The sequence below is a fragment of the Aquarana catesbeiana genome, linkage group LG04 (assembly GCF_042186555.1).
Source record: "Aquarana catesbeiana isolate 2022-GZ linkage group LG04, ASM4218655v1, whole genome shotgun sequence".
NCBI classification, from domain to species: domain Eukaryota; kingdom Metazoa; phylum Chordata; class Amphibia; order Anura; family Ranidae; genus Aquarana; species Aquarana catesbeiana.
The window spans coordinates 592,304,000-592,376,088 of NC_133327.1; the positions used below are offsets into that span (position 1 = coordinate 592,304,000).

Consider the following 72,089-nt stretch of genomic DNA (forward strand, 5'->3'; position numbering starts at 1 on the left):
AATGATCCTTGTTCTGCCTCTCCAATCTAAGCTTTGAAAGTGTGATCTCCGTAACTTGGTTAGCTGTGTTGAGATGTCGATAGCCCCAATCTTGTTTGGATAAACAGACAGCGACTCAATCCAGATAACACCTTGTTGATCTTGTGAAGTTTAATCCATAAACTGTGAGGATCTTACAACAATGAACGTCGGATAGATCAAAAGATTGTAATATGATCAAGTCCAAACTTGCTGAGATGTATTACTGGGAAATGAACAAAGGGTGGAGCTAACTATACAGGATAAGCCGAGATACAGGAAGGGGAGGAACCAGGGACAGAATAATACATATAACATTTAAAGGCATATCACAAAGCATGTGAAACATGACACTCCCTGTAGAAATGTCTATGATTTCTATTATTAAACTTTAGTCCAAGTCCAAATATAAGTAATGAAAATTCTTTCCAAGAACACCTGCAAAACAAGAGGGAAGGGAAGAACAAGTGAAACCATGCAAACATTAACATATACTTGCAGATGTTGGTCTCTAAGGTCCAGGTTGTGACAAGGAAATATCCTTCTTCAGAGGGGAAGGCAGCAACATGCATCAATCTTTCGTACCTCCCTTTGAATCAAGTTTATGACTTGTGAGACTTGTCTTCTTCTTTAGGCAAAAGAAGTACTAGTTCCTTTATAGGTCTGAATTAAAAGTGTGCAGAACCTTCTTTCATTACTTTAACTTCTACTTTCTACCATTACTTGGCATAGTCTTTGTAATAAGACCCATAGGCCAATAGTTGCGATGAGAATCTGTCTCTTTCAAGAGAACTATGTCTCCCACTTGTAGGTTGGGTTTGCTAGTTTTCCATTTCCATTTACTGTGACTTTGAAGGTTAGAAAGGTACTCCATCTTCCACCGGTTCCAAAACACATTATCAAGACGTTGAACCTGTTTCCATTGATGCTTGTGAACATTAGGATAATGAAGTTCCTCTTTAGGAATAGTGGCTATCCCAATTTTTTGGGTAAGAAAAGTGGCTGGAGTGAGCAATACTGAAGACTCTGAATCTGAGGACACAGGGACCATAAGCCTTGCATTGATTATAGCAGACACCTCTGCAAGAAGAGTGACTAAAATACAAATCTTCTGAAGGCATTAATAAAACAGGAAGAGTCCATTGATTCTATCACTTCGATGTGCACTGCACGAATGCTCAAACAAATGAACAGTGGAGCCCATGGCTCATTGTTAGCAACTCTGCCACAAGTTCTGCGTGTAACAGTCCAGGGGCCAACTATGTCCATGCCAACAATAGTAAATGGAGGTTCAGTGCTTAATCGGTCAGTCGGCAGCTCTGCCATCTGTTGTAGGTGTTTTCCTCTTAGTTTTTGGCACTTGACACATTTGTGGAGTATGGACGATATACACCTTTTCATCCCGACGATCCAGAAACCTGCAGACCTTACTGCTTCTTCTGTGAAGTGACGTCCTTGGTGCTGAACTTGCTCATGGAAATGCCTAACTAACAGAGCAGTAATGTGATGACGTCCTGGAATAATGAGGGGATTTTTCTCTTCACTGAATTCGACCTTCCAATACGACCATCAACTCGAAGTAACTTGTTGTGATCAATTATTGGATTTAATTTGTACAGAGGACTATCCTTAGGTTGAGTCCCTTTTTATACATTAGCAATCTCTTGTAAGTATTCTTCATGTTGGACACATTGGATAACCCTTTCTGCTTGAGAGACTTCCTCAATTTGGGGGGGGGCATTTACAGATGTGCCACTTGTGACACTCTTTTTCAATGCAAGAGCTGTTTGCAAATTGATGAGCAACGTGAATAAGACCTGCAATGCCTCGTACAACAGAGGACCACTTAGAAAAGCATTCAAAGCGGTGAGGACTCAGTCTTACCCTTGAATTCACAGAGCTGTTGAGTGTGATGGAAACTGCTCTGATTTCCTTCTCAGATTCCAGATGAACCATTTCAAAGTTGGAATCTGTAGAACTTGAGATGAGTTTATCATTCAAGAGTAATGGTGGCGATAGCCATGATGTGTCCAGAAATGCAGTAGTAGGTATTGCACGACGATCAGCATGGTTGAAGTTAGTGGGAACATGGTGCCATTGTTCAGGCGTAGAGAACTTTCTAATGCCTTCCACCATGTTAATTGGTAGTCTCTTTCTTGTGGTACGAAATGGTAGAGGTACTACACAACTGTTGGAATCATCTTGACAGAACTCTTTACTCATGGTTTTCAAGAATCCTTTGTCATCCATGGTACCTGCCAACTCATTGTCTTTAGTGGTTACCTCAAACACTGTGTTGCCGATGTTGTCATCCCAGAAATTAAGGGCTTTCTTATCGTCTTGTATGATGTACTGTTTTGCACCTTTTTTGAAACGTCTATCTTTCACATTATATTGATGTGGTTGTTGTGCAGAACATGTAGTCCGTCCATTTGTGAGAACGTGTGTTTTAAAGGAAGAGACTGAGTAAGACCTTCTGCCTTTGTCTTGACAGACATTGCCTATGATGACCCGGCCTAGATCCAGACACTGAGCATATGGCGCATCATGTGGACCATTGATTTGCTGACGAAATTTTCCCCCCTAAGATGTCTCAGCCGAGTAACAGCAGGATATCAGCACTTTCGTTGAGGGCTGGTATTTGGTCGGCTATGGCCTTCAATTGAGAATTCTGTCAGGAGTAGGGATCTACTCTTTGTTGCTTGCAATCTGGTTGCACTCAGTGATGGTGGGCAAGAATATTTCCACATTGTCATTCAGAGGAGCAACTACAAGACCGTTGGCTCTCCTACCTAAGACTTCTGTAGTGCAGGCACAAGCGCTTAGGATATAAGGTAGAGCATCTCCTGTTATATTCAACAGTTCAAAAAACTGTGTTCTTGCAAGAGATCTTTTGATCTGATCATCCAGAATAGTATACAGTCTTATGGCTTTTTCAGGTTGACCTTTGGGGTATACAGGAACCAAGCATATCTTTGCACAGGATTTGTCAGAGTCCTTCTCCATAGACTTCTGTACATGTAGAGAACACTAAGGTGGAAGGTGCTGTTTTGATCTGTGTGCTCCCCGCCTTGTTTTGCCTCAGGAAGATTGATTGTAAACGTAGTAGAGATGTGCAGATATTGATGAAGAGCTTGCACATGGTCATCACTGTCACACTCTAAACATTTGATAGCTTTACAGTCCTTTGCAAAGTGCTCTGTGGAGGCACAGCATTTGTAGCAAACTTCAAATTTCTTTAAGTTACTTACGTTCTTGCAAGGTTTTCTTTCGGAAGCCGATACATTTCTTAAGTGGATGTGGTTTGTTATGTATCGGACATTGGCAATTTGGGTTCTCAATTTTCTTGTTTTCTTTTTGAAAACTGTAGCAGGTGCAGGTAGAACATCAGTCCTTTTCACTAACACTGGACCTCTATGGTCTGTGTTTCATATGTGCGTTCATAGGTCTTGGAGAGGGTGAACTGAGAGGGTTACAGTCACCATAGGAGAAACTTGGGTCATTCTTAGTGTCTGCAATTCTTTTGATGAACTCGCAGAAGTAGGAAAAAAGAGGAAAGGCAACTTGATGATTTTCCTTATAATTTGATCCAAGCGCTGTCCATTTTTCTTGAATGCTATATGGTAACTTGAGAATAATAGGGTTGATGCCACGAGTGGTGTTGAGGTAACAGAGACCAGGTAAGTTGATGTCCGCCTTAGCAAGTTGAAGCTCTAATAGAACATCACTGAGTTCTTGAAACATTAGATTGTCTCTAGAAGAAATATTTGGGAAGCTTTGCATCCTTTTGAATAAGGCATCTTCAATGGCCTTTGGACTGCCAAAGGTACGTTCAAGTCTGTCCCAAGCAGGGTTGTCGATATGAACTGCTTTGAGCCTCTTAATGTGTTCAGGTGACTGGGGACCTAGCCATCTGATGAGCAGATCTAATTCCTCTGTGGCATTAATGTCTACGTCACTCATTGTGGCCTTAAAGGTGGATTTCCAGCCTCTGTAATTTTTTAGGCTTGTCATCAAACTTGGTGAGGCCTGTCTTAGTGAGCTCTCTGCGGAGCATGTATTTAGCAAACTGTTCTCAGACTTTAGATGCATGACTGCAGGTGGAACAGAGTTAGTTGTGATGGCTGGTGCATTGACGTTAAGTGATTTGGGAACATATGTTGGTGTGAAGGCATTCAATGCTGGAATTGGCTTAAAGTTCATTGGCATGTTGGTTTGTAGCTGTGGATTAGTGTACTTGCTAGGAGGTACTTGGTTAGTGCCAAAGAAGATGGACAGTCTGTTATATGCATAACAGTGTCTGCTGCTTGCTGAGATGCTGCAGTCTGTACTGGAAGCTATAATGGCAAATTGTCTTGAGGTACTGTAGGTGCAGAGAAGAGACTTTGAGTGCTTTTGGCTGCTGTTACAGGGAGTTGATGTTCTGAAGAGGTATGTGAAGAATCTGAGGCATAAGATACAACGGAGTGTCTGCAACTGTTGTCTCTTTTGCTTTCACTGGCAGCTTGTTCTAAGACCCTTAATCTTGTCATGGCTGTGGCATGCTCACGTTGTTTTTCCAAAACATCCATTTCTGCTTTCTGGCGTGCAGCTTCAGTGTCCATTTCTGCTCTTTGGGCTGCAGCTTAGGCTTCCATTTCTGCTTTCTTTTGGGCTAAAGCTGCCTGAACTTTAGAAGCTTCAGCATCTGCACAGGCCTTTATGAGTTGTTGACTGAGTGTAGAAGACCTTGATTGTAGGGATTTGGAAGATCTTGTGGAGCGTCTGGTAGATGCAGAGCGATAAGCTCTGGATTCATGAAGCTGTGTTGTTCTCACTTCTGCCTTTGTCTTTGTTTGCACCACTAAATTGTCTCTTTCAAGATTGAGCTCCTCAAATCCCTTTTAATTCTTCCAATGATCATTGAGTATTGTACTTTTGATAACTCATAAGCAACATTCAATTGGTTGATAACGTCCTCTAGTTGTAATGACTCATGAGATTGTTGGGAGAGAGCAGACATGCATTTAACAGTATTAGACCATAAGTCATTGATATTAAACAGCAGTTCTTTGTCAGCTTGAAGATTCTGTTGCACTTTCCAAGTTGGTTTTGTTGAGCGTTTTTTCCTTTTTGGTTTGATTCAGGAACTAATTCCTCATATGGAAGGAGTAGTAAACCTGGCTGTGTATCCTCCAGATGGCATATTGTCTTGCTGAAACATATTGTTAACAAGGAGAGGGTTTATAGCAAAGTTGTTTTTTTCCAGCAGCAGAGAAAAGTATCGATTTGATGTGTCTGAGCTCAGGTTTCATAGGCTGCAGTTGGAGAAAGGTTTGCTCTGACTTTCTTATAAGATTACACAGACAAAAAAAACATGTGCTGATGCATACAAAGGCAGTGTATAAGTTGTTTGTATGAACATCCACAGCAATAATATTGTCCTGTGGCTGATCAGTGCTATGCTGAGACTTGCTTGCAGAGACACACAGGCTTGTGTAGTAATGACTGCACTGTATGATATCTATTTACAGTGTCAATTAGGGATGAGCCGAACACCCCCCTGTTCGGTTCGCACCAGAACATGCGAACAGGAAAAAAGTTCGTTCGAACACGCGAACACCGTTAAAGTCTATGGGACAGGAACATGAATAATCAAAAGTGCTAATTTTAAAGGCTAATATGCAAGTTATTGTCATAAAAAGTGTTTGGGGACCTGGGTCCTGCCCCAGGGGACATGGATCAATGCAAAAAAAAGTTTTAAAAACGGCCGTTTTTTCAGGAGCAGTGATTTTAATAATGCTTAAAGTCAAACAATAAAAGTGTAATATCCCTTTAAATTTCGTACCTGGGGGGTGTCTATAGTATGCCTGTAAAGGGGCGCATGTTTTCTGTGTTTAGAACAGTCTGACAGCAAAATGACATTTTGAAGGAAAAAACTAATTTAAAACTACCCGCGGCTATTGCATTGCCGACAATACACATAGAAGTTCATTGATAAAAACGGCATGGGAATTCCCCAAAGGGGAACCCCGAACCAAAATTTAAAAAAAAAATGACGTGGGAGTCCCCCTAAATTCCATACCAGGCCCTTCAGGTCTGGTATGGATATTAAGGGGAACCCCGGCCAAAATTTAAAAAAAATGACGTGGGGTTCCCCCTAAATTCCATACCAGACCCTTCAGGTCTGGTATGGATTTTAAGGGGAACCCCGCGCCCCAAAAAAAAAAAAACGGCGTGGGGTCCCCCCAAAAATCCATACCAGACCCTTATCCGAGCACGCAACCTGACCCCCAGATCCCGCCCCCCCTGTGTGAAATGGTAAGGGGGTACAAAAGTACCCCTACCATTTCACTAAAAAACTGTCAAAAATGTTTAAAATGACAAGAGACAGTTTTTGACAATTCCTTTATTTAAATACTTCTTCTTTCTTCTATCTTCCTTCATCTTCTGGTTCTTCTGGTTCTTCTGGCTCTTCTGGTTCTTCCTCCGGCGTTCTCGTCCAGCATCTCCTCCGCGGCGTCTTCTATCTTCTTCTCCTCAGGCCACACCGCACCCATGGCATGGGGGGGAGGCTCCCGCTCTTCTCTTCATCTTCTTCTCTTCTAAGGAAGATAGAAGAAGTATTTAAATAAAGGAATTGTCAAAAACTGTCTCTTGTCATTTTTAACATTTTTGACAGTTTTTTAGTGAAATGGTAGGGGTACCCCCCTTACCATTTCACACAGGGGGGGGGCCGGGATCTGGGGGTCCCTTTGTTAAAGGGGGCTTCCAGATTCCGATAAGCCCCCCGCCCACAGACCCCCACAACCACCAGCCAGGGTTGTGGGGATGAGGCCCTTGTCCTCATCAACATGGGGACAAGGTGTTTTGGGGGGCTACCCCAAAGCACCCTCCCAATGTTGAGGGCATGTGGCCTGGTACGGTTCAGGAGGGGGGGGCCGCACTCTCGTCCCCCCCTCTTTTCCTGCGGCCTGCCAGGTTGCGTGCTCGGATAAGGGTCTGGTATGGATTTTTGGGGGGACCCCACGCCTTTTTTTTTTTTTTGGCGCGGGGTTCCCCTTAAAATCCATACCAGACCTGAGGGGTCTGGTATGGAATTTAGGGGGAACCCCACGTCATTTTTTTTTTTTTTCTAATTTTGGCCGGGGTTCCCCTTAATATCCATATCAGACTTGAAGGGCCTGGTATGGAATTTAGGGGGACTCCCACGTCTTTTTTTTTTTTTTTTTATTTTGGTTCGGGGTTCCCCTTTGGGGAATTCCCATGCCGTTTTTATCAATGAACTTCTATGTGTATTGTCGGCAATGCAATAGCCGCGGGTAGTTTTAAATTAGTTTTTTCCTTCAAAATGTCATTTTGCTGTCAGACTGTTCTAAACACAGGAAACATGCGCCCCTTTACAGGCATACTATAGACACCCCCCAGGTACGAAATTTAAAGGGATATTACAGTTTTATTGTTTGACTTTAAGCATTATTAAAATCACTGCTCCTGAAAAAACGGTCGTTTTTAAAACTTTTTTTGCATTGATCCATGTCCCCTGGGGCAGGACCTGGGTCCCCAAACACTTTTTATGACAATAACTTGCATATTAGCCTTTAAAATTAGCACTTTTGATTTCTCCCATAGACTTTTAAAGGGTGTTCCGCGGCATTCGAATTTGCCGCGAACACCCCAAATTGTTCGCCGTTCGGCGAACTTGCGAACAGCCAATGTTCGAGTCGAACATGAGTTCGACTCGAACTCGAAGCTCATCCCTAGTGTCAATATAACATCTCGCAGTCTATCCAGAGCTAGCAAGGATCAGATATTTTGATCTTGTTTGATGTATTGACTGATCTTTCTAACAATCTTTTGACTGTTCTGCCTCTCCAATCTAAGCATTGAAAGTGTGATCTCCTTAACTTAGTTAGCTGTGTTGAGATGTCGATAACCCCAATCTTTTTTGGATAAACAGTGACTCGATCCAGACGACACCTTGTTGATCTTGTGAAGTTTAATCCATAAACTGTGAGGATCTTACAACAATGAACATCGGATAGGTAACAAGATCATAATGTTATCCAGTCCAGACATGTGCTAAGCTGCATTACTGGGAAATGGACAAAGGGTGGAGCTAACTATACAGGATAAGCTGAGATACAGGAAGGGGAGGAACCAGGGACAGAATAATACATTTAAAGGCATATCACAAAGCATGTGAAACATGACAATCCTATAGTGCTACCATGGTGAGCTCCAAAGTTTATGGCTGATGTAGAGAAAAAACTTTTTTTTATAAATTTTTTTATTATAGTCTTGTTTCTGGTACCCATAGACTTTATAGAGCTTTGGGTGGGAATAAGTCTCCATTTCTAGGTCCACAACCTGTCCGTTAGCCAGACCTCAATATTAGTGTCGGCTGTCCATAGGTCTTTATATAACACCAAACTATTTAACATACATCGTAGATTTAATTTTAATTTCTCCTCTGCTCTCCTCCTGTAACAATGAATGTAATAAATACATTTTGAAAATCAAATAAATAAAATGTAAAATAAAAATAGAAAATACAATTATAAAAAAAATGTAAAAAAATTGAAAATTCAAGAAAAAAAATAACAAAAAAAAGGACTCATTCAAATGTGGATCCCTTTTCAGAGAGCATTTGACAGGTGGTGAGAAGGCATATTGCCTCCTCACCACCTGCTTTAACCCCGCACTAGTGCACTGCAACCACATACTTTGCTTTGGTTGAGGGGCACGTGCAGAGCAGTGCTATTTACTTAAATGAGTCTTGTTCGATGGGGGTAGAATTTCTTGCATGGATGCGGAGCATAGCGCTGTGGTATTTTAGTGAAAAATATAATTTTGATATTTTCAGGGGGGGGTGGGCTGTACGGGGCCACGTGATTTCTAACCGCAGCCCTGAATGTTGTGGTCAAAATGGTCAAACAGAGGGCACAACTAGTGACTGGTATTGCGGATTTCCCTTTTGCTGATCTTTTAAAAAGGGGAAAGCATGGGTGAGAGAGCAAGAGGGAGTGAAAGAATAAATGTTTTGCATGTGTTTTTTTGGGGTTTTTTTGTCCACCTTTTTAAAAAAAAAAACCCATGATTTGGTATATGCACCAATGTACTGTATGTAAATGGTCTGTTTTAAAAGGAACTTCACCCCTCGTATTTCTTTTTTCCCCTCTTACCTCATTTGTTGGTGTTACACACAATTCACAAAACTCACTGCCCAGTTAATCCAGCATTGCCCTGCCATGATCCGCTGAGCTGCTGCCACTCCCAGGCTCTTCGCCAACATCTTTGTTTCGGAGGTCATCAGGGGTCAGCTGTCTTTTCCTAGTTCAGGCAGCCCAACCCTCTGATGAAGTGCCGCACTCCTTTGGCCGCTGTATGGAACCTGAAACATCCTAGGGGGATGTCTACATTTCCCAAGAGGCTTCAGATTGGCAGCTGCAGGGTGGACTGGACTAAAAATCAGGCAAAAAAGGTTTGCTATTTTTGATTGTGAAGGATGGGGGAAGTGCGATCATGCCTAGTGCATCTAGTGAGGGAATGGCCACTTAAATACAGTATGCATTATTTTTTTTTAGATGTATATTATAATTTTTTACTTTTTTTTTGTTAGTAACTTACCTCCTATATTTTACAGTTTGGTCTCATTTATCTTCTATCAATACTTTTTTGTCTTTTTATTTTTGTCAGGGTTTGAGCCAACTTCAGTGCATACGTTTATGGCAGAAAAGAGCTGTCTTGTCCAGTTAAGTAAAGATTTTGGCACGTTTTCCCCTCCTGTGGTTTCTGGGAAAACAAATGTAAATTTGTGGTGTAACTGGACTATTTTAGCTGCACCAGGAAAGCACATTGTAATCTACATAGATGGATTTCAAACGAACACAAACTGCGATGACAACCGTGCCCAAATAATTTTTGAAAGGATTTCATCATCTGTTGAAACCACCATCGTGTCTGCTTGTTGGAATAAGCCTACACATGTTTTTGCTGCTCAGGCCCTTGCAGTCAATGTTGTACTACTATGGCAGACATTTTCACCTACTGATTCACTCAAATATTTTGAAGGACGATACTATATCTTTGATGATCCTGCTGCTGGTCTAAATGCTCATTTATGTAACTGTTCATTAAAACCATATAAGTCTGTGACTGTACCAGTTGCAACAACAGTACTTGGAATCCCACCAACAAATGTACGTCCAGTATATTCTTCTCTACCTTCAACATTGTCTATTAGCAAGTTGCCTTATGTTAGCACTAAGGTTTCTGAAGCTTACCATGATGGAGACCATGAAGTTGCAATTGCTACTCCCCAGCCACCTCTACATGTTGCTCACTATTTAACTGCAGGCACTTTTGCTATTAACCTGTCAAAGGATGTTCCAAGCACAGTAGTACAGGTTCCTTCCCCACCATCTAAGGTTGTCCAGCCACAATCCTCACATTCTTCTGTCATGGATGAAGACAAACCTATTGATATAGAGACCACAGAAGACCTACAGCCAAGTTATGTGGGGCAGTGGGAAACTACATCTCAACCAAACTGGATATTGGGAAAAATCCTTTCTATGTCAGAAGCGCCAGTGCTGAGTACAGCACATATTGAGATTCCTGTGGCACCCCATTTTAGTGGAGCTCATGATTCAACGCTGCATGTTACTCCCCATTTCAGCACAACCTATCTTACTGATCTTCCAATGACTGTGCATTACGGTACTGCACATGATGTTGGGCTACATAAGGCTACTCCTATAAGTATACCCTATACTGCAAAGCTTCCAAAAACTCCACATTTTGGACTATCTCATACTGAGCCTGATGGGACAGAGCAATTCAGCGAAACCAATAATATTCAGGTTTCCACACCTTTTACTGCTGCTCTTTTAGCTGAGCTCACTAAAATCCATAATTTCAGTGAAGGACAGTTTATGATGACACCACCAGTTAGTGCAGCCCACCAGACTGAGTTCCCTCGGGATTATGTTACAAGTATTGTCAAAAGACCTAAAATACCTAAGACCTCACATGTCAATACAGACCAAATTATTGACGCTCCTAAAACCGTATTGGACTTGTTATATATAGAATCGCATCTAGAAAAACCTACCTCCGTCCCACCACTGAGTTGGAAAAAACCTTCTCTACCTGCTGTTACTGCGACTGCTGAAACTATGAAACCTGTATTTACAGCTGACGGGCACACAATAGAAACCTCAACAGCAGCTCCTCTTATTTCACCAGCACAGTTTACGTCCTTACCTGTTGGGAAATTTCCAACAAGTCAAGGGGGTATTTCTCACCCAACGCCTCAGGCCTTGTTACCAACAACCAAGTCATTGAGTAAGGACCTTGGTAGCCAGACTGTCACTGAACCTGAAAAAACTCAGGTGTTTCAGCCTGTGTCATTTAGTACTGTACATCCTGAAAATAATTTGCAAAAGGCTAAGACTGTGAGTGCTGTGCTGGGATTTCATATAAATGTTCTTGGCAGCAGCTACTCAACAAGTCTACCAGCAGCTAAACCTATAGTTAGTGGCTCACCTCCACAGAGCAAAGTGCCGGTGTCGGGTCAAGAGGGAGTCCCTCTTGACCTGAGTCAAGGGGGTATTTCTCACCCAAAGCCTCAGGCCTTGTTACCAACAACCAAGTCATTGAGTAAGGACCTTGGTAGCCAGACTGTCACTGAACCTGAAAAAACTCAGGTGTTTCAGCCTGTGTCATTTAGTACTGTACATCCTGAAAATAATTTGCAAAAGGCTAAGACTGTGAGTGCTGTGCTGGGATTTCATATAAATGTTCTTGGCAGCAGCTACTCAACAAGTCTACCAGCAGCTAAACCTATAGTTAGTGGCTCACCTCCACAGAGCAAAGTGCTGGTCTCAGGTCAAGAGGGAGTGCCTAAAGACATGTCTACTTCCTCTCAACCAAGATTTGACGTTCAGCCCAAACTTTTTGGGAGCTCACGCCAAGTTACAGAAACAGAAAAGGAAGGCGCTGTTAAAAGGAAAAACGTTTCAACAGTCACAGAAGTTAAAACTTTACTAACTGAGGAATACAAGTCTACAGAAATATTTACAAAGGTCATTGGATGGATTGGTCATTGGTTGTCAAATCATAGCAGACATGATCCAGGTCATGAAAATAAAACGGCCACACAACCTGTAACAAGCACAGCCATGCCATATAAATCTTCCTCTGCTCAGTTATTGATAAGCTTTCCCTTACCTCTACCACATTCACCATCTGACAAGTCGCACTCATCTCTAGATGTAGATGTTTTTAAAAAGATCAAAATGACCACTGCTGGCCATAGTAAAAGTACAGTACAAAGTAATGCAAGTCATGCCAATTTTAATCTTGATCTGAACCAAGAAAGTGAAGAGCCAAGGAGTCATGTCTTTGGTAAGTAGTCCATAATTTTTGGTGTTTCATTGCAACAATATACGTTTTGACCTAGAGTTGGATGTGAATGTTTTCTTCCAGATTTGGTTGAGAAAAAAAATGCTTTCAGTGCTATTTAAATACATTTCAGTGTTTTTTTTTTTTTTGTTTTTTTTTTTCATATCTCATTTCCTTTGCTTCTCCTCCCTCCTTTTTTCTCCCCCCGTCATACATACATTATTTGACACCAGGAGTCTGAAGGCAATCTGACCGAGAATATTAAAGCTTATTGAGAGCCCCTACCCCCTGTTGAAAAACCAACTACTCCAGTTTAAGATTTCCTACCCTCTGTTAAAAAAAAATAAAAAAATAAAAAATAAATAAAAATGATCCAGTGCTGTCCTAAACTTCTGTGGCCCAGCACAGACTGTCTTCTTCAGAATGGAACAACACTGTCATTGTGCCTATTTTCTGTAAACTAGGCTTTTCATTTATACATCCTCATCGAGGCTGGGCTCACAATACTGCCATGGTGAGCGGCACTCGCATGCCATTATGTGAGTGGCGTGCTATTCAGTCCTGGCAGAATTGCTGACTTCTGCTGTGACCAGAAGATGAACAAGGAGTCCTGGCGATGTAATACCTGGTATGAAGGAATAAATTGTAGGTATATGGATTTAAAAAAATACAAGGAGAGCATAGGGGGTGTCGGCTAACTAGATTGGCTTTCCTTTTTAACTGTCGATATCCACTTTCCTGTTGTCGGCGGATGTGGCAAGGTCCACTTTTGGATAATTCATTTCTGCAAAACCCCAATGTCAGGATAACTTGACTTTCTGCAACATCTAGATCCCAAAATGCAAAAATATGAACTGCATACAGTATGTTTTCAAAATAACTTTTACACTTTAATAAGTCAATTTAGGATATCCTCAAAAAAGATGATCTCATGGAGCCTGACAACAGTGGGCACATCCAGTTTCTTCCCAGATACCTGCTCTGTGAAGTTAATTAAGGAGTTTGTCTTATTGTCAATAAATATTCTCAGTCAATCTCTGAGAGGCTGATATCAAGACAGAGGGAACCCCAGCTTTATCTCCAACCACTTATTCTTTTGTATATCTCAAGACCATTGCTCTCTACCTTTTTGAAAGAAATTTAATCAGATTTTCATGGATTAGACTAGTCATTCTCAACCAGGGTTTATCAGAATTCTAAGACTCCTTGAACTATAGTTGATTGACCTCCTATGTCAGGGATCCTCAAACTACAGCCCAACTACACATCCCATGAGGCATTGTAAAACTCTGACATTCACAGACATGACTAGGCATGATGGGAATTGTAGTTCCTGAACACCTGGAGGGCCACAGTTTGAAGACCCCTGTCCTATGTGATGGTGCTTATTTAGTTTCCAGTCCACTTGGCAGAGCCAACAGCATGACACCGATGATCTTTCCAGGGGCATAACTAGAAACTTCAGGGCCCCGGTGCAAGAAACCATAAAGGGCTCCCCTGGCGAACCCCCCCACTGTGGCAGAATGCCAGGGCCCAGTCGCAAGTGTAACCTTTGTGACCCTGGTAATTCCGCCACTGGTGTCAGTTTTTATTTTTTCTTTCTTATGTTTTTACCATTTTATTTTATGTGTTTTTATTTATTTTACAAATTTATTTTTTACATTTTTATTTTGGAGCCCCATTGGGGGCTTTGGTGAAATATTAGGGGTCTAAATAGACCTCTGGTGTTTCACCTTTGAGACAGAGAAAGTAAATTAAGGACACAGCCCTTAAATGTTTTTAATTTCTATCAATCCAAAGGGTTTCATCAGCTAGTTTATCTGTCATGCCAGATAAAACCTATCATGTGGCCATTTCTGAAACTTGGCCCATTTCCTTTGGATCTCTGATGAAAGTCTTGGCTCTAGCCCTCTTCCTTTCTGCAAGATCTTATCTCTGGCCTGGTGATTCAATAACCAAGTTAAGATCAGACTTTGCATTCTTCCAGGCAGTGGTGTCACTAGGGTAGGCATCACCTGGTACGGCAAAACATGGTGTCAACCCCATCTCCCCCCCCCCCCCCCCCCCCAAAAAAAAAAAAAAATTTTCCTGTTTTCTGAAAGTGCACCAAAGATGCAGCATGTGAGACTCTTGGTGTGCTTGCAGAAAAAAATGCGCAGCCCAACAGAAATTTATTGGACTGCAGCTATAACTGCAGGTAAAACATAGGAAAACTTTACATTACATGGCCCCTGTAACTCTGGCCCCTTTTACATTACATAACTCTGCACCTCTGGCATCCCTTTACATTACATGGCCCCCTGCACCTCTGGCATCCCTTTACATTACATGGCCCCCTGCACCTCTGGCCCCCTTTAAATTACATAGCCCCTGCACCTCTGGACCCCTTTTACATTACACAGCCCCTGTACCTTTGGTTCCCTTTACATTACACAGTCCTCTGCACATTACACAGCCTCTATACCTCTGGACCCCTTTACATTACACAGCCCCCTGCACATTACACAGTGCCCCGCACCTCTGGACCCCTATACATTACACAGCCCCACACCTCTGGACCCCTTTACATTACACATCCCCCTACACCTCTGGACCCCTTTACATTACACAGCCCCCACACCTCTGGACCCCTTTACATTACACATCCCCCTACACCTCTGGACCCCTTTACATTACACAGCCCCCACGCCTCTGGACCCCTTTACATTACAGAGCCCCCTGCACCTCTGGACCCCTTTACGTTACACAGTACCCCTTTACATGACACAGCCCCCCTGCACATTACACAGCCCTGCACCTCTGGACCCCTTTGCATTAAACAGCCCCCTTCACCTCTGGACCCCTTTACATTACACAGTCCCCCACCCCCTCCCCACAGCTCTGCCCCTTCCTACCTTACTCGGGCATGCAGAGAGACAGCAGGGCTGAATAGAGGGCAGGAGCTGCTGGAGTTATTTTTTTTTAATTAACAAACTGGTGTTTGGTTGCTAGGACCACCTAGCAACCAATCATCTGCTGTTTAACTTGAAAAGTTAACTCTGGCAGCTCCCGCCCTCTATTCATTGCTGCTATGTCTCATTCTTCCCCTGTACAGAAGAATTCTCTTTCTGCCTCCTGCTCCACTCTGCCGTGTTAGTAAACGGTGGAGGCAACTCGGTGGTCGGCTCTGGGTGTCACCCCTCTGGTGGCAGGGCCGCCATCAGGGGGGTACAGCCATACACCTGTAAGGGGCCCCGGCATCCCTAGGGGCCCAAGCGGGGGCCGCTTCTTTGGCCACTTTCATATTCTCTGAGGACTGGTAATGCAATGAAGCACTCTGACAGGTGTCAGCTGCTTATCATAACAGCACACCTAGGTCTAGGCTCTTCCATTCTGACCAGGGGTGGACTGGGGACCCAGGGTAAGTGTGTGGGGGGGATACTTGCTACTGTGGGGACAGCAGCAGTGTCATTGCTTCTAAATACATACACTGCATTGGTGTGTATGTATTTTGAATCTCCACAGCTCCTTTCTGCCCCCCCCTGCACTATGCGATCTGACACAACCCCCCTCCCTCCGATCACCAGTGCTGTGCGCTGAGAGGGGGCGGAGCTCACTGTAGCTGTGCTGGCTGATGTCTTGCCGAGAAAGTTCCCCCGGCTGATAAGGACCCCCCTGTACTGCGCTTGCACAGTACGAACGACTACGGAGCCGCCGAAAGTCACCAAAGTTGAACAGCTGATCGTCAGGTCTACACAGCGCCTGCGCAGTATATTCTGCCCTGAGTCCAGGTTCAAGCCCCACCATCCAAGTGGACATAGAGTTAGAATAAAAATATGCAGAGCGAAGCGAGGCCGTGCCCAAAGTGTGGCGAGCGTCGCGAGCTCGCGAGGAGCCCTGTTACAGGCGTTGTGTACAGCTGACTCACAGGTGTTCAGCTTTGGCTTTTTTCGGCGGCTCGTACTGTGCAAGCGCTGCACCTGCGCAGTACAGGGGAGTCCTTATCCGCCGGGGGGAACTTTCTCGGCAGAACACAGGGACAGCTGCTCACACTAGGAGGAGGTGAGATTCGTTTTTTCTTTAGCAAAGTCTCCTTGGAAGAAAAGCTGCAAAAAGTTTCTGTAGGTCTTGTATGTATTGCAGTGATAAGGAGAAACTGAGATTGTAGAGACAGCGTGTGTCACAGATATCTCCCAAGCTAGCACAGAAACATCCTCCCACCACTCTGTCCAGATAATGTGAATGTAAGTTATAATTATAACCATTAATGCAACCCTGTGTTTGTTGTGAGTTTACACTTCTGATGTTGCAAACTCAGAGCTTGGATAACATAGGGCTAAATGAATTGTCATAAATTAGTTTCACATAATCTGGACATACACAGAGTGCTAGAGGTTGGATTATTTAAATATACATTTACATCTTATAACAGGAAGATGTTTTCTTTGAGTACCAATTTTGTATCATGTAACATTTATATATTAGTAGATAGATGAGCACAATAGTTTTTTATTATAAACATGACTATCTGACCACATCTCAGCCCCCTACTCCCCCCAGCTTGCATCACCCTCCAGACCACTTAATACATCCAGCTGATGAACATCACTCAGACACTTATCTACCCAACATCACTCCCTGGTCACCCCAGAGACTGCCATTAAAATAAATCCTTCCCCGTTCTGCCACTGTCATACCCTTCACACTCATCTCCTTCTACATACTGGAGGTATTACACCGACTGGATCTGGGCTGTACTGATGGCACAGAAGGGATAGAAGGACTACAGTGGGAAGACACTGCGAGAGAGGACCGACATGGGGGGGGGGGGATGAGACTGGAGAAAGATGACATGGGATGGGGTAGGAGGACCTAGAATGAAGGAAGAGGAGGACATGGGATGGCGAAGATGGGACTGCAAAAGGAGGATGATGTGGGATGGAGGAGATGGAACTGGAGGAGGAAGAGGACATGGGATGGGGGACAAGGGACTGGAAGAGGAGAACATGAGATGGAAAAGGAGGACATGGGATGGAAGATTTGGGAGTGGAGGAGGAAGAGGACATGGGATGGAGGAGATGGTAGTGGAAAAGGAAAAGGACAAGGGATGGAGGAGGAGGACATGGGATGGGGGAGAAGGGACTGAAAGAGGAAGAGGAGCACATGGGATGAAGGATATGGGATGGAGGATATATAAGGTTGTAAGAGTATTAAAATAAAAGTGGGTGCACTGGTGGATTTGGTGGGACAGATAGCGGGCGGGCCTTGAGGAATGTTTGTGGTTAGGCCGGGGGGGGGGGGGGGCAGCAGACCTAAAGCTGTGTAAGGAGCCCCACAATTTCTGATGGCTGCCCTGCTAGGAGCTATAAGGGATTAGTGGTCTTTAAGGGGCAGACAGAGCTCAATACAGTGCTGATTCCCAAAGCCACCACAAATGTGTCATCAAACTTAATCCAGCACTCCAACCCAGAGAGAGCCACTTATAGTGAAAATAGAAATAGCAGAAGGGAGCAAGAGGAAGGAAGGTCAAGTCACAATGTGAAGCTACAGGTCCCTGAGCCACCATCAGACAGTTTTGGCTGTGCTGTCAGACCTGGCATTGAGTAACGAGACAGGATGAACATCAGAGTTCTGGACACTACACATTCACACATATCGTCACGTCAGGATGCAACAGCTTTTTACTAAAAATGTATTGTATGAAACTGATATTCCCTTAAAAAGCAACCCTGTCTCTAGATTATTAAACTTAAAAAGTCCTCCCTGCAGAGCTAAACTTCTTGAAGAATCTTCTGCACCTGACACTTTGAGGAGTTTTGCATGCCTGATCCCCCTCTGGTTATTTCCATCATTTCCATGTAGGACCAGCAAAGGAAACCACAGAGTGCAGAGTGGTATCAGGCACCCAACACTCCCATAAGTGTTGGATGCTGAATTTTTTTTCAGCAGGTTTAGCAGCAGCTTTAAATGCCATAAACTATAATTTTGTCCAACGTTGCTGTCATGTCAAACATATACAAAGATAAATATGTTTTTACTGCTCATTGTACCTTTTTATTCTGTTCTACCCTGCTAGATATATCTGGAAATGAAACAGATCTTGGATTTCCTCATCACCCTGGAGGTAAGGCATTACGATATAAACAAAGTATCAGTTATGATGCAAGATCATGCAGTTGGGTTGGATTTGTTCGCTGATGCAATTAATTGTACTTTCCAATGATCGGATCTTTTTCGCTTATTCCTACTACTCCCATGCTGACAAGTAGGGATGGGCTGAACGACCCCCTGTTCGGTTCGCACCAGGACTTTCGAACTTCAGAAAGTTCAGAACCGAATAACGAACCTCATTGATGTCTATGGGACCCGAATGTGAAAAATCAAAAGTGCCCATTTTGAAGGCTTATATGCAAGCAATTGGACATACAATGGTTATGGGGGTCCGGGTACTGTCCTGAGAGACATGTATCAATAAAAAAAATGTTTGTAAAAAAACGTCAGTGAGTTATTGATGCTTAACGTTAATTTATAAAAATGAAAAATTCCTTTCAATATAGTGCCGAGGGGGGGGGGGGGGGGTGCCCTTAGTCCACCTGTAAAGTGTCACATCTGTACTGTGTATAGAAGTTACTGCAGCAATAATTGCATTTATAAAGCCCAAAAAATGAAATTTTCCCTGCAAGCTTTCTTTATTTTGTAAGCAACAGCTTGGGTAGCCAGTCTGTATGATAAGGCCACAATGTAGTGCACAGGGAACAAGATTAGAGTAGACATGTGCATTCGTTTTTGCCCGAATGCATTTTCGTCTGAATTTCAGGCATTTTCGTTATCGTTTAACAAACGATAACGAAAGTGCAGAATCCAAAAAACGAAAGATCCGACATAAACAAATGCTTTATTTTCGTTTTTGTTGCTACAACAGTTCGATATAGATAGGAGATTCGACATAATGATGACAATAACAATCTGTGTCCATCAAACCTGTGGTCGAATGTGCCTAACCTTAACTCCATTAGTCCAAGATTATTCTACATAGAGAGAAAAGATTCGACGTAGGGGAGAAAAGATAAATAAAAATAATGATGATGATGAATGTTATTGGCCGATTGTAACCAAAGAGGAGGAGCAGTAAAATAGCTAGAACTAAGTACACACGTAGTTTGGCTTATGGTGTCTGTTGAAAGTTCTAAGAAGATTCGACGGAGCAGGTAAACTATACGGCGTCGTACAGTTTAGCTGCTCCGTCGAATCTTCTTTGAACATTCGACAGACACCATAAGCCTTCAATGACAGATTCGACCTTAATTTGGATTTTCGGACGAATGCAATTTTTAACGAAAGACGAAATAAATAAAAACGAATTTCGGGAGTAACTAAATAAATTTATTTTTCGGATGAAAACGAAATTCCGAAACAAAATATTTCAGTGTGCACATGTCTAGATTAGAGTTTTTTTTGGATAAATTCTGGTGCCTCTACCACAGACTTTGGATTTCTACTTCTGTAACTGGTGTGGAAAAATTGTTCTTTGGGTGTCGGTGGCACCTTCACATCGTAACCCTATAGAGGTACCCTTGATGAAAGCAAGAATTGGCCTTGCTGTCAACAATTGTAATGATATGCACCTGTTTGACAATGTTAATTGTGTCCATGAAACCTACACCAAAAATATTCTTCCAGATGAAATCAACACCCACAACACTAGGCAGCCTAAAAATCCTGCAGAGATTCCACATCCCAAGAAACACTTAATCGGCGATATCGGCATCAGGGGCTTCATGGCTGCTGGTAATCCAGGACTGATTAATTTTGATAAAAGTCAGGACAGATGTTTTCTATGATCAATAACAAAACCTCCAGCAGCACTGAATGCCTGTTCATAAAGCACGCTGGATGCAGGGCAGCCCAGCAGCTCAATAGCATACTGGGCAAGTTCTGGCCAGTGGTCTATTCTCATTACCCAGTAGTAAAAAAGTATCCCAAACGGGGGGGGGGGGGGGAAGCAGGGCTTAACGGAAGAGCAATAACCCAGTTTAAGTATCAAAAATTACAATTTATTGGCATAAACGCATGTGGCAGGTAACAGGCTAATGACGCAAAGCGGTACTGTATCTTAAAAAATCGCCGACCACCTGTGAAGGTAGGTCTGTCGCGACCACAAACGGGGAACAGAACAACATGAAACAAAAACATAAAACAAAAACAGCGTCCGGATGCACAATGTGTTGATGTCAGTCCTGGTATCCAATGGTACATGGGAGAGAAAATACTCAGTAGGGCTACAGGGCTGACATCAATCCCAGAGGTGGAGGGGCTCGGGGGAGGGGGATGGGCAGGGAACTGTGGAGGGGGTCATGGAAGGTCCATAGGGCATGAGGGGAGCTGGAGATGGATACCAAAAGATGAAAGTGTCTCACTGATGTCTGCAAGGCAGTATGTCCGGGCAGTCAGAAGTAAGGGGGCAGAGTATACCGGGGTTCAGTATACATTACAGGTGCAGCAAGTAGCCGGTAAAGTAGAATGCCCTGGGCTGAAGGTGATCACATAAAGCTGGAAACAATCATCAAATTGTAAAAATATCATGTGAGTTTATAAATCAAGCTGTATCAAAAAGCTGTAAGAAGACCATGCTACATTACCATCACGGAAAAGTGCCGTCATGCACTTCAGGAGCTGGCGTCTTCCCAAAAGGATATGCTGCTGTCAGAAGATCACTGCACCGCTATTCATATGAGAGTCCTTGCATCATGTGATCTCAGGACACTAAAGGAGAATAGAGGAGGACATGGAAGAGACCGCACACCGGGATGGCCATCCAACTCCCTCAGGAATGTCAGTTCACGTGCACCCTTCATACAGTGCAAGGACTCTCATATGAATACCGCATAGCGGTGTAGTGATCTTCTGACAGCAGCATATCCTTTTGGGAAGACGCCAGCTCCTGAAGTGCAGTAACACACACAACTATTTGGCGTTAAACTTCCAGTAACGCTGGGTCGTGTCCAAGTTGGTGCACTGAGCAGATGTCCGAGTGAGCTCCGCCGACATCCGAGGCTTCTTCTCCTGGCGGCTATAGTGCACCTACAGCGGCAGCGATCATCCCCATGCGACGCTGTGCATCCCAGGCATCAAAAGGACGGGGTTAAGAAATATACTCCCCCCCCCCCCCCCATGCCGGAGGAATCCATCCCAGTCCGCAGGGACCGCATGGGGACCAGAGGACACCCATACACAAACATGGCATCCCAAACAGAGAGCCAGGAGCAGCCCTCGTCGCCCCAGAAGGGCCTCACTGAGGTCCTGGCAGCCATCACTAATTGCCATGCCTCTGTTACCTCCCTAACCACTAAAGTGGATGCTGTACAGCTAAATGTGGGATTAATAAGGCAGGACATGGACAAAATGCGTTCCAGAATCAATACTGCAGAGCAGCGCATAACTCATGTGGAGGACACAGTGGAGGGCCATAATACTGATTTACGCTTGCTGCACACTAAAATCAGGGCCCTTGAGTATTATGCAGAAGACGCTGAGAATTGCAACTGAAGGAACAATCTCCGCATTGTGGGCATGGCGGAGGGGCTGGAGGGTTCTCACCCGACTGAGTTTGTGGAAAAGCTCCTCAAAACCCTTCTGCCACTGGCCCAATTTTCGCCCTTCTATGCAGTGGAACGTGCTCGTCGCATTCGCCCTAAACCGGGCCCTCTGGGATCCCCACCACGTACTTTCATACTCAAATTCCTGAACTTCCGGGACCGGTTGAGGTACTCAGGGCAGCCAGGGTACAGGGAGAACTGACATACCAAAACAACAGGATCCTGATTTTTCCAGAGGACTCAGTTGAAACGCAAAAAAATGAGATGCTCATTCGACCAGGTTAAAGCTGCTATGCGGGTAAAGGGTATCAAATACAGTGTCCTTTTTCCTGCACGACTACGGTTTCAGGATGAAACAACCAGATTTTTTACTTCTCCCAAAGATGCATCTGCCTGGCTGGATTCCCTCCCTCCACACCGCTGATGGCTGGTGGCCTCCCTGCCTTTGGAAATAACACAGCTGTGAATTGCAATCCCCCTCCCTCTCCTCCTCATGAACTACCTGGCAGGGGAGTCAGGAATGTGGGGTGGTGTAGAGGCTATGAGGGGGTGATCATCCTCCATGACTGGGGCTGAGTCCCATGTAACTGTTACCTCTGTTGCACCTGGTGTGCCTGACTTGATTGTTTGCAACGTTTGAAGAAGTGTGCCCCTGGTCTGACCAGGTGAACTTGTGCCGCTAGGACCAATCAGGTTGTCCGTACTAATAACAACCCTTCTTTGCTGTTAATGCTGAGATGATGTTCCCTACTGAAATGTTTGTCCTATTCATTGACTTCTTTGCCTGCATAAAGTCTTACTCCTCATGTTACAGAATGACCAAACTGAAAAGACTTTCTTTGAATCAATTCCTAATCTGCTGGCGGAATTTAGTGTCAGGTAAAAGGTACTGCGGCCTTGTAATCCTGCACAGACTGAAATATTGCTGCTGAATATTTATCCTTTGCACTTAATCCAGAATGGTGACGATCAGGGGATAGTTTTTACACTGTATGACTGATTTCCTGATATTTCCCTTTTTTCACATGCATGGAGGGTGAATGGTTTATTCTTGAATGTTGTGCACCAGCTAAGAGAGAACGAAGCCTAACACTTATATTGATGTTCTCATACATATGCGGTGGAGCCTTTCCCGTTATGAACGGGCGCTTCCCCTTCAGTGTGTGAATACATCCACTGGTACATGTCCCCTAGCATTGGGTGCCTAATGTTTAGGGTTTTAAGCATTCCTAGGTTGGGAATTGGGGTGGGGGAGGGTTGGGGGATATGTTGGGAATGTTAAAGGTGTTTTTTTGTTACTACAGGTGCCTTGTGCTGTTTATACTCAGATAATTTTGGTGCAGCATTATATGTGTTGCAGATTCTCCCACGCTTGGGGCCAGAATGCTGCCCTGCGAGCCTCTTACCCCTACACGGATCTTCCCCACATGCCCCAAATGACACAGATCCCTGTAATCTCATGGAACGTTAGGGGCCTAAACTCAGCAGTTAAGCGCTCCCTGGTGTTCTGTTTCCTGCGGAAACACAATCCTCACATTTGTATTTTGCAGGAAACCCATCTTCAGGGCCACAAAACTATTTGCCTTAAAAAACCATGGTTAAATTATCGCACTACTTATTCTACTTATGCTCGCGGGGTCAGCATCTTGGTCCAGAAATCTCTGCCTTTTTAAACTCATAGCTATCAAGACTGAAAAGGAGGGCAGGTATGTTATTGTACACGCTAACATTTATTATAGAGATGTTGTCTTGGTTAGGCTTTATCTTCCCCCGGCGGCCTCGGTCCAAATCCTCCATGAAATTTTGCATGAGGTGGTCCAGATGTATACCAGCTTGGTCCTTTTGCTAGATGATTTTAATATGGTCCCATACTTTGATGTGGATAGGATGTGTGCGTCGACTCGTGACTCTCCTCTCCTCCGGCACTGGGCGGACACATTCGCCCTCACAGGTGTCTGGAGATACACGCACCCGATGCAAAGGAAATATACCTGCCACTCCTCAACTTTTAAAACACTGTCTAGAATTGACTTGGCTTTTGGGTCTGAATGTGTCAATGTGTCCAAGAGGTATCTATGCTTCCCAGGGGGATCTCCGATCACGCTCCCTTATGCCTATCTTTAGCATTAACTGCCCCCTTGAGTCCCACCTGTGGTGACTATCTACTGGGCATCTGAAGAGAGGCTCCAGGAGCCTCTCACTGCATCCATATGCAACTTCTGGACTGACAATGTAGACTCAGCCCCCCCGTTACTCTGGGACTCTTAAGGCCTGGGCAAGAGGGGAATTTATCTCCAAGATATCACGCATTAAACGAGAAAGAGCCCAGAACCTGGAGGAGCTAGAGGGCAGGGCTATCAAACTAGAAGCTGACTACATATCTAACCTGACTGAGGCTTACTATCAGGCCTGGCAACAGGCGTTACGCAATTTGTCAGAAGCCAGACTTGCTGACACGAATAAGGCCCTTCTATATTCGGCCCAACGGGTGTTTGAGTTTGGGGGGAAGAATGGGAAGCTCCTGGCGTGGCTGGCAAGGGGCAACATCCTCTCTACCCCTATTGGGTCTATTAAGGACAGTCGGGATCAGCTTCTCACCTCCCCCTCCAACATCAATACCAGATTTAAAGATTTTTTTGAGGACCTATACACCTCTAGGGTAGAATATCCGGACTCTGACTTGATGGCCTTTCAGGATTCAATGACCTTTCCTATCTTGTCTGTGGAGAACAGGGAGAAGCTTGAGCAGAATGTCACCTTGGAGGAAGTGCAATTAGCCATGGGTGGTCTGAAGAGCGGAAAGGCTCCCAAGGTGGATGGTTTGCCCTCTGAATTTTATTCCAGTTTCGCGCAGCTCTTAGCTCCCAAATAAAAGGCGCTATTTGTCAACTTTGACTCTCTTGAGGCCTTGCCAGACTCCATGAATGAAGCTGTTATAGTTCTTGTCCCCAAGCCTGGTAAAGACCCCCTAGACTGTTCGTCATATAGTATGAAAGGTTGGAATGACTGGGAAGTCCTCGGTACGATACAGCACCTCATCCCAATAATTATCAAAATTATTATATAAACCAGAAATACAGGGATTATTACGGTGCCAAAAGAAAACCAAAATATATAGAATAAAACATATAATATTTTATTAACAAAGTTTAAAAGAGATTTGTATAATATTACATATACAGGGTGTGCATCAAACTACAGAGAATAAAAACCATTTGTAGCAGTGTTTACAAGATTTAGCCTGGGGGTGTGGTGGCCAATCCTGTAAGCAGGTAGTCAAGGATGAAGGCAGGTAGGCCTTCAGGTCCGCGAACTGCAGTAGGGTACCCTGGGGCATGATGTGATTCAGAGTTGTGATACCATACCCAGCCCACAGCCGTGGATCTGGGATGGAGCGAAGGTGTGCTAGGGTAGGGTTACCCCATAAAGGTTGTGCCGTGGACCGCTGATCTGGCTGCTGAAAGCGCCGTTGGGCAGCAGTCCACACTCGCCATGTCGCCTTAGTTGGTCCTGGTGTCATCTCAGAGCCATTTGCTCTGATGGGAGGATTGTTTGGAATATGGCCCCAAATTAGTTATCTCCTCTAGAGACAAACTTATACAGGTAAAACTCCTGCACAGAATATACTATACACCCCAAAGACTTCATAGAATGTTCCCAGACAAAGACCCTGAGTATCCCAGATGTAAAGCGCATATAGAAACCTTCTTCCATATGTTCTGGGACTGTCCCATCATCTGCACCTACTGGACAAAGATTTTTGGGGAAATAAACTCTAGACTGCAACTATCCCTTCCAATGCCACCTAAGCTAGCTCTACTGGGGGTTCATGATGACAAGCAACATTCTCATTTAAAATTGCTAATCTCATACCTTCTCTTTTACACTAAAAAAGAAATACTTCTCAAATGGATTCTACCAGACCCCCCCTCTATATCCTCCTGGAAGGCACTGGTTAGAGCTGCCCTACCTATGTATAGGATCACTTGTATAAACAGAGGTTGCCAGTGGAAATATGATAAAATTGGTGCCCCATGGACCTCTGACTAATATAATGGGGAGGATCACATATCCTAATATAAGTAATTGTTAATATATGCTACTATATACCTGCTTGGATTGTACCTACTGTGTATATCTGCTCTTCTGATTGTGAACTCTTGCTGCTTGTTTTGCTGCGCACTGTACTTTCAGACTTGTATGTGCATAAATGCTTTTTCATGTAATGTTATGTGTACTGTACCAGTGGTTATGCTTTTATTCAACCTACATGACAACAATAAAGCACCTTTGTTTGTGAAAAAAAACTTGCAGTAACGCTATATGGATAGATTGCATAGATTTTCTATTGGATTCAAGTCAGATGATTGGTTGGGCCATTCTAGCAGCTTTATTTTCTTATTTGAAACGAATTGAGAGTTTCCTTGGCTTTGCTTTTTAGGATCATTGTCTTGCTGAAATGTCCACCCTTGTTTCATCTTCATCATTCTGGTAGATGGCAGCAAATTTTTATTAAGAATGTCTTGGTACATTTTTCCATTCATCCTTCCCTTAGTGACATGAAGTTTGCCAGTACCGTAACAGCCCCACACCATGCTGTTCCCACGTCCAAACTTCACTGTTGGTATGTGAGTGTTTTTGGGGTGATGCGCAGTGCCATTTGACCTCCAAACATGGTGTGTATTATGGCATCCAAAGAGTTAAATTTTGGTCTCATCTGACCAGACTACCGGTATATTCTGCCAGCATTTCACAGGCTTGTCTAAATGTTGTGAAGCTTCGAACTACAACATGCTTTTTCTTCTGCAATGGGGTCTTGCGTAGTGAGCGTGCATACAGGCCATGGCGATTGAGTGCAATACACATTGTTTTCCTTGAAACCATTGTACCTGCTAATTCCAGGTCTTTCTGAAGTTCTCCACAAGTGGCCATGGACAACTCTTCTGATAATTCTTTTCACTCCTTTGTCAGAAACCTTATGAGAAGCACCTGATTGTGGCTGGTTTATGGTGAAATTATGTTCTTTCCACTTCCGGATTATAGCCACAACACTGGAACATTCAGAAGTTTTGAAATCCTTCTGTAACCAATGCCATCGGTATGTTTTGCAACAATAAGGTTGCAAAGGTCTTGAGAGAGCTCTTTGCTTTTACCCATAATGAGATGTTTCTTGTGTGACACCTTGGTAATGAAACACTTTTTAAAAGGCTATCAGTTGAGACTGGACCAGCTGATATTAATTTTCACTGACAAGGGGCAGGATTTCTTTCTAACTACTGATAGATTTCAGCTGGCGTTTTGGCTTTCCATGCCTTTTTGCACCTGCCCTTTCTTCCTGTGTTCAATACTTTTTCCCTGTGTCATTCCATTTTATTACACATAAAGTCATTTCTGAACATATTTGTTTTGGATTCTTTGTATGTATGGATTTTATGGGTTGTTACCGACGTGGTAAAATTCAATGTTAATAGCACCTTTTTAGCAATATATTTACCTAGAAAAATGGTGACGTGTTCAATACTTTTTTACCTGCTGTATCTTGCCTTTTTTTTTCTTAAACTGAATGAATTGCTTTACAAGGTAAGTGTTCACATATACTTTAATCACAAGAGAGCCTGAGAATTTTTTTTTAAAACTATAATGTATGTGTATTTCAACTCTCATCCAAAATATTTCAGTTGCTTTATTAATTTCAAAACAGATTCCTTATTTAAGATTACAGCTGAAATACAGCACCAACATGTCAAATTGAGAGAATGGGAGAAGGAACTTGTAGAGGTTGTCAAAGCAAAGGTAGGAGAAATTCTAAAATGTTATGTATTGCAAAATACAACTGTATCACATATTGTGAATTATTGTTATTTAATTTTTTTCCTTTCTTTGTCTCCTAAGATTACAGAAAAAATGACTTTCATTCCCAGTGGAGAGAAAACGCTTATTCTAAAGAAAGTCATACTGTAAGTCACAGTATAAAAATGGACAATGGAATCAAATGTAGGAACCTATAAAATGAAACCTAAGTGCATATTTAAAAGAAACTTGTACAGAAATAAAAATGAAGGACTGATTGCGGATCATATTTTGAAAATGTTAGTTGCTTGGCTGTCTCTGGTCTTGATGCTTTTAGTCACAAACCTGGAACAGATATGCAGATTTGAATGCTAGATTTGCTTATCTACATACTTGCTCCTATTCCATGCCAAAAAAGGATTGAAGCCAATGGATCAGGATAACAACCAGGCAGACATTGTGGCACAAACAAATGTTAATGCCCAACCACATGAGTTAGCCTCTCCCTCCCTAAATAAGTGTGAAGATATGCTTGCATAGTATAAGTAGTTTATAAAATGTTCATAAGGAATTCATAATCCCATAGGAAGGGTGCTGTACTTCTGTAGGCAGCTCCACCTGAGACAGGAACAAATCTGTGAAATTACAAAAAAGGAGCACAAGGGGGTGCCAACTAAATGCTAAATGCAGCATCAATGGGTTTATTATAATTAAAAAGCCAAATGTGGGAGCGTGTCCAAGATGGCGACGGGAGCGGACATGTTTAGTGCTGCTTCGCCGTCCGGATCTTTTATCCTGATCTACCAAGGTGCTGGAGGATTCTCACCCGCCTCACTTGACGCTCCTGGCTGCCTGGATTTGACCGCCCATGCCTGGCTGCAGACGGGAGGCGCCGCTCGGAAACAGAACAAAAAAAGGGAACAATCCGCAAGTTGAGGGTAAGGCCGCCGTCATAACCCTTACTGCTATGGCTTCCTAGACGGAGGAGGTGAGTAACGAGGCTGCAGCTCCTCCAGAGCACACAGTCCTCACGGAAGCCATCAATGCTTGCAAAACAGCCCTAACCGAGAAAATGGACCATGTCTATACTGAATTGGGGCTGATTAGGAGAGACATTGATACCTTTAGGGGTCGGGTGACTGAGGTGGAGCAGCATGTATCCTCGACAGAGGACATACGGCGAGAACACGCGGCAGACCTCCATACTTTAAAGATCAGAGTGAAACACTTGGAATCGCGGGCTGAGCACGCCGAAAACCACAACAGATGCAATAATTTGCGCATATTGGGGCTGCCTGAGGGAGCAGAGGGCAATGACACTACTCTTTTCACCAAAAAGCTGCTGCGCTCTCTCCTACCCTATGTCTCATTCTCACCCTAGTGAGGTAAGAAATGTGGGGGAGCTGAAATATGAAAACGCTAAGCTCCTCATATTTCCGGATTACTCCATTGAAACACAATGCCTACTAAAGTCATTTGACCACATTCGCTCCCGCCTGCGCACCAAAAGCCTCAAGTATAGCATGTTGTTCCCGGCCAGACTCAGAATTCAAGAGGGGGAAAGAGGGTGCGCTTCTTCAAATCACCTGAGGAGGCGTCCTGGCTGGATATGATTCGCATGGGATGACGGCGGTATTTGATTGTCATATCTTGCCTTACTAAGATGCTTCCTTTTGTGGCCACTTGGCACTTTTGATGGTGATGCTCTGTTTTCCCCCTGGAACTGAGACTGCTCTGGAGGGGGGACTACTCTTCTCTGCCTCACTGGGCCCTCCAGGGGAACAGAGCCATGCTCTCCTATATTCCCTTGCTGCTGGGAGCTCAGGTGGGATTGTGTACCGGTGACTCCACACCAACTGTTGTTTCTTGGTTTGAGCTCCCTACTCCTGACCGGGGCACACACTATCCTCAGGATGCTCCTGTTGACTGCAATAAGTTTTGTACCCCCAGCTTGCTGGGAGACCAGCACATCATTTATCATCCAGATGACCCTAGCTGTTATGGGTTAGCAGACCTATGTACTGTATGCCTCTTGCACACGTTGCCTCCAAAGCATGGCGTCTTGCCGTGCTCCTGTTGGGAAGATATGCCGCTCACAGTTATGGGGGCGCTGGCAGGGTGGGGGGATGTTATTTTTCTCCCTTCGCCTTTCAGGACAGCACCTTGGAGAGAGCGTAGCTCCACCTCTTAGACAGGAAACACTGCGTGACAACGCCCCTTTAAAAAGCAGCTGCTTCCACCATGCCATCAGTTTTAGTGTTTCCTCCGCCATGGTGGAAGCACTGCTTGGGGAACCAGAGGGGCTGCGCTCTCTCCAAGGAGAGGGTTTTGGCAGGACCTCCACGTTTGGATACTCAGACCAACCCAGCTCCTTCCCTTACGTGAGGAGGGTGCTCCGGTGTCCCTTCCTTCTCCGGCTCACAGGAGTAATGGTCTGCCGGAAGTTTTCCACCCGGGGTGTTCGGGGGGCCGCGGTTGTGCTCAGTAAGAGCGTCCATGCCAGGCCTCTGCATGGCGGCGCCGAATCCCGGACAGCAGGTGATGTCAGTTCCGGTGGGCGGATACTTCCGGCGGGGCGTAGCAGCGATTGGTTCCTGCTGCTGGAACGCAGGAGGAAGGGGCGGGTCCTCTGGCCGGGACTTCCTTTTGTTTGGCACATGGAGCCTAGTACACAGTGCAGCAGCTGCGGATTGCACTATGGAGACAGCGGAATCGTCAGCAGCAATGGCGGATGCAGGCGCCCAGGTTCCCGGCCAGGCCCAGGTAGGAGAGGTGCGGTGGCACCTCTTTCCTTTTATATCACTGGGTGTTTTATCTTTGATGTGGTTATTCAAAACCTGCTGCTGTCTGCTATGGGGTAACAGTTTCCATTAGCAGTTCAGCAAAGGAGTGAGACTCTGGGCACTTAGGGTGTTGGCTGGAGGTACTACTTTTCTCTGAAGCCTTAGTTCTAAAGGACCTGGGTTTTTTCTTGTTTCTCTGTTTCAGAAAGCTACTGCCAAATCAGAGAGAACAGGGAGAAAGTGCCCCTCATGCAAAAATCCTTTAAGGGACTCTTGGCCCAAACCACTGTGCAAATCCTGCATTGTGGATTTAGTAAAAGAAGAATCCTCACAAGAGTGCAAAGAGCTCTTATCTTCTGTGAGGAAGGAGTTAGCAGAGGCCCTAGGGACAGTGCGTTCCCTTGTAAAGCACGGCCAGAGTTCCAGCCAAGAGCAGAGTTCTCACTCCAGTTTCCCTCAGTCCACTTCCAGACAGGTAGAAAGTGAGTCGGAGGAGGAAAGGGAAAGCATTCCACCCTCAACCATTGATTCTGAGGAGGAGGAGGTGGAAGAAGAGTCAAGATCATCTAGATATAAGCTGTCACTTGAGGAGGTGGATGAATTACTCAAGGCAATTTATACTACCCTGGAGATCCAGGAAGAAAAGGCTCAGCTGTCTGTGCATGATAAGATGTACCTGGGGCTGGAGGAAATTAAACACAGGGTGTTCCCTGTGCATAAAGTGTTAACAGACACTATTAAAAAGGAATGGAAGAACCCAGAGAGAGGACAGTTTTTTTTCTAAAACCCTCAAAAGGAGGTTTCCTTTTGAGGAGAATGAGGAACTATTGTGGAATAAAAAACCAAAAATAGACGCTGCCTTTTCTCAAGTATCTAGGAAGACTGATTTAGCTTTTGAGGACATGGGTATTCTCAAAGATGCTATGGATAAGAGGGCAGATGGGCTACTGAAGAAAGCCTGGGACTCATCTCTAGCTAATCTTAAGCCAGCAATGGCGGCTACGGTTGTGGCTAGGAATCTGGAGTGCTGGTTAGAGCAACTTAAAAATCATGTTGTGGCAGGTACCTCCAGAAAAGACTTATTGGAGTCCTTCCCTACCCTGCTTAAGGCAGTAAAATATATGGCAGATGCCTCTGCAGAATCTATCAGGATGTCAGCCAGGTCCTCTGCGCTTGTTAACTCAGCAAGAAGAGCACTCTGGCTAAAGACCTGGTCAGGGGATTCAGCTTCTAAAGTAAAACTGTGCGGAATTCCCTTTTCAGGAGACCTGATGTTTGGGCCAGAACTAGAGACTGTCCTTGACAGGACAGCAGACAAGAAGAAAGCTTTCCCACAGAAGAAGAAAACGGTACAGCAGAGGAAAAATTTTCGTCCTTTTCGACAAACCGATAAGGAAAAGGACCACACACAGAAGAGACCCTGGTCTTCTCAGAGAGGAAGAGGTAGAGGTGGGGTACTCTTTAGAACCCCAGAACAAACCCCTAAAAAACAATGACCATCTAGTAGGGGGGAGACTACAGGACTTCTTACCAATCTGGGAAAAAACAACAAAGAGTCCTTTTGTTCTGGGGTTAATCAAAAAGGGTTATCAATTGGAATTCTCACAAAGCCCCCCAAGTCGGTTTTACATCACAAACCTGCCAAAGGATCGGGAAAAGGCTCTGGCCATGAAGTCTCTGTTACAGGAACTGATGCAACAGAAGGTCATTTCCCAGGTTCCGAAAGATCAAGAGGGGAAGGGGTTTTACTCCCACATTTTTATGGTCAAAAAGCCATCAGGAAAGTTCCGCCTGATTCTCAATTTAAAGGTTCTAAATCGATCCATAAAATACAAAAAATTCAGGATGGATACGATTTTCTCAGTAAGGAATTTGCTAACCCCCAAATGTCATATGGCTTCCATCGATTTGAGAGATGCCTATCTCCATATACCAATAGCGCCCCCATCACAAAGGTTCCTGCGTCTTGCAGTCAATCTGGGGGGAGGGGAGATTTGGCACCTGCAGTTTCGGGCTCTGCCTTTCGGTCTTTCCTCTTCTCCCAGGGTATTCACAAAAGTGATGGCGGAATCTTTGGAGCCCCTGAGACTGAAGGGGATTTCAATAGTACCCTATTTGGACGATCTGCTACTGTTTGCAGACTCAAGGGGTCAAGTAGAGGTCAACCTACAGACAGTTCAAACACATTTAAGAGGTTTGGGATGGCTTCTCAATCTTCAGAAGTCAAACTTAATTCCATCTCAAAGGGTAAGGTTTCTGGGGTACGAAATAGACTCGATAGAACAGAAAATTTTTCTACCCCAGGAGAAAATAGAGAAGATGCAGTTGACCCTGATAACACTTCAATCCAACGCAGAGATCTCTGTAAGACAAGCCATGTCTGCTCTGGGTCTGTTGACAGCAGCAATTCCTTCGGTACAGTGGGCCAGGTTGCATTCCCGTCCTCTGCAATCGGATATCCTGATGAATTGGTCATACCAGGAACCTCTGGAGAAGAAATTCAACTTGGGGGCAAGAGCAAAAAGGTCTCTCTGGTGGTGGAGGAACCTAGGAAACGTTTCAAAAGGGCTTCCTTGGGTCTTTCCGGTAACCAGAAGGCTGACTACAGATGCCAGCACCTGGGGATGGGGAGCTCACCTGGAAGAAAAAACGGTTCAGGGAGTTTGGACCAAACCAGAAGCAAGAAGATCTTCAAATTGGAGAGAGTTAAAGGCTGTTCACTTAAGCCTCCTCTCCCTCCAGGAATTTCTAGTGAATCAACATGTCCAAATATTGTCAGACAATATGACGACAGTATTATATTTAACAAAGCAAGGGGGCACAAAAAGCAAAACCCTAATGGGTCTAGCGCATCAGATCCTAAGATGGGCAGAGAACAATGTGGCCTCTCTATCAGCAGTCCATCTAAAGGGGACGGAAAACACCTTAGCAGATCTCCTCAGCAGGAAAGAAATAAGGGAAGCAGAGTGGTCTCTCAATCAGGAATTATTCGAAAAGATTTCCAAGAGTTGGGGTCATCCCCAAGTGGACCTCTTTGCAAAAGAGGAAAATGCAAAAATACCAGTCTTCTTCTCTCTTCAGAGACAGGATCAAGCTCTCGGAGTAGATGCGTTAGCTCACAAATGGGACTTCCATCTGTCCTACGCTTTTCCCCCGTTCCAACTGATACCAAAGGTGTTAGCCAAATTCAGATTGGAGTCCACGGAGCTAATATTAATAGCTCCTTATTGGCCAAAAAGACCCTGGTTTTCAACCTTGATGAACCTCTCAGTGAAACCTGCTTGGAGATTACCAATCAGGGCAGACCTGTTGAGTCAGGGCCGAATTCTCCATCCAGATCCAGCTTACCTCAAACTAACAGCTTGGTTTCTGAAGAACAAATCTTAAGACGGAAGGGTTTATCAGAGAGGCTTATTTCTACCCTTCTTGAAGTAGAAAAAAAGTCACGAGAGACATTTACTTTAAAGTCTGGAAGATCTATAATTCTTGGTGTTCCAGTAAAAACTTTGATTTTCGTACCACATTTTCAGTTTTGGAATTTCTTCAAGAGGGATTGGAGAAGGGGTTAGCAGCAAGTACGCTCAAGACGCAGGTAGCTGCTTTATCAGTTTTTTTGGAAAGAACCCTGTCAGGGGAACCTTTAATAATCAGATTTTTTAGGGCAATGGCAAAAGTAAAGCCTAGACCTGTTGTTAGTTTTCCCAAATGGGATTTATCTTTAGTTCTTCAGGGTCTAACTATGGCACCGTTTGAACCCATAGAAGAAGTATCATTACGTTTCTTGACGTTAAAGACTATTTTATTGGTAGCAGTAACTTCCGCACGTAGAATTAGTGAGTTACAAGCCCTTTAAATTAAAGAGCCCTTCATGAGATGTCTACAGGATAGGGTAGTCTTAAGGACGGATCCAGCATTTCTACCAAAGGTGGCTTCAGTTTTTCACCGTACACAGGAAATCATTCTCCCTACTTTTTGTCCTTTACCTTCGGGAGCAGGAGAAGAAGCTTTCCATACCCTTGATGTCAGGAGGTGCCTGCTTAAATATCTGGAAAGAACAAAGGAAATCAGAAAGTCATCCTCACTCTTTGTTTTAATGGAAGGTACTCACAAAGGAGGTAAAGCTTCCAAAAGCACCCTTGGAAGATGGTTAAAGCAGGCCATCAAAGAGGCATACATATCTTTGGGTCTGGAACCTCCGGAAGGGGTATTACCTCATTCTACTCGAGCAGTGGCGGCATCATGGGCAGAAAGGGCTGGGGCATCTCCTGAGCAAATCTGCAAGGCTGCCACATGGTCCAGTTTTTCGACCTTCATAAGGCACTACCGCTTGGATCTACTATCAGCCTCGGACCAATCATTTGGTAGGAAGGTTTTGCAGGCAGTAGTCCCACCCTGAAGTAAGTTTCTCGGTTATCCTCTCCAAGGTGCTGTCCTGAAAGGCGAAGGGAGAAAACCTTAGTTAGACTTACCGGTGACGGTATTTCTACGAGCCTTTCAGGACAGCAGCCTACTTCCCTCCCTTGGTTATCATATGTAAAGTATAATTATAGGACCTGGTAATTGTCTGATTATATTTTCCAGCATGTCGGAGGATTTCTCGGTAACAACTGATGGCATGGTGGAAGCAGCTGCTTTTTAAAGGGGCGTTGTCACGCAGTGTTTCCTGTCTAAGAGGTGGAGCTACGCTCTCTCCAAGGTGCTGTCCTGAAAGGCTCGTAGAAATACCGTCACCGGTAAGTCTAACTAAGGTTTTTTTTTTGGTTATTGTTTTACTGTTATAACAATGCATATATGACACAGTCACTCGGGCTCAACTTAACTCTGCTCTTAGTGGGTAATCTAACTTGTGGCATTCGGTTGCCTGCCTTTGCTCCATCTGGGTTGAGGCTGCTCCTTGAGTCCCTCCCTATACTGCTGTACATGATGGCTGAATGGCATCTTTCAATGTGATCTCTTGGAATACAAGAGGCCTTAATTCTCCTGTGAAGCGGTTGTTGGTATTCCAATTCCTGAAGACTTATAACCCTCTGTCAGGGGTTCACTCCAAGTGTAGCGCTTTAAGGACACCACCACTCGCTTTTATCTGTTTCAGAGCTGGTTTTGCCTACTTTTATTTAAAATAAAGTTCAAAACAAACGAAGATTCCCTCGCAGGGGTATTTAGTATTTCAGTCCTGCTACCAAAGTAAACAATTTTCAGCCCTCCTGGCTTGTAAACACAGCTCTCCAGCTCAGGCCTTACACTTTAGGGCCTTGGTCTGTCTCCCACAGACCAGACGCTCAGCACCTTCGTGCGTACAGCAAGTAGCCTCGTGCTACAATGGCTCCCACCTCCTCTCTCTCCTAGGTGAAGCCCTACTGACTCCCATGCCCAGACCTCCTGTCTGCAGGGTGGAGTCATCTCCAACTGGGAGCCTAGAGCCTTTGTCTGGTGAGTACTTAAAGGCCAGAACACAGCTGACTCATTAGCGAACTGGCTGTTTATTAGACCTGGATGCTGGCAAGGTACTGCCCTGCTATATATCCTCCCCCCTGTTTCGACCTCGGAGGGGGTGTAACACACCAACCCATTCTCTTCCACTTGGCACCTCTGTGCCAGCTCTTACCTACAGGGCCAAACCCAATCTTATCAGGTGACCTTCCCTGTGTCCCCCTGCTACACTGACTTGGGTACTACAAAGACACCCCCGTGACTTTTTACGGGTGCCCATCTGCCCATTTTCCTTGGGGCCACCCTTTTAAATAGCAATAGACGTGGGTTCTTTTGAGGATCAAACCCTTTTACTGACACCCTTTAGCAATAGTCTTGGGTTATTTTATTTGGGTATCAAACCCTTTTACTGACACCTTATTAAGATTTGGGTTATTTCCCTCCTGAACCTTTAGGGGGCCTCCATCTACCTCTGCTGTGCCTGTCATATCACTACACTTATCAGGGTTATCAGCAACCATTTTAACTTAACTCTCGTCTACCAATATTTGCGTTGTCACCCAAGGTAACATCATAATTTACCAGTACCTTGCATTTTTCCTCAATGTCAGAAATATCCACATATTTCAGGACTAATTTCCCCAGTGTCCTGCTAGGCAGTGTCTCGAGGGGAATCGAACAAAGCTTAGTGGTTGTTTCCCATAGCAACCTCACTAAGCACCGACTCCACTGTCACATGATCCTCTTCCAGCAACTGTCCTGATACCTGATCGTCATTATTATATACACCTGTGCCCTTTGGCACTTCCATTAGCACATTTGGCATTACCTTATTAATTACCACATCATCATATCCTTGGTGCGTTATGGGCACAACCTCTGCTATATGCTCACTTGGCCCTTCAATTATGTGTGGGATATCATCTGCAACAGCAGCAAGTGAGCCCTTGTCCAAAAACTGCTCTGCAGTCCCTCCATTTAGCACAGCAGAAATTGTGTCCACTCTAACGTTACAAACGGAGATCTTTTATTAAAGCCAACAGGCTTGTTGCCCATCTGTCCCAGTCTACTTTCTCTGTGCTCCCAGTAGACATACTACACAGTACCACTCCAACTGCCCCAGGAGACACAGGACAGAGTGGCTCAGCAGCATCTGAAAGACTTTTCTTGTCGGTACTATACTTTTCAACAACATTATCAGAAACACATTGCTCATTAGCATTCCTGACTTCTACAGTTGCTAGGGGCCATGGCATCCATCTCTCAGTGGTAACCCCTGACCTAGCTGACTGCAATACCACACTTTCACCACTGTGCACTGACAATGCTTCATTAGCTTTATATGACCCTGCTATTTCAGCAGGTAGCATTAACCCCTTATTTAACACATCATTTTTAGTCTCATTAAGCAACACACTATCAGTTTTAAATGTATCACTTGCCTCCCCACTGAACATGGCACTGCAGCAAGGCAAGTCCTTTTTAGCACAACCAGTGGATCTCCCATTTGGCGTCACTTCCACTCCTGTGTGTGCAGTCACATAGTCAGTCTGTCGCTCCTTCCAGGCACTCAGATTAGGCTTCCAAACTGCAGAAACTGACCTTTGGCTGATCACATCCCTTTGCATTGACAGCGGGCACTTGGAAACAACATGCCCCCACTCACTGCACCGCAGACAGTGCACTTGGCTCCATTCCTTGTCAGGGCTTCTTACACCGCATCCGCTTTTAGGCCTCTGCACCTCAGTAACTGGTCTCCTTGCACCAGCATTGCTAGGGGCAACAGCAGCCCTCCTAGGCATCAGACACTCGGGTATCCCAGCCCTCTTTGTGGGAATTGTGAGCCCCCTCTTCATAGGAGCCCCACCATCCAGATGACTTTTCTCGTGCATCCCAGCCCTCTTTGTGGGAATAGTGAGCAACCTCCTCATAGTAGCCCCACTATCCAGATGACACTTCGTCTCTGGTTGCCATGGGACTGCACTCTCCCAGCTGAACTTTTCCAGTACTCTCCACTTGGCTGTAACGGTTCCTCTTGAGCCCACCAGCCATGACTCTCAACAGGATCACTCCTTGCTTCTTTTAGGAGCTTTATTCACAGCCACTCCAGACCAACTTTGCACAGTCCAGCAAAAAAATAAAAATTAGAGCACTAGCTCTTTAAAGCACGTTGCTTTTCTCTTGCAGGTTCACACAGATTGTGCAGTCTCAAGCACTAACACACATAGTTCCTATAAACTTGATTACAGGGATCTCGGATTGTGCCCCAAAGCACTTCTCCACCAACTGTCAGGGGTTCACTCCAAGTGCAGCGCTTTAAGGACACCACCACACGCTTTTTATCCATTTCATGGCTGGTTTTGCCCACTTTTATTTAAAAAAAAAAAAAAAAAAAGTTCAAAACAAACACAGAAGATTCCCTCGTAGAGGTATTTAGTATTTCAGTCATGCTACCAAAGCAAACGATTTTCAGCCCTCCTGGCTTGTAAACGCAGCTCTCCAGCTCAGGCCTCACACTTTAGAGCCTTGGTCTGTCTCCCACAGACCGGACGCTCAGCACCTCCTTGTGTACAGCAAGTAGCCTTGTGCTACACTGGCTCCCACTTCTCTCTCCTCCTAGGTGAAGCCCTACTGACTCCCATGCCCAGACCTGTTGTCTCCAACTGGCAGCCTAGAGCTTTGGTCTAGTGTTTACTTAAAGGCCAGAACACAGCTGACTCATTAGTGAACTGGCTGTTTATTAGACCTGGATCCTGGCAAGGTACTGCCCTGCTACACCTCATATCTGTGTCCTTCAGGAGACCCACTTGGTGGGGAAAAAGGCCCTTAGTCTAAAAAAACCCTGTACCACTTGACCTACTCTAATTTTGCCAGAGGTGTCAGTGTTCTGGTACGCAAATCTCTACCATTTAGACTCTTGGATCCTGAACTTGACCCAGATGGACGCTACATAATAATTCACGCAATGGTGGAATGCTTAGATATTGTTCTGGTAGGTTTGTACATGCCGCCTCCTGCTTCAACTAGATTGCTTCACAAGCAAGGCTCTCTCATTGCCAAGTATGCTACAGACAATGTGCTCCTCATGGAGGATTACAATATTCCACCTAACCCTGAGCTGGAGCACTTTGCTTCTGGGGCGGTTCTATTTCCGACCTCTCCGCATGGGCAGAGGCCTACGGGCTGACGGATCTGTGGAGGTGGAGACACCCCCTTGACAGGTCCTTTACGTGCCACTCTGCCACCTATAGGACTCTCTCCCACATAGATCTGATATATGCCCGAAGCTCCATTTTGCCCAGGGTCCAACAGGTTTCTATCCTGCCAATGGGAATCTCAGTCCATGCACAAATGCTGCTTCAGTTGTCCCTAGAGGATCCCCCTCGGATAGGTTGTGGAGACTGTCGAGGTTCTGGATCTCTGGCGCTGGGGTGATTTCCGGGTTTCGCCAACAGATGCATACATATTGGGTCCTCAACCTGGGGTCTGCCTCGGGGCGGTGGTCTGGGATGCCTTCTAAAGCTTTCTCCAGTGGCCACTGCCAGACACTAATCTGAGGGGTTCATAGGCAGCTGAAGGCTGCCTTGGTAAGGGCTGAGGGACTGGTTGCTTGGAGCGACAGTACACCCAGACCAAAGACCCGGAGCTTCACGTTAGGCTTCAGGAAAGTACCAGAGCAGTTCTTATGATCCGTATCTCCCTGGCTAAAAAGAAAATGCTTCAGCAATCCCAGAAGATTTTTGAAGAGAGTGAACAAGGTGGTAGATTGCTGGCCTGGCTGGTACGCGAACAGTCGTCCTCTGTCCCCTCGTTGATTGACAAACATGAGATTAGACAGACTTCGTCAAGAGCTATTACTGACTGCTTTGCTTCCTACTACTCTGAACTTTACTCCACCCGGGGAGACTACTCTGTGGAAGACCTCCACATATACCTCTGACGTTGACTTCCCTGTCCTGACTACGACCTATAGGGATCAGCTTGACTCCCCTATTACCCTTAAGGAGGTTCGGCTGGCCATATCTTCACCTCAAGCTGGGAAGACACCGGGCCCTGATGGTTTCCCCTCTGAATTTTATAGCTCTAGTCTTCCTTGCGAGATGGGTCCTTGCCAGCTTCCATGTCAGAAGCAGTGATAGTGGTGATTCCCAAGCCTGGAAAGGACCCGGAACTCTGCAAATCTTACCGCCCGATCTCCTTGATCAATGTGGATGCCAAGCTGTTAGCAAAAATACTGGCCACCCGGTTAAACACGGTGATTACAGCTCTGGTGCATCCGGATCAGTCTGGGTTCATGCCAGGCAGGGGGACGGATACAAACATCCATAGGCTGTTTACCCATGTAGATCTGGCCAGGGAGGGCGACACTGGAGTGATAGCGGCATTAGATGCTGAAAAGGCGTTCGACTCTGTCGAATGGCTTTTCCTCTGGAAGGTGCTGAAATGTTATGGCTTTGGGCCCAGGTTTATCTCCTGGATACAACTCCTATATAGGGACCCAACTGCTAGAGTACAAGTGAATGGCCTGTTGTTTGCCCCCTTTGGCCTGAGTAGGGGAACCAGGCAGGGCTGCCCTCTCTCTCCCTGGGGCTCTTCGGCCTGGCGATGGAGCCTCTGGTGATCCTAATACGCCAAGACCACAGGGTTAAGGGTATACAAGTCGGGGTGCTTCAGGAGAAAATATCACTCTATGCAGACAACACCCTGCTGTATCTGGCCGATGCAGGTGTCTCCCTACAGTCTGCCTTGGAAATTATAGACCAATTTGTGGGGTATTTGGGGACTAATTGGGACAAGTCGGTCCTTTTTTTTTCCCTTAACCCCTCAGGTTCTGGGATAGACACTGGGATCTCGCTTCAATGGGTAGAGGAGTTTAAATACCTAGGGATAAGAGTCTGAGGATCCTTGCAGGTGTAGCACCATCTGCCTGAAGGTAGATGATAGAATAGGATTTTTCCCAGCTCAGGATATGAGTAGGTTTAATTTAGGCAGGCTTATGTTGTGTGCTGGGCCTGTCTGTTTTGATTCTGGGATTAGGAGTGTACAGTGCAGTGGTGGGTGTGGTCACCTGTACTTTGATTCAGAGATGCCTCCCCTATTTTTGGAAAGATGTTTCTGGAATGGGGGCTGGGCCTGAAGTCTGAGTGGCAGGCAGCTCATGTGAGGAGCTCTGACCAATTACCTCTTGGTATTGGCAGGGGGCAGGCCTCCCATATAAGCTGGGGTCACATGCCATCAGGGAGGAGTTCTGAGAGCAGGAAAAGATAGAATGGAATGCTGGGTTGTTGTTCCGGGTATCCCTACGTGGGGGGGTGCGCCGAGCACGGAGGAGGGCTGGAGAAGCTGTAGGAATCTTCATCAAGGAGCTGGTGTCAAGCTGCTGTGACCGGGGAACACAGGACTTGTGCACAGATGAAGGTTGGTGAAGAAGTAGTAGCAGTAAAGAGTCAAGAGGAAAGCGGCAGAGCTAAGGTCAAGTTGCTGTGACCTGGGAACACAGGACTTGTAATTTGAAGGAGGTCAGTGCTGAAGAATTATAAGAGGATCTTGAGAGTAGTGAGAAATGCTGTGGCCGGGGAACACAGTGTTTGCAATCTTGGACTGGCTGGTATCAGTGGTCCACCTATTACCATGTGACAGGCCGTCGGGGGGAGGTACCATGTATCTCTGGTCTGGTTAAGCGCATTGGTAATACCTTCCAAAAGACTGTGTGGCTGTCTGATTCATTGAGCCATCAGGGAGAGGTTGTGTAGGCCTCTGACTCCTTGATTCGCTGAGGCAATACCATTATGGTCTGCAAGGTGGAATTATTCAGAGTGATTCTTTCTTGTCCCAATGGAAGTGAAGAAATAGTATTTCAGTAGTTTTGCAGTGAAGGATGTGTACAAGAAGAGAAGGAGCGACAGTCTGCAGAGTATAGTTGTCCAGAGGAAGGATACTGGGGGTGCAAAGTGTGCATCAAGGCCAACTGAATAATGTCTTACAATGTGCTAAATGCAATGGGCATCTCATATCTTCCCTTATCCCACCCAAGTTGTATCCTGCAATAAACCTAACAAAACTGCGCATATGACTGTTCATTGTCTTAACTGATAGATGGGGGTCTGGCAGCAGGGTGATTGGCGGATTGCTAGTAACCAAGTGGTGAACATGCCACTACACAGGCCTATATGGTGGCAGACAACCTTTCTCCCCAATGGTTCAATTTCGTAAGAAATGTCCGCTATGGAAATCTCTGCCTCTCTCGCCGGTCGGTAGAGTGAATTTACTGAAGATGGTCTACCTCCCTAAATGTTTATACGTTTTCAGGAATTGGATAGCATCAAAACAGCTTTTGTTTGGGCAGGGAAAACCACAAGACTGGCGAGGCGGACGCTTCAACTCCCCCACTCTCAGGGAAGTTTAGCAATGCCTCATTTCCAGCTCTACTACTGGGCCACAGTACTAGTGACAGTCCGGTGGTGGTTTAGTCAGCCCAAACAGTACCCTGCAGTACTTTTAGAGGTGGCCATTCCTATGCGGCCCTGAGCAACCTGGTCTACAGGGGGCCTAGGGCTCATCTTCAAGCGCCGACCCCAATGCGAACGACCGTCCGGGTGGCCATTTACAAAACCAACTCAATTTCCCCCATACCCCCCTCTAGGGTAACCCAAGACTCCCACACTTCTATACGCTACCAGACTCCCAACTATGGGCATCTAAGGGGATAACAGCCCTCAATCATATTTTTGTAGACCGCTCTCTTTCCTCTCTTTCGGTACTAAGGGACAAATATGCTATTTCCGCCTCAATGACCTTCAGGTACTATCAGCATCGACACACAATGCAGGCCCAATTCCCCGGCCCTCTAACTCTCCAGGCTGACTCAGTGGAACGACTCCAGATCAGACTGCTGATCTCCAGAATTCTAGACAAGCCTCTCTCCTCCCTTTTACTTCTACCTCTCCTTGGCCCACATGACATCCTTGACAAAAGTATATGACAAATGGAAGGCTGACATCCCAGAATCGACTGAGGAGGAATGGGAGGACTCGTGAGTGACTATATACCTATGATTTCTGCAAAGGACCACTTCATCCAACTTACATTTTTCCACTGAGCCTACTATACCCCCGTGAGACTAGCCAGCATCTATCCTGATGTAAGCCCCCTCTGCTCCAGGTGCAGGTCCTTCCCGGATACATTCTTCCACATGGTATGGACATGCCCCTTGATCCGTCCCTTTTGGGAGAGTGTAATTGAGGCCCTGGGGGCCTTCAGAGATTGGTCCCTTGGCCTGAAACCGGCCTTGGCGCTACTTGGCAGTATGGAGAATGTTGAGGCCTCTAGGCACATGAAATTATTTCTCTTTTATGCCCTATATTACGCTAGAAAAGACATTCTTCTTAGGTGGAAGCAACCTACCCCGCCTACACTTAACATGTGGGAAACAACGATTACCTCTGTCTTACCACTGTATAAACTGACCTATGAGAGCAGGAACTGTCCTAAAAAATTTGATGAGGTCTGGTCGCAATGGATCAATGCACATGGCTCGGAGCCTTAAGGTTTATGGAGATGTCCTATATGATACCCTCATGACTTGCATTCTACTTTTGTGATGTAAGATTTGTTAATCCCACAAATTGTTCCTTCTCCCCCCTCCCCCTGTACCCCCCCCCCCCCCATATCTCACCTTAGGGTATTATGTTGGATGTGATTGTCGTGATGCTCAATCTGCCTGTAGCTATGTTTTACCTATGACGCTCATCGGCTTCATTTGATCTTCTGTCTCTGTTTTTGACCTTATGCATATATCGATTGTCTGTGCACTGTGTCAATGCCTATATTTTAAATAAAAAAAACCCTAAAAAAAAACAAATGCAAACTCACAGAATCATAAAATCAAAGAGCTAATCTGCAGCCATGCCACATTGGATGGAAGCCGTTCACCGGAAGAGCGGCTTGTGACAACAAATGTTGTATTGTCGGTGAGGAAACCAAGTCCAATGTTCCTGGAAGTGAGGAGAGCCACTGTGGGATACAAGGCATGATGTGACGTCACATCTGGGGTGGGCTGGTTGCTATGGTAATGCATTTCAAAGATGAAATGGATTAATATCCACCTTGGTAAAAAACAGCATGCAGCAGCTAAACACTATAACCCAGATATAAGGTATGAAATAGATGTGTAAAAAAAGTGCAGCGCTAAATGTAAATGAAGGAAGTTGTTATAAGCAACTTACAAAAAATGTGCAAACTTATGACCATGAAAATGTGAACAATGTTCCCATAGACCAGATATGAAAACATATATATATAATAAAGTGCTTGAAAATAGAACCAATTAATAAACTTGCATACATCAAACAAAAAACAAAACCAAAAAATCATATAGAAAAATACTACAATAAAGTGCAAAGGTATGGTGAAAAATATTATCAAAAAAGGGTCCATAAAAGTGATTGAATAGTCTTTAAAATGATGTGACTTGATATGAGTGCTTGACCTTGTGAGACCCGTCACCTCTAGTAAAATGGAAGGCCAGCGACTCCCCCCTCCCTCTTACTCAGGGAGGTCAGAGAGCGCAAATTGGATCACAGATCCCCACCATGAAACTCCAGATCTCCTGGGCTTCCTAGATCTCCCGGGTTTCGCTTATCAGTGACCTCTGTGTCTCAATGGTCAGTCACGGCAAGTATCCCAAGTGTTCAAGGGTAGTGCAAATCATGCAAAAAATATATGATACTCCAGATAGTGTAATACTGTCTCATCAAAAGATTTATTGGAGTAAAATAATTACAGTGTTGTTTGAGAACTTCCACGAGTCTCTGATTAGCATAAAACAAGTTAAAAACAAAAGATTACTAGCAAGTAAAAAAATCCTGTATACAAATTTTTTAAAATGCAACCGCGTGTGCGCAGAGCATGTGGGCGTGGCTACCTGAAGATCTTTTCGTCAAAATCTGACGTCATCAGGGGTATGCCCTCTAGGGTTGCCACATCATCCCTTTAATCCAGGGCACATATTAATTACACAGGTTCTGTGGCTGATTAAGGTGGTAATTAAACACACTTGGTGCCTTATCTGCACTAAATCAGCCTCAGAACCGGTGTAATTCATATGTGTCCTGGATTAAAGGGTTGATGTCAACCTTGATGCCCACACGCCTGCGCTGACGCTCTAAATAGGTTGCTGGCAGAACAAAGAAGCGCTGCTATAGGTTCAACCAAAAATTGAGAAAACAATGTTGATTGGATACAGACGGTAGTAGATTTCAATCCATTACAGCTGAAAGTTTTATACTTAATACTATAACATTTGCAGAGAACACATTGCTTAAAGTAATGTCCTTAAAACTATCTGCATTGCCATCTTGTGGCCAAAAAGGACAACTAACAATGCATTTCAAACCAATGTTTTGAGAAAGGAGCCAATGGGAGTTCTGAAATGAATTACCATAGCAACCAGCCCACCCCAGGCGTGACGTCACATCATGCCTTGTATCCCACAGTGGCTCTCCTCACTTCCTGGATCATTGGACTTGGTTTCCTCACTGACAACACACTATTTGCTGTCACAAGCGGCTCCTCCGGTGAACAGCTTCCTTCCAATGTGCCATGGCTGCACATAATCTTTTTGATTTTATATTTCTATGAGTTTGCATTTGGCTTTTTAATTGTAATCAACCCATTGATGATGCGCTTAGCTGGCGTCTCGTTGTGTTCCTTTTTTAGGAAATCTGATGGCTCTCTCCTATAAGTGGAAATGCTCATCAAATATCACGATTTGCCAAATGGCTTCAGCTTGGTTTTTCACTGACACTGGGTGTATAAGAAGAGAGGACCTAAAATGTTATGGGGGGTTTTTTTCCCCATTGGATGAAATATTTCTCGGTGCATGTAAAGGAAAATAATTTTGCAAACGTTAACTATATAAATGATATAATTATGCAGGACAAATCCAAAAAAGCTAACGCTGACTTTTTGGCTGCATCTACATCTTGGAGGGAAGGGAATGGGAAACTTCATAAAGACACAAGTAAAGGCACTGGAGGGCCAGCTCATGGGGAAAGTTGGTGCAATGATGAAGTCTCTTTCAGTTAAAGGTAACATGATTTAATTTCCTATTTGTCTTCTGCAAACTAATGTAACAACTATAGAGAACAATAGAGGAAATTAGCAAATATATGTACCAATGGTTACATTTATTTGCTAATTCCCTTTAGTGTTCTCTTAAATTGTTACTTTATATCTCTTGTTACAAAAATGTATGTATTTCCTATTCTCCTCAGTTCCATCTAGTGGTCATAATGTAGTATTTTACTACTACCCATAATAAAATTAAATGGCCCAAAGAACATTTTGTTCATGCCCAGTTTGCAGAGAATGAATGTACATGCAGATTCGCTGGGCAAATGTCCTATGAAATTTTTGTTTTATAAGTAGATTTCTATGTGTGCTACAGTAATATATACATTTTATATTAGCAGTAACAATGATTAAAGGCTAACTTCACCTTTTTAGGAGCATATTACATGTTACACCTGTATTTGGGGTATAACACGTTCCTAAGCACCCACTTCCCACCCCTAGAGCTTCGCCTGCACAGCCACATCATTCATTCACAGAGATCTGTGATTGAATGAATGAACTACAAGTCCCGCCTGCCACCACAACATACAGATTTGTACTGATCAATGGAACATAAGTGCAGTAATTGGCATACTCGTCCATTAACACTTTCTTAAGCTCTCTAACTGTAAGCCTTCACAGATGTGCGGCCAGAGAGCTGGAGGAAGTGTCTGCAAGAACTTGACATTGCACCTGCAATCCATTGATCATGGGTGCAAAGCTTTCCAAGAGCCTATGGGAAAAATAATAAACATTTTTTTTCCATTATAAACGTGTATTCATTTATATTTTTTTAAGGTTAACATAGCCTTTATTAAAATAAACGTAACATGCTTCAGCCAGCTGAAACTGCAGTGACACTTGCTGGTGAAATCTGGTATTACAGCCATAAATATTTTGTTCTAAAATATACACTATTTTACCAAAAGTATTGGGGCGCCTGCACTTTAATTGCATTCCAATCTTAGTCCATAGGGTTCAATACTGAGTTGGCCCAACCTTTGCAGCTATAACAGCTTCAACTCCTCAGGGAAGGCTGTCCACAAGGTTTAGGGGTGTGTCTATAGGAATGTCTGACCATTCTTCTGGAAGCACATTTGTGAGCCCAGGCACATGTGGACGAGAAGTCCTGGCTCGCAGTCGCCACTCTAATTCATCCCAAAGGTGTTCCATCAGGTTGAGGACAGGACTCTGTGCAGGCCAGTCAAGTTCCTCCACGCCAAACTCAATCATCCATGCCTTTATGGACCTTGATTTGTGCACTGGTGCGCAGTCATGTTGGAACAGGAAGGGGGCCATCCCCAAACTGTTGCCACAAAGTTGGGAGCATGAAATTGTCCAAAATGTCTTGGTATGCTGACGCCTTAAGAGTTCCCTTCACTGGAACTGAGGGTCCAACCCCTGAAAAACAACCCCAAATGATTTGGACCAGTGCACAAAGCAAGGTCCATAAAGACATGGATGAGCGAGTTTGGGGTGGAGGAACTTGACTGGCCTGCACAGAGTCCTGTCCTCAACCTGATGGAACACCTTTGGGATGAATTACAGTGCAGACTGCGAGCCAGGCCTTCTTGTCCAACATCAGTGTCTGACCTCACAAATGCTCTTCTGGAAGAATGGTCAAACATTCCCATAGACACACTCCTAAACTTTGTGGACAGCCTTGCCAGAAGAGTTGAAGCTGTTATAACTGCAAAAGGTGGGCCAACTCAATATTGAACCCTACGGACTAAAGTTCATGTGTGTGATCATTTTTTTTTTCCCTAGGGAGGGTTCTGGTCTTTCAAACTTGAAGGCATCATTTACACTTTAATGTTGGGGGAGGTATGGTAAAAACATGTGACAGCAGAGTGGGGCCAGGAGGCTTTGCAATGCAGCAAAAATTATCCAGATTCAACTGAATAGAACGCAATGCATGCAGTTGTGGTGCGGTAGTGTACTCATTAGTACAGCGAGCTCCTCCTAAGCTCACAATTTTTTTTTTTTTTTTCGTTCAGCCCACTAGGTTGAAATAACAAAAACTTACCGTGTGAACCAGGCTTTAGATCTTTCATATGTTCTAAATGGCCATGGAACGGCAAATATACCATGAATACCTACAGCCAGGATCCCAGATGTTCCAATTTTTGTCAGCTGCTCAGCTTGTTCACCTGAGTGATGGGCTGAAAAGAGCCACTGCTGTTAACCTGTATCTGCACATCCAGTGGTCCCCGTATTTAAGCTCCGGAGGACAAAGCAAAACACGTTGGGGTGTGGCCTGGTGGGAACCCGGGCTGAGGTCTCTCCCATCACTACTACATTACCATAGGACTCCGTGGATGTGCGGCACCAGGGATTTTTTTTCTTCTCTTCCCTTCAGTGACTACAGGAGCTGGGATGAACTCCATCCCTTGCTGGCACTCCTGCAGCACATTTTATATCGTTTACATTACTCTCCACATCGATTGAGCCTGAGCGACACACTAACAAACTGGGGGTCACAGTGATTACCTGCTGTTAGGGACAAATTTCTTACCCTGGAAGCAGAGATTTTATCCAAGGGCAAAAATGTATCCCTACCTGCAGGTCACCACTGGATGTGCAAAATATCTCCCTCCCTCAAAAATCCCCCCCAAAAATTCGACCCCCCCCCCCCAAAGCAAAAATATCTCCCACCGTCAATACCCTCTCCCCCAGCAAAGATTCCTAATTATGAAGAAAATCTCCCTTCATCCAATCAAACTCCCTCCCTTCTCCAAAAGCAAACCCACCCCCCACCAAAAGAAACTCCCCCAGGCTGTAATTCTCACTTCCTCCTTCCCAAAACCGAAAATTGATGCCTCGCCACTTACCAGACCTCAGATTCAGCACGGCACAGAAGTAGGAAAACTTCTGCATCCTCAGTCTCCCATTGGTTGTGTCATATGATACCTCGAGGAGGAGTCTAGGAGTTCCCTCAACTGTGCACTGTCAATTGCCAGCATCTGAGACCTCGCAGTAATGTCATGCTTTTCAGGGCGACCCCTTATTAAACTGAGGGGGTAGGGCACAATAGAAGGGGGGGCTGGCTGCTGCACGCCGAAACTCTGCTTCTACTGTGCTGATGCTGATGCTAAACAGCAGGGACATGGTCTGTGCATTTTGCCAGGATGCTCTGAGGGGGTTGAACACTCCTGACACCTCCCTTATCTCTACGCCCCTGTGTATGTGTAAAGGCAGGCATCCCAATACTTTTGGTAATATAGTGTATTTGGATATTATAAAATACATTGATATTTCACACACAGAAACATACACAGTGCGTATATGCTCTATGTGTATATATACACACAGTGGGGACGCAAAGTATTCAGACCCCTTACATTTTTCACTCTGTTATATTGCAGTCATTTGCTAAAATCATTCAAGTTCATTTTTTCCTCATTAATGTACACACAACACCCCATATTGATAGAAAAACACAGAATTGTTGACATTTTTGCAGATTTATTAAAAAAGAAAAACTGAAATATCACATGGTCCTAAGTATTCAGACCCTTTGCTCAGTATTTTGTAGAAGCACCCTTTTGATCTAATACAGCCATGAGTCTTTTTGGGAAAGATGAAACAAGTTTTTCACACCTGGATTTGGGGATGCTCTGCCATTCCTCCTTGCAGATCCTCTCCAGTTCTGTCAGGTTGGATGGTAAACGTTGGGGGGCGGCCATTTTTAGGTCTTTCCAGAGATGCTCAATTGAGTTTAAGTCAGGGCTCTGGCTGGGCCATTCAAGAACAGTCACGGAGTTGTTGTGAAGCCACTCCTTCGTTATCTTAGCTGTGTGCTTAGGGTCATTGTCTTGTTGGAAGGTAAACCTTCGGCCCAGTCTGAGGTCCTGAGCACACTGGAGAAGGTTTTTGTCCAGGATATCCCTGTACTTGGCCGCATTCATCTTTCCCTCGATTGCAACCAGTCATCCTGTCCCTGCAGCTGAAAAACACCCCCACAACATGACGCTGCCACCATCATGCTTCACTGTTGGGACTGTATTGGACAGGTGATGACCAGTGCCTGGTTTTCTCCACACATACCGCTTAGAATTAAGGCCAAAATGTTCTATCTTGGTCTCATCAGACCAGAGAATCTTATTTCTCACCATCTTGGAGTCCTTCAGGTGTTTTTTTAGCAAACTCCATGCGGGCTTTCATGTGGAGAGGCTTCCGTCGGGCCATTCTGCCATAAAGCCCCGACTGGTGGAGGGCTGCAGTGATGGTCGACTTTCTACAACTTTCTCCCATCTCCCGACTGCATCTCTTTAGCTCAGCCACAGTGATCTTTGGGTTCTTCTTTACCTCTCTCACCAAGGCTTTTCTCTCCTGATAGCTCAGTTTGGCCGGACGGCCAGCTCTAGGAAGGGTTCTGGTCGTCCCAAACGTCTTCCATTTAAGGATTATGGAGGCCATTGTGCTCTTAAAAACCTTAAGTGCAGCAGAAATTTTTTTGTAACTTTGGCCAGATCTGTGCATTGCCACAATTCTGTCTCTGAGCTCTTCAGGCAGTTCCTTTTGACCTCATGATTCTCATTTGCTCTGACATGCACTGTGAGCTGTAAGGTCTTATATAGACAGATGTGTGGCTTTCCTAATCAAGTCCAATCAGTATAATCAAACACAGCTGGACTCAAATGAAGGTGTAGAACCATCTCAAGGATGATCAGAAGAAATGGACAGCACCTGAGTTAAATATGAGTGTCACAGCAAAGGGTCTGAATACTTAGGACCATGTGATATTTCAGTTTTTCTTTTTTAAGAAATCTGCAAAAATGTCAACAATTCTGTGTTTTTCTGTCAATATGGGGTGCTGTGTGTACATTAATGAGGAAAAAAATTAACTTAAACGATTTTAGCAAATGGCTGCAATATAACAAGGAGTGAAAAATTTAAGGGGATCTGAATACTTTCTGTCATATATATATATATATATATATATATATATATATATATATATATATATATATATATATATATATGTATGTATATGTATGTGTATGTGTGTGTATATATATATGTATATATATATATATATATATTGTTTGTGTTAGTCCTCTGAGAAAAAGGAACATTAGGACATGGCTTCTTCTGCTGTTTACAAGAATGCAGCTGGGTGAGGTATATGAACTGGAAATCCATGTAGATCAGACACATTTTCTGACTTGTACTGCCACTTTAATCTAAGAATATATTGATATTAATGTTTTTCTTACCTCCACTAAGATGTGAATGAATGCCAGCTTGGGATACAGAACTGTGATATTAAGGCTCAGTGTGCCAATGAATTTGGCAGCTATTCTTGTCAGTGTATAAAAGGGTACGAAGATGACTCTCCTGCTGCTCCAGGGACTGTATGCATCGCTTCTCAGTCAGCAGGTACCGCTCTGTATCTTTCATTTTATTGGCCATTATTTACTGTTTAGCAATGATAGTGGAAATACATTTGGTCTTGGAACAGGCATCACAGGATTCCTCAGAGTATGCTTATAGGCAAATTTAAAGATCTGGGGTATAACTTTATGTGATGGGAGCTCATAACCTCAAGGTGTGCCTTTTTAAAGGGTTAGTTCACCTTTATAAAAAAAAAAAAAAAAAAAAAACAAAAAGAAAAAAAGCTGCCTATGCAGATAAGAGACGTCTGTAGATAAAAACAGACTGTACAGTTTTGACCAAAGTTTAAAAATGCCCATGCACTAGGTATAGGCCACTTACATATGTACCTCATGAAGCCTTACTGAAAAACTCACAAGACATTAGCAAAAGACTCCCAGCTGTTACTGTTCACTTTTACCATCACAGGAGTGAGCTCTTCCTCTGATTCAAACCCCCTCACATGTCCTTTCCTGATGCAGCAGCTCTGAGCTCAGTATTTGGAAGCGCATTCCTGTAATGGTGAAGGTGAACAGTAACAGCTGGGAGTCTCTTGGCGACATCCTAGGGGGGTTTCAGTCAGACTTCATGAGGTATGTAAATGGCCTACACCTAAAGCAAGGGCATTTTTCAAATTTAGTCAGACCTGCAGTTTGTTTTTATCCACAGGGGCCCCTTATCTGCATAGGAAGTTTATTTTGGTAAAAGTGAACTATGCCTTTAACGAAAAGTGCACTTAAGGTCCACCCCTGTCATTCTTTCATCTTTAGAACTCTCTTGCATAGCTAGAGCCTTTCTAAAAGCTTCACTGTACAGCCTACCCAGCTTTGTACAGTCCTTGGCCAAAATCTCCACACTTCTTCTGAGTTGTTCTTCCGAATGTCATGGCCTTTATCCACTACAATGGAAAGCTTGTCTGTCAGGCTTGCTAAAAAAATTCACCCAGAAGCTGTGCAGAACTTGGAACAGCAGTAGCTGTAATATAACATATAACCAAAGTGTAACCTAGGTTTAAACCAAAATTTTAATATAATGCAGCTTCCCAAACCTTAAAGTGTTACTAAACCCAGAACCTGCATTCACTATATTTGTTCTCCCACAGTACACATGTAGCAAAGTCCCGGGCCTCCAGAAGCCTAATGGTGACCTCAAGAGTTAGGGAGAGCTGACATCCTTCCTTGTAGAGTGGGTTAACAGACATTGTGGGTGTAATGCAAGATGAAATGATGGGCGCCAGTCACATTTTGAATGCGAACAAGAGATTTATTGTCTCAACAAGAACTGTGGGAGAGCAGGTTAGGTCCAAGACACCCTTGAGTAGATGCAATGATAATTGACAGACTCTGAAACTCTAGAGGTAGACAGCTATACAGGGAAAGGCCTCCAGCCGGATGTCACATCTGTATAGGTAGGGCCGCTGTCTCCTATGGCAACTGAACTTGTAACAGTCACTAAAGGTATTTGCACACAACTATTGGTAACACAGAATAGTTATTCTCTTACCTCACAGTATCCCACTGTAGATCTTCACTCACTGAGCTCCCAGTCTCTCACTAGACTTCCAGATCCAATCATCACTGAATCTCTTCCACAGCTATCTTGCTGTATACTCCTCAAGCGTCACCCTCCGGCTAACCTGCTGGGTCCCTGCCTTTGCACTCGCTGATGCTTTCCCACTTCTTCACCGTCCCTGGCTGGTGAGAAGATTATTCTGGTATCTGCTCGAGCTTACTCACAGTGATCTCCGGTTCAAGGTGGATGGTCCTTTGGTGGCAACTACTTCCCTTTTACCTCCGACCACAACTGGTTCCCCCTCCGGCTGAACCTTTGCAACTCGGTTGGACTCCAATCTTGCAGTCCCAACCTTGCGCTTCTTCTCCTGCTCCTGGATAGGCCTCAAGCAGCCTAGCAGCCAGGTTTCCCCAGGATAGGCCTCAGGCTTCCGGCCTAGCAGCCCAGGGTGACATAAGCAGCCGTCCAGGTGGCCCTGAACCCCAATCACCTGACTCCATCTTAATAAATAGGCTCTCCCAGCAGACCAAGGGATTAAAGAAACCCTTTCCAATTGACTGAGACGCCCATGCATTTATAATCTGACCTTGCTATGCCCTTGTCAATCTAGTGTCACCATCCACAGTGCCACCTAGTGACAGAAGAGAAAAGGTGCAGCAATTCCAGAATTATAGAGGAATCAGTGAATCAACTAACAATTGACCTGGAGACCTAAATTTGTTAGCAACCCTGCCTAAACACCAGGGTGCTACACACAACATGGAAATGCAATTATTTTAGTAAATATAAACTGATAAATACCTTTTCTCATGAGCAGTATATAGCAGTCTTGTGACTTGTATCGGTTCCTAGTAAAGCTTGTAGGAGGAGTTTTTATTCTCCCCTGATCCTCTGTCTGGAGATGCTGCTTGGTCCTGTGCTGATCACCTGCGCACTCCCAAGTAAAAAAAAACTCTAGCAATACACACCAAACTGAGCATGTGCAGCCCATCCCCTAGCTCTGTAAATATCAGTTTCTTGTTTGGAGACAGTAGAAAGGGAGGATCAGAGAAGACAGGATCAAACAGCCTTTATACACAATGCAAAGGACTAACCCCTTAGGTTCCATGGTGAGTATAACAAGCATGCTTTACTGCATATACACACTGATTTTACTGTTGTGGGTTTAGTAACACTTTAAAGTGGTTGAAAAACCCTTTACAACCACTTTTTTACTACAGGTAAGCCTATAATAAGGCTTACCTGTAGCTACCTCGAATATCTCCTAAACCTGCACGGTTTAGGAGATATGCCCTGTATCAGCATGTGCCTATGTCATCGGCACATGTGCACTGAAGCAATGGCACTTCAGTTAGTGTGCCGATACCGGCGGCTCTCATGCACATGCGCGGGATTGACGTCATCGCAGCTCCAGCCAATCACAGCACCAGAGCCCGCAATACCCGGAAGTAATTCCTGGAGCGATGTCACCGGCCAGAGCTGTGTACGAGGACCACTGCGGGGGCTTCGATCTAAAGTAAGTAATTCATAATGAGCTAGTATGCTATGCATACTAGCTCATTATGCCTTTGTCTTGCAGGTTATTTTTGTTAGTGGGGTTTACAACCACTTTAAGTGTGGTGGCTGCATCTTTTTTTTTTTTTTTTTTTTTTATATTCCTTTTTTTCTTTTATTTTCACCTGGTGATCTAGCCAGTAACACACTTCCTGTCTTATGGTGGCTTCACTCTATGGAGAAGCAACAACATGGCTAATAAATGAAAGCCAACCTTCTGCTAATACTTTTAAGTAGTTAAAGCAACAGTTTTTTTGTTTTTTATTTTTAATTTTGGGATAGAGGTTTTTCATAAATTAGTTAATACTGCAAATTGTGCATAGCTCTGTCAGATGGCTGAGGCAAACAATTTAACACTAACTACCACTTTGTCGAGACAGCTTGGCCTGTTAAAGGAAGTTGAAAAATAACAGATTTACTGGCTGGATCACCGGTTGGGAATAAAGGAAAACAAAAAGCTAGAAAGAAAACTAAAGGGATCACCACATTTAAGATTTGGAAAGCAGCAAATTAGTAAACCAAAATTGGAAAAGTCTTGCGAGCTACCAGAAATAATCACTTTGAATATCAAGAGATATTCAAAGTATAATCACTTTTGAATATCTCTCTTTCTAGAAGTCCTGGCTCGCAATCTCCACTCTAATTCATCCCAAAGGTGTTCCATCGGGTTGAGGACAGGACTCTGTGCAGGCCAGTCAAGTTCCTCCACCCCAAACTCGCTCATTCATGTCTTTATGGACCTTGATTTGTGTACTGGTGCGCAGTCAAGTTGAAACAGGAAGGGGCCATCACTAAACTGGTACCACAAAGTCAGGAGCATGAAATTGTCCAAAATGTCTTGGTATGCTGATGCCTTAAGAGTTCCCTTCACTGGAACTAAGGAGCCAAGTCCAACCCCTGAAAAACAACCCCACACCATAATCCCCCCTCCACCAAATCATTTGGACCAGTGCACAAAGCAAGGTCCATAAGACCTGGATGAGCGAGTTTAGGGTGGAGGAACTTGACAGGCCTGTACAGAGTCCTGTCCTCAATTTGATGGAACACCTTTGGGATGAATGAGAGCAGAGACTGTAAGCCAGGTCTTCTCCAACATCAGTGCCTGACCTCACACATGCGCTTCTGGAAGAATGGTCAAACATTCCCATAGACACACTACTAAACCTTGTGGACATGCTTCCCAGAAGAGTTGAAGTTGTTATAGCTGCAAAGGGTGGGCCAACTCAATATTGAACTCTACGAACTAAGACTGGGATGCTATTAAAGTTCATGTGTGTGTAAAGGCAGGTGTCCCAATACTTTTGGTAATATAGTGTATTTGGATATTATTAAGTATATTGATATGTCACACACAGAAACATATACAGTGCGTATATACTCTGTGTGTGTGTGTATATATATATATATATATATATATATATATATATATATATAATCAGTAGATTTCCAGCTGCTGGCACTGATCACATTTCCATATAGTTGTGCTAAATATTTAATTGAACTTATGTGCCATGCTGTGCTCTGCAAACAGAATTTCTTCCTGTGAACCTTTGCAATATATTTTATCTAGTGCTTGATATTATTTAAAAATTTTGAATCTCCATTATAATAATATACACACTTAAAGTGCTAAAAGTATATGCAGTACATATATAAATACGATTATATAGTATTCAATCCTTTATGTGTACTATGGTGCTCAATAATATAAGTCCATCAATCAATATAAAGAATTTTCAGTTGAGTTGAATTCTTGTGATGGTGCTCCAAACTTATCCAAAGTGCCAGCAAACTTGTGCTCCCCTCCCCAATGTGATTATCTTCACCTCATGGCGTGTGACCGCACTATTAGGTTTGGACTGATAACGCAGTTGAACCACCCCCTGGGCTCTGTGATGTACGGACTCCTCGGTACATATATGAAAGATAAGCTACATGGTGCTTTATCGTTTTAAAACCAAATTTATTACAAGTATATTATCCAGGGAACTCACACATTTCACACACTCCAAAGACATGCTGGTAGGTTAAAAAGCGCCCTGAGGTGATTCAGTTCGCATAGGTAGCGCTATACAAGTCACTCATTCATTCATTCATTCATTCATTCACACATTTAAGGTGCTTTTAGCGCACCACTCTGTATCAAACAGAACTATATAAATTCCATATGAAGCCGTATGTTCGTATGCCTGTCCACAGCTACTCATCCTAGCAATGCAGCTGCTTCCTACACCGCCCTGTCCCCTCCCCAGAGATGGATGAGCGAGTTTGGGGTGGAGGAACTTGACTGGCCTGCACAGAGTCCTGACCTCAATCTGATAGAACACCTTTGGGATGAATTAGAGCAGAGTCTGTGAGCCAGGCCTTCTCATCCAACATCAGTGCCTGACCTCACAAATGCGCTTCTGGAAGAATGGTCAAACATTCCCATAGACACACTCCTAAACCTTGTGGACAGCCTTCCCAGAAGAGTTGAAGCTGTTATAACTGCAAAGGGTGGGCCAACTCAATATTGAACCCTATGGACTAGGACACCATTAAAGTTCATGTAAAGGCAGGAGTCACAATACTTTTGACAATATTGTGTATATTAGGATATCCATGATGGGTTGATGCTGAAAAATGGTGTAAATAGGCTAGAAATATCAATTGTGGTCAGTTGCTATTTTTTCCCCCAACATTGGTCAGATAGGGGTGTCTCGTATAGATATTGGCATAAGTAGACTTGGGGATCTTTGATCAATCCAGCCATGGTTGTGGTAATGCTAACCATTTTGTTTTTTCTTTTATTCCTAACAGAGATTTACTCACTATCAGAACAAATGGAAACTCTAGTTGCCTCCCTTGGTGGTGTTGCAATCACTTTGTTACTTCTTATTCTCCTTCTGTGTGTTGCCCATCTGAGCAGACGTACCAAAGCCAACTTTAGACTGCGAGAGGGACCAAAAGAAAATCGCGATGCTCACGCTACAGGCGCATTACCTGCTTCTCAGAGTCAGTGTGGCCAAATGCTGCCCAGCCTTGCAAGGCACATGTCACCCCGACAAAGCAAAGGACACTACACAGCCAGAGACACCTCCAGCACTCTGGAACTGACCAATATAACATTTGAACAAACCGCAATCTAATGATTCTGTATTAATGAACTAAAGGTGGAAAATGGCCATGTGATGCATAATTTAAGTACATTAAAATACATTGGTATTGTTTAACTTTAGTCATTTTTTGGAATTTTTTTGTATCTGTCACTTAAAGTGCACCTGTGCCCAGACTATGGACATTAAACTATTTATGTACTTTTAACAAGCAGTAAAAGTGCTTTAAAACAAGACATCCCAACTTCCCTGAGTACTTTTAACAGGAAGTTATTAATTCTCAAAATTATCCAGAAGTCACAACAAAGACTCCATCCAGGATTTCCTCAGCTTCTAACAGTTTAGAATACCTTGCTGGTATGGACATTATAGGGCTAGCAAGATCTGCTATCCATTATAAAATAAAACTAACATTCCAATGTCTGTCTTGTGAAGATTTAAACATTACACTTCTCCACAATGCTTATAGCTACAGAGCTGAATGAGGGCTTGTTTTAAAACCGAACTCCAGAAAGTCAGCCACTTTCTAAAATGTGCCGAATTACTATCGGTTAAGTCTGACGAGATGTATGCCATCTCATGCACTTATCTCTTTAATTTACAATTTCCATTACTGAGCACTGGGAGTACAGCTATTGCTACTCCTTCCATTTCAGAGTAGATTGCAGGTGCTTTGCCTTGTAATATGTGGACCCATTTACAAAATACAAAGACTGGATTCTTAGTGTTCAGCTTTTTCTGCTTGTTCAGAATATGTAAATACTTTGCTGTGTATGATCTGGGCACAAGTTAAGGTAAGAGTGTTGGTTACAGTAGAGCTTATAATGGAGGAGCAGGATGGAAATCAAAACGTCTCTGGTTAGTACTCCATGTATATTACATGTCTACATGTTCATAAACCGCTAAGGTGAAACTCAATATTTAGTATGAAAATGCAATTCTTATATACATGTCTACTAAAAGTTCAACATTCATTTTCTTATATAGCACTGATACATCTTCTCTATAAATGAGCATCAGTAGGTGCTATTCTCATATTTTGTCACTAGATGTCACTGTTTTCCCTAATGTAAAACTGCACAGCACATACACTAAACAGATGCTGCTCTTTTTTCTAACTGCTAACTTTCAGTAATGTATAAGCTCTCAAAATATTTGAAGGGTAAATATTATATAATGTCATTAACACAATAAAAGTTAGCACAAGCACAAAAAGCTGTTGGTGATTGATTATTTTCCATAGTAATGGGAAATATCGTGTTTAAAGTCAAGTTGTTTTTACTATTAAAATGTACTTTTCTGTTCCATAATACTGATCTAAAGATAATTTTTGTTATTTCTTTTTTTTTTTATTTGTTGCTGTATAGGCATACAGTGCTGGGACAAGGCCATTCAGTGCCCAGGACAAAGATGCCAAACTCCACCCCCCCCTTCCCTTAGGCTTAGGGTCAGGGCGCCCACATAACCTGCAATAAACCATTGCGCCCAGGGCAACCATCCCTCTTGTCTACCCCTTGTCCTGGCCCAGCATGCACCTTTAGATGACCAATTGTGTCTGTGTGTTTGTATGACTACAGCAGAGAAATTGCTAGGATGCTGTGCTTTTGGATCCATGTACTCGCTCCTGCATGCAAACCACAGACCACTCAAATTTGTGATTTTTTTTTTTTTTTTTCTTTCACTTTTATTTTTGGTGATAACTGTAAACAGGACAAATAAAGAGGGTGAATGTCCCTGACGTGGAACATAGACCTCAATAAAAATCTGACAGTTATTCTAATACCTCTCCACTCTGTCCAAAACTAAAGATTATATACTTTAAAGAGTCAGTTCCATGCATTACATTAATGTCTAAACCACTGGCAACAAAAGTGAGTACACCCCTAAGTAAAAATGTCCAAATTGGGCCAAATTAGCCATTTTTCCTCCCCGGTGTCATGTTACTCGTTAGTGTTACAAGGTCTCAGGTGTGAATGGGGAGCAGGTGTGTTAAATTTGATGTTGTTGCTCTCTCTCTCATACTGGTCACTGGAAGTTCAATCGAAGAATCACTGAGCAGTTTTTGGCTTCACATTTGCATTTCTTTGCTTTATTTTTTCAATTTGTGGTGACGCATAATAGTTTGATATATTTGCATTGCACATGCATTTTAATTTATCTTAGCACTGCATTATTGTTTTGTGAGGTATTTTCTGTACCTAATCTAATTTCCTGGGGCTTTCCCATGCCCAGAGAGCCATATGTGTCTCTTGCAGCCTGCCATACAATGACTGTATGTGCCTGCACTCTTGTAAACTCTGATTCTTTGCAGCAGTGTTTACCCACACATGCATGTCTATGTATTTTCCAACCACAAACATTTTGTGTTTGGAGAATACATAAGAGCCCTTGCACACTGGGGCGGTTTGCAGGCGCTATTGCGCTAATAATAGCGCCTGCAAACCGCCCCGAAAGTGCCGCTACTTTCATTCCAGTGTGCAAGCCCCGAGGGCTTGCACACTGGAGCGATGCACTGGCAGGACGGTAAAAAAAGTCCTGCCAGCAGCATCTTCGGAGCGGTGAAGGAGCGGTGTGTATACCGCTCCTTTACCGCTCCTGCCCATTGAAATCAATGGGACGGCGCGGCTATACTGCCGACAAAGCGCCTCTGCAGAGGCGCTTTGCGGTGGTATTTAACCCTTTCTCGGCCGCTAGCGGGGGTAAAACCGCCCCGCTAGCGGCCGCATACCGACGGTAAAACGCCGCTAATAATAGCGGCGTTTTACCGCCGACGCCGCCCCCCGCCCCAGTGTGCAAGGGCTCTTAGATGCGTATATGTGGGTAAATGCCAATGCAAAGAAGCATAAATGTTTACAGGAGCACAGCCACCCACAGCTATTCATTTCTATGACAGGCCCTACATGGTACATGTGTCTCTCCAAATATATTGGTGCAGGAATGCACTAATAAATTATGGCAGATATATTAAATGGCTGTTAAAAGAGAAGTTGAAGGTTTTTTTTTTTTTCTTTTTATATAAATCATACCTAGGTGAATGCAGCATTTGTCTGATGCTGCTTCTGTCCCCTGTCGACTCTAAGGCTGAGGACTGAGTGATCAAACACTGCTGATCGCTCGGTTCTCAGTGCTCCATGAGCATAAAGTTGGTTCATTGGCTCTCTGCTCTGACCCCCTCCTGAGCTCTCACTGGAGCGCTGGGCTGTGGAGGGGGTGGAAGGAGTTGGCTCAGGGTCTCAGCAGCTCACTGAGAGGCTGAGCCAGGTGTCGGTCCAAGCACTTGGGTGGATCCCGATTTATATGGTCACGATCTTTCCCCAGACTCGACTGGCTCTGTGATGTCAGCCAACAGCAGGCTTCAGAAACAACTGCACTCTTGTGATCCATAGGAGAAGTACAGCCAAACAAGCTTCTCCTTCAAAGCCCCATGTGCATGAACCCCAAATTTAATTTCCACCAAAATGTCAATAGTTGCATGGAACTTACATTTGTGTCTGTCTAAAATAAATAATGTCCTTGTAAAAAATCTATGTTGGAGACCTAGATGGTAATAATAATTGCAATGGGGTTAGAATACATATATTTTTCTGCTGATTCAAATAATAATTACAATTTGCCTCCCCAACCTTTTATTTTAGACTTTCTTCCTCCAATCAAGAGCTGCATCCCATACACAGCTGTTAATTGTGTGCTTTTATTATAGTGACAAGAGTCCATGAATACAGCTGTTATGGGCTGCTCCGGATGTCAGAAATGCCAGCAACTCCTTGTATGCCTAAATGATCTGATTGTTTCTATTGCTGAGAATTGTTTGTCAGCACATTGTGAATTCTTCTGCTGCTCCACAGACCGATCTTGGTATCTTTTTTTTGTAGGAAAGTATGACAGGGCAATGTGTGTGTGTCTTTTTTTTTTTTTTTTTTTAAATTAGGTGAAAAAGTGCAAATATTAGAAACGCAAGGCAATCCATCCAACACCAAATTTAAAACAGAGCTAAACCCTGAATTAACGGTTTCCCAAAACATATACATTCAACGCATGCCATGAATGGTACCTGTCACATTTGTGAAACTGTCAAGTTATCAAATGGCTGGTGTCAAAACTGATCACATATGCAGCACTATTGCAAATGCAGATCACACAAATCTAAGATGGCAGCTTCCTTGGCTGTAAAGAATAGGGAGTTTAGTTCCACTTTAAAGTGTGTGCCCAGTCATTGCCCAAATTGGTGTAAATCCAGCTAAAAGGAAGACTGCAATTTTTCTTTTTTAACCCTTTCATGACTAAGCCTATTTTTGAAATTTGGTGTTTACAAGTTAAAATCCATATTTTTTGCTAGAAAATTACTTAGAACCCCCAAACATTATATATATTTTTTTAGCAGAGAATCTAGAGAATAAAATGGAGATTGTTGCAATATTTTATATCACACGGTATTTGTGCAGCGGTGTTTTAAATGCAAATTTTTGGAAAAGGGACACTTCCATGAATTTTAAAAAATCCAAACAGTAAAGTTAACCCAATTTTTTTCTATAATGTGAAAGATGATGTTACGCTGAGTAAATAGATACCAAACATGTCACGCTTTATAATTGCATGCACTCGTGGAATGGCGACAAACTATGGTAGCTATGAATTTCCATAGGCGACGCTTTAATTTTTTTTTACGGTTACCAGGTTAGAGTTACAGAGGAGGTCTAGGGGTAGAATTATTGCTCTCGCTCAGACGATCGAAGCGATACCTCACATGAGTGGTTTGAACACCGTTTACATATGCGGGCGCGACTTCCATATGCGTTTTCTTCGCTGTGTGAGCTCGCGGGGACGGGGGCGCTTTAAAAAATTTTTTTTTTTTTTTTTAATTTATTTTATTTATTTTTAGACTTACAGATTGTGTTTTAAGAAAAAAAGTTTTTTTTTTACTTTTATTGCTGTCACAAGGAATGTAAACATCCCTTGTGACAGTAATAGGTGGTGACAGGTACTCTTTATGGAGGGATCGGGGGTCTAAAAGACCCCCCGATCCCTCCTCTGCACTTCAAAGTATTCAGATCGCCGAAAATGGCGATTCTGAATACTGTGTATTTTTTTAAATTCGGCGCCATTGGCAGCCGAGTAAACGGGAAGTGACGTCATGACGTCGCTTCCGCGTTTACATTGAGAAGGCTGGAACGAAGCCGCCCACGGCTTCGTTCCAGCCTGCCCACAGCCGCCGGAGGCAGCTGATTGGACACCGGGCCTCCCGATCGCACGGGAGGCCCGGTAAGAGCGGCGGGAGGCGGCGGGGGGGGGGGGATGTTCCCTCCCGCTCCTCTGGTATAACAGCCGAGCGGCTTTTAGCCACATCGGTTGTTATATACGGGTAGCCGATCGCCCGCTCTGAACAACGGTACCGGGATGATGCCTGCAGCTGCGGGCATCATCCCGGTATAACCCCGGAAAGCCGAGTACGCACAAATGTGTACGGTCGGCGGGAAGGGGTTAAAAAAAAATAATTGTATGATACACTAGAGGTTCTGGGTATGCAGTTGACCATAAAGGGATAATTTGCTTGGCTCGATCCACTATCCTAAAATGAGGAATAATCCTCTCTTATTGGGATATGTGATAGAATATATCATACACCATCTGTTCTAAGAAGAATATGCACTGACTCAGTTGGAGGATTATTTGATTCCTTTAGTCCCTCCTCCTTTGACCTTATGGATTATTCTTTCTTAAAGCCTCGTTTTTTTTAAATAAAAAAAAAACTTGTCATACTTGCCTCCACTGTACAGTTCGTTTTGCACAGAGTGGCCTCGATCCGCCTCTTCTGGGGTCCCCCGGTGGCGCTGGTATCTCCTCCTCGCATCGAGTGCCCATGTTGGAGAAGTGCTCTCCTAAAGTGGACACCCGTGCAGTCCGCTCCTGAGTCCTGCTTCTGTGTCCATTCACACAGAATGCAGGACTCGGCCCTGGCGCCCACGTCATTGGATTTGATTGACAGCAGCGGGAGCCAATGGCTGCGCTGCTATTAATCTATCCAATCAGGACATGAGACACCAGCTAGAGCTGGTGTGCTCTTTCCCAGTTGAAGAAAGATCGAAGTTAGGTAAGTAAAATGGGGGCTCGGGGGGGGGGGCGGGGGCTTGGGGGGGGGGGGGGTGCAGGAGCACCACAGAAGGTTTTTCACCTCTATGCTTTAAGGTGAAAAACCATGATGGTTTACAACCCCTTTAACCACTTTAGTAAAGCGCTTTAGCCAAAAGATGGCTACAGCACAGTACTATAGTTCTGGGAGGGCATCCATAGACGTCCTCCCAGAACCCAGCCCCCTGCAAAGCAAATCGGAAGTGCTCTGACAGTGGTTCTCAACCTTGGTCCTCAAGTACCCCCAACAGGCCATGTTTTGGGAATTTCTCTTAGATAAATTAGCTCTCCAAAATACCAAGCCATTGACTCTGATTTAAAGCACCTGCGCAAGATAAAGGAAAACCAGAAAATATGGCCTGTTGTGGGTACTTGAAGACCGAGGTTGAGAACCACTGCTCTTTGACAACTGTGTCCTTTGGACACAGCTGATCACAGATTGGGGTAAAGGGCCAATCACAGCAGCCCTTTACCATGTGATCAGCTGTGTCCAATCACAGCTGATCACATGTAAACAGACTTGCCATTATCAGCAGTCCTTTCCTCACACACTGCGTCTGTGTGAGGAAAGGAGTGCCAGTGACCAGCAAGCCTGTCAGCACATTGCTTACACTGATCTTCAGTGTCCTGATAATATGCACAGCCCCATCTGTGCCAATCAGTGCTGCCTATCAGTGCTCATTGGTGTCACCTATCAGTTCCCATCAGTGCTCTGAAAGCTCTATCGGACTCAAAAAATGAGAAAAATTTCATATGGATACAGTGTTGACAGCACTGAAAGCTAAAAATTGGCCTGGACAGGAAGGGGATGAAAGTGCCCAGTATTGAAGTTTTTAATGATCCTAGACCCTACGTCATGGAAAACCATGGTTTCCTTGCACTGAACTTATTATGGCCAACAAGCGTTTGGAATAAATGGCTCTACAATATTTAAGCCTCATTTACATAAGTTTACAAAAGCATACACCCGTGTCAAGGGCTGTGTTTGCATGTATTAGATTGACCATTGGCTGCAGCGGCTGATTGAATGCTGGTTTTCAAGCAGGATCGTTGGGCAGAAGTTGGTCTAATGATTGACTTCTGTTGAACAAAGAGGTGTACACACAGACTGAAATCTTAACCGGACGAATTTCGTTATGTGTATACCTAGCTTTACTGGCAGGATCACCAGGTGAAAATAAAGGAAAGAAAGTTTAAAGAACAAAACGAATGCAGCCAACACATCTAAGAATTGGTAAGCTGCAATATACAGTTATAAATGATTGCTTTTGGGTTTAATACTGCTTTAAATTAAACTTGAACTTGCCCATTCAGGTTAAAGCAACAGATGATAGTTCAATCCTGTGCATTGTGGTGCACTGCAATGCATATGTGTAGGGGGGTGCCATTAAAAATATATTGCAGCTCAACACACCAATGCCGCGTACACACGAGCGGACTTCTCCTCGGACTGAAGGACTTTTCAATGGAGTTCCGCTGACACAGACTTGCCTACACACCATCCCACCAAAGTCCGATCATTTCAAATGTGATGACGTATGACCGGACTAGAAAAGGAGGTTCGATAGCCAGTAGCCAATAGCTGCCCTTGTGTCGTTTTTGTTCCGTCGGACTAGCATACAGACAAACGTTTTTTCGATAGGAATAGAGTCCATCGGAAAGATTTGAAACATGTTCTATTTCTAAGGTCCGTCAGATTTTTCGACAGAAAAGGTCCAATGAAGCCCACACGCGATCGGAATATCTGACGGATTCATTCCGTCTGACCTTTTCTGCCGGAAAGTCCGGTTGTGTGTGCGTGGCATAAGGCCTGATTCACACTTGTGCAGGTTGCAATTTGCATATTGCAAGCGCATTTTGCGTTTTTCAATACACATTTTTGAATCTTTGAAGTCTATGGAACCAAATAACAGAAAAAAATCCTTGGCCCTTTCCATAAAATGCAGAGATGTGAACTACATCCATAGGAATTCATGTTAAAGGACTGTAGTGTGTTTAATCGAAACTGAAAATGCACTAAAAAAAAATGCTTAGATGTGAACCAGGCCTAAAACATGTAACATGCTCCAACACAGCGCACAGCAGTGAACAGTTGTTAATGATCCTAACACTAATTCCCTATACTAAAATAATCTGTTCTGAAGTATACACGGCATGCTCCATAATCAAAGTATTTATAATCCCATGCAAAAAAAACCAAGACCCTCAATTATCCAGCGTTGACACCTGCTGACCAGCCAGATCATGATGCCCCATGCGTCTATTTGGGCCGGAAGACATACTTGGCGAGTCAAGGATCTATATTCTGCTGAGTGTGTGGAGAGCTCAGAAAATGCTTCCCTCCTGACTTCATTTATTACACAGAGGAATCATTTGGAGTCATTCTTGTCCCTGTTTGGCATCAATTCTCCTAAGTGCAAAACATTAATCATACATTCTGTTCTGGTAAAGAGGTTTTTCTTCCTAAGCTGCTGATTTCTAATGCTTTCTTTTCTCATTAATATCATTTCTGTGTCATCCTAGACTAGCCTGTCATCATTTTACATTTTCATTTATAAAGCAATGAAAAGACACACAATTGTGCTGGTGTGATCTCTCCATCTGTGTTTGTGCATGGTTTACACATTGTTATATCCATTACTATTGAAACATTTATAGTACACTCAAAGTGGAACAAAATCACCAATTTACTGGTTTCCCCAAAAGAGAGCTCAAATTAGAAATGTTCAATAATTATTTTCAAATCCTTAATATTTTCCCAACGATGTAAGGCAAATATGGGTCAGCACGATGGGTGAGCCTTTACACCAGGTGTGTGCATATAGACATCAGCCGCCTTCATTGTTCTGTGCTCGCACCCATGCTGTCACCATTTACAATTGGTAGCCAGTGTAAGGTAGGGTGACCAGACATCCCCGATTTCTGGGGACAGTCCCCGGATTGAGGACACTGTCCCTGGACCAAGTCTGTCCCCGGTTTTGTCCCCAGATTTGAACAGGGGCTGGGGCAATTTCAAAGATAGCCTGTGCAGAATAAAAAAATAAAAATCTGAATTGCACAGCCCCCCCGCCTCTGCAGCTCCTACTAGCTTATGGGGGTTTATTTTTTTCCATTATCTGTGCCCCTTTCTGATGATCATGTGCTGGTCGGAGCGGAGGGACTATTTCTTCAGTTTCGGGCGCATGCCCATTCAACTCCGCTCGCATGTTCTTCTGCCTTGGCTCAAGTCCCGGCCAGCCGCCTGCTTGCTTATCTCCTTGCCTTCCCTGGCGGAGTGATCTTCCTCTGCTCCCCACCCAGTAGTAGCCGGGGCCCGGAGAGTAAAGACACATACACACTATCAGATTTTCTGCTGGTTTTTGTCTTCAGATTTACCAAAACCATGTAGTGCAAGGGCCTGCCTGATTGCATACAAATTGAAACTCCTAAGGTTTGACCTCATATTATATGGTTTTGGTAAATCTGAAGGAAAAAAATCAGCAGAAAATCTGATAGTGTGTATGGGGCTTTAGAATTGACAGGCTGTGAGGTGGGCGGCGGCGGCGGCGGCAGGCAAAGAGTCGTCGATTGCTGCCATTACTAGTAAAAAAAAAATATGTCCCCGGATTTCATTTTAAAAATCTGGTCACCTTAGTGTAAGGGGCTCCTAATAATGTTACAGCCGATCGTTCAGGAAGCCTGCCTCTGCCTCCCATCTTTCAGAACCATTAAGGAACCTTTGGAAGCCAGCACTAAGGGGTTAATCAAACATAGCGATGTTGGTTTCTGCAGTGTTTTCATGTATATTCTGCCTACTAGCACATGTACAGTGTATGCTACATTCAAGGCATGCCTCTAGTGATAATTGTCAGCTTTAAACTGATCTTTCAAGCCCCCAAATGGCTGGTGTCATAGCTAATCACGTGCAGCACCATGGCCACCGCAGATGTAAAGAAAGGCTAAGATGGCACCGTCTTTAAAGTGTTACTTAACCCACAACAGTAAAATCAGCCTGCATATGCAGTAAAGCATGCTTGTTATACTCACTGTGGAACCTAAGGGGCTCATCCTCTGCATTGTGTAAAACGACTGTTTAATCCTGTCTTCTCTGATCCTCCCTTCTTCCACTGTCCCCAATCCATCTCCTGATAGCCTTTGCAGTTACTCTGCACATACTCAGTTTGGTGTGTTTTGCTAGAGAGGTTTTTATATTTCTTGGGAGGGTGCATGTGATCAGCACAGGGGCAATCAGCACTGTCCAGACAGAGGGTCAGGGGTCCTGCAGCCTTATAGGACATAGAACTCATCATACAAGCTTTAACCAGACACTGATAAAAGTCACAAGACTGATACAGTAAATACTGCTGATAAGAAATGGTATTTAGCAGTGTATATTTACTAAAATAATTGCATTTCCATGTTTTGTGTACTGTTGGACCAGATATAGTGAATGCAGGGTCCTTGGTTTAGTAACACGTTAACTGCAAAACAGTAGTTGGGCTTATTTCTACTGTAAAGTGGATCTCCAGGCTCACCCCATATTTTTTTTTTTTCACCCCCGCCTACCTTGATGCAGGTTTTGAGCATTTCAGATAGTCACCCACCCAGAGGATCCAGCGATGTCCTGCAGAATGCTCTCAGAATCTTCTTATATGATGTCCTTGTGAAGCCTGCCAGCTCTTCTGGGTTCAGGAGCTGGGTCTCATGATGATGCGCCCCTATGCCTTCCCTCTCCTCCTTTGAGCACTATGGGTCCTGGGATATGTGACAAACATATCCTAGGAGGCAAAGGGAGGACAGCACACATCATTCTCCTAGGGCAGTGGTTCTTCCAGGGGTGTGACCCCTTGATAAAATTTCCCAAGTTGTGGGGACCCCTAACAGTAAAATTATTTTCGTAGTGTGGGTTGTCAGCACCTAAGGCAAGACAAGTAATTTGTGCCACTAACCCACGGACATTTAGCACTCCCCGAATCCCTTCCACTCGTACAGTATTAAAACCCCTTATGGTACATTTTAGGATGTACCGCTCTTTCTCTTTGTTCTCCTTTATTTCCCTTTTATCTCTCTCAATCCTAATTTCTTGCTTTTTTTTTCCCCAGCCCTCTCTCTAGCCATCTTTCTTGTTCTCTTATTCTTTCTCTCCCTTTTTCTTTGTTCCTCCCCCTCTTTTCCTCTCCCTTCCATGTATTCTCTATTTTTATTCCTTCTCTTACTCCTTGGTGGGGAGTTGGGATTAGTGGCATTGCTGGGGGAAGTTCTGATCAGCCAACTTAGGTGCTCTTGATCAAGGTCATCTGCTGATCTGAGAACTGTGTGGGGATATTTAATGGCAACTGTAATCACAGGTAGTGTTACTCACTGTGTCTCCGACTTTGTGGTGTCTCATAGCAGTGACACCTATGGTGAAATCAGGAAATAGGGTCTCCTCCAGCCCCTCCCACTTCACAATCCTCACCAGTCTGCTGACCTCTAGTCTCTGCCCCCCAGCTATGCCGTGAACTGAATGGGCAGCTGCGAAGAGGCCAAGTGGGCGGCCGCGGGCTCCAGGAACAGCCCAGCTGGGTGGCCGCGAAAAGGCTGGGAGAGTATTGCGGGATTCAGGAACAGCCCAGGATTCGGTGACCCCTGGGAAATCGTCATTCAACCCCCGGTTGAGAAACACCGTGCTAGGGTAATGACATGGATTCACTAAGTCTACATCTCATCTGATCCCCATACTGAGTAACTAGAGTAATCTAGTCTGGCCTTGTCACTGCAGGCCTGCATTTCAGTGTTTGCAATTAATGCCGCATACACACCATCGGAAATGCCGCCAGCAAAACTCCGATGAGAGCTTTTTGCCAGAAAATGCGACCGTGTGTATGCTCCATCGGTCTTTTGCTGGCGGAATTCCAGCCAGCAAAAGATTGAGAGCATTTTGTTTATTTTTCGGTCAGGAAAAGTTCCTATCAGAAAATGGGATCGTCTGTATGCAAGTTGGATGTGCAAAAAATGATGCATGCTCAGAAACAATTCGACGCATGCTCGGAAGCATTGACATTCTAAAGTTCAGAGAACTTTCGTGTGACCGTATGTATGCAAGCCAAGCTTGAGTGGAATTCCGTCAGAAAAACCATCCATGTTTTTTCTGACGGAAATTCCGATCGTGTGTACACGGCATAAGAGTTTTAGTCCTGATTCACACTTATGCAGGTTGCAGTTTGCATATTCCGGGTGCATTTTGCGTTTTTCAATACATGCTTTTGATCCATCGAAGTCTATGGAAACAACAACTAGGAAAAAGTCCCTGGCCCTTTCCATAAAATGCACAGATGTGAACGTAAACCCATAGGAAACCATGTTAAATGGACTGTAGTGTGTTTCTGCAAAACTGAAAACGCACTAAAAAATCAATGTTTGAATAAGGCCTTAAGGAGCTTTCACACTAACACACTGCAGTTTGGCTGCAGTGCAGTGTACCTGTGGTTTTAAAGCTGGTAACCCGCAGTTTCCCATAGACTTCTATTAGAATGGGCATTTTTGGTGCGTTTTCTGAAAGTGCACCAAAAGTCCTGCATGCTGCATATTTGGAGTGCTTTCAGAAAAAACACCAAAAATGTCCAAACTAATAAAAGTCTACAAGAAATAGGGTTGCCACCTGTCCGGGATTCACCTGGACAGTTTGGGTTTAGAATCATGTGTCCGGGTTTCAGACTGCCTGAAACCCGGACACATCATTCAGACTGGACTACTATGGCTTCCCAGCAGGGTTGCTGGCTGCAGTTGTCGAAGCTGAAAGTGTCTGTCACATTCTCTTTTATGCTGCCCAAAGCCAGCACTAACCATCCCCCCCCCAAATACACACACAGATGGGAGAGGAGAGAGGGCTCGATCTATACCTCTTCCTCCTCCCCTTACCCCTCTGTGTCTGCCCACACTCCAGTCCCCAGGGCTGTGCCTCAGATAAGGAAAGTGGGGGCTGGAAACTTGAAGTCTAGCAGCCTCGGATACATCTGGATGAAAGGTGCTGACTGCCAAGGGGTGAGTGAGCTCACCATCCATCCCTGTCTGTGACTGAAGTCTCCCCCTTCTCTCTCCTGCATCTGAGTGAGTACACTAAAGTAAATCAGGGTTCTCAGAGCACCCCTTACATCAGAGGTCCCTTTACATCAGAGGCCACAGTGTTCCCCATTACATCAGAGTCCTCTCCGTACATCAGAGTTCTCAGTGTTCCCACTTAAATTAGGGTTCCCAGAGCATCCCTTATGTTAGAGTCCCCAGAGTTCTCAATTACATCAGAGTCTGCAGAGTCCCCCCTTACAGTGAATAGGAACTCTGCAAGTTCAGATGTAAAAGGGGAACTCTGTGGACTCTGATGTAAAGGGGGACTCTTGTTATTAACTTCATATGATTAGAAATGTTATTTAATAGCAAAATATATGTATAGTTTATATAACAACAAAAAATTGCTGTGCGCCGCTAAGGTGTTAGGGTTGCCACCTTTTCTTCAAGTCAAACCCAAATAGGAAAGTGCTGGTAACCCGCACAAAAACTGCAGGTACGCTGCACCCATGCTGCGGCCAAACTGCTGCAAAGCACTGTGAAAGCTCCCTTATATTTCCTACATAGAATAAGAGATGTTTACAACCATTTCCATTTTATGGTGTTAGTTTTCTTAATGGAAAATCCATCTCTGCAAACATAACCGTTACTCAGACATTCCCGTCAGAGACGTATTATAAATAATGATTCATTTAGAGAGAGAGAGAGAGAACATTGCCATGTTAAAGTTTTATACATTTAAAAGCCTTGCTGTCTGCATTTCAATTAAAGGGAGGATGTTTTCAAATAAGACGTGTGATCTGCTCACTCCACATTTCGGAGGCCCAATACAAGATATAAAGGGAGACAGCTGGGATGACGCAGCAGATGAGTTGCAGTTTTTTATGTCTTGTCCATTAAAGAAATAGAATTTTGAAAACATCCAGAGAAAGCATATGGATGTTTAACTGCTTCAGCCCCGGAAGATTTTACCCCCTTCCTGACTAGAGCACTTTTTGCAATTCGGCACTGCGTCGCTTTAACTGACAATTGCGCGGTCGTGCTATGTTGCATTCAAAATTGACATCATTTTTTTCCCCACAAATAGAGCTTTCTTTTGGTGGTATTTGATCACCTCTGCGGTTTTTATTTTTTGCGCTATAAACAAAAAAAGAGCGCCAATTTTGAAAAAAACGCAATATTTTTTACTTTTTGCTATAATAAATATCCCCCCCAAAAAACTATTTTTTTCCTCAGTTTAGGCCGATGTGTATTCTTCTACATATTTTTGGTAAAAAAAAAATCGCAATAAGCGTATATTGATTGGT

At 44.1% G+C, this 72,089-nt stretch overlaps 1 protein-coding gene across 1 annotated transcript; it reads left to right on the forward strand.

The window, feature by feature from the left end:
• The first annotated feature begins 9,001 nt into the window (after positions 1-9,001).
• On the forward strand, positions 9,002-58,933 carry LOC141141290 (uncharacterized). The gene is made up of 8 exons (XM_073628966.1): positions 9,002-9,005; positions 9,697-12,408; positions 18,461-18,508; positions 27,682-27,773; positions 27,873-27,937; positions 45,920-46,071; positions 51,326-51,478; positions 57,338-58,933. Exons 1-8 carry the CDS (start codon positions 9,002-9,004, stop codon positions 57,664-57,666), a joined length of 3,555 nt encoding a protein of 1,184 aa, XP_073485067.1. The 3' UTR covers positions 57,667-58,933.
• Positions 58,934-72,089: the final 13,156 nt, after the last annotated feature.

Excerpts from the sequence above, each read along its gene's own strand:
- LOC141141290 (XM_073628966.1), top strand. Across the intron at positions 27,938-45,919 it reads ATTCTAAAGAAAGTCATACT|GACAAATCCAAAAAAGCTAA; the intron begins GTAAGTCACAGT and ends ATAATTATGCAG. Across the intron at positions 51,479-57,337 it reads CATCGCTTCTCAGTCAGCAG|AGATTTACTCACTATCAGAA; the intron begins GTACCGCTCTGT and ends TATTCCTAACAG.